This window comes from Chlorocebus sabaeus, chromosome 17 (genome assembly GCF_047675955.1).
Source record: "Chlorocebus sabaeus isolate Y175 chromosome 17, mChlSab1.0.hap1, whole genome shotgun sequence".
Lineage (NCBI taxonomy): Eukaryota > Metazoa > Chordata > Mammalia > Primates > Cercopithecidae > Chlorocebus > Chlorocebus sabaeus.
The window spans coordinates 22,940,969-23,013,057 of NC_132920.1; the positions used below are offsets into that span (position 1 = coordinate 22,940,969).

Consider the following 72,089-nt stretch of genomic DNA (forward strand, 5'->3'; position numbering starts at 1 on the left):
GCTTTTAAATTACAATTTCAATTTCTTTGTTACTATAAGATGATTTATACTGCCTACTTCCTCTTAGAGGTTTGTAATTTTTGAGGAATTACTCCATTCGTTTTATGTTTTTGAACTTAGGAGTATATTATATATTATGTTTTAACAGTACTACGATCTGTAGTGATGTGTCCTACTTTATTCCTGATTTGACTATTTCTATTTTCTCTCTATTTTTGTCAGTCTTGCTGGAAGTTTTTCAATTGTATTATTTATTTTAAAAACCATATTTGTGTTTCATTGATTTTTCTACTACTTTTTTTTTCTATTTTCAGTATCCTTGATTTCTGCTCTTATCTATTATCTCCTTCCTTTTACTCACTGTAATTTGTTCTATTTTTCCAGGATTTTTTGAGATTGAAAATTAGGTTATTAATTTGAGATCTTTTTTGTTTCTAATGTAAACATTTAATCCTATAAATTTACCTCTTAACATTGCTTTATACACATCACTCATATTTTAATCTGTTGTGTTTTTGTTTTCATTTAGTTATTTTAAAAAATTTCCTTGAGACTTAGATATGCCTTGTTTAAGTCCCACATTTTTAGAGATTTCTTGTTTTCTTTATTTTATTGATTTCTAATTTGATTCCATTATGGTGTAAGAAAACACTCTGTAAAATTTCAGTTGTTTTACATTCGTTGAAGTTTATTTTATGGCTCCAAGTATAGCCTATATTAGTAAATATCCTTTAAGCACTTGAAGAAATAGGTGTATTCTGCTATTGTTGGGTGGAATGTTCTATATATGTCCATTAAATTCTGCTGATTGTGTTCCTTAGATCTTCCATATGTAAAGATTTTTTTTTTTTGAGAGAGGTCCCTACTATTATTATATTGCCCAAGCTGGTTTTGAACTCAACTCCTGGGCTCATACTATCCTCCTGAATAACTGGGACTACAGGTGCCTGCCACTGTACACAGCTGCATCCAGCTAGATCTTCTGTATGCTTGATGATAATGTCTAGTTCCACAGAAAGAGATCATTGAAGTTCTCATATTTAATTGTGGCTTTTTCTACTTTTACTGAGGTTCTGTCATTTGATGCATACACATTAAAGATTTTTATATAGAAGTTTAATTCTTTAATCATTAAGTAATGCCATTTTTGTCCATACACACACACACACACACACACACACACACACACACACACACATATATTGCTCTTCAGTCTGCCTCACTCGATATTAACAGAGGCACTCCTGCTTTGCTTTTTTAAACATGTTTTCATGGTATATCTTTTTCATCCCTTTACTGCCAATCTATCTATATTATGGAGATGAATTCTTGTAAACAGTATTTAGTTGTGTAGTTTTTAGAACTCCACACTGCCAATCTCTACTTTTTGATTGGTATACTTACAACCATTTGCACTCGAATTAATTATTGCTATGTAAGAACGTAAATCTGCTAATTCTTGTTTTCTATTTGTTTCACCTGTTTCTCCCCTCGCTGTTAAACTTGTCTTGCCTTCCTGTAGGTTACTTGAATATCTTCAAAGGTTCTATCTGGATTTATTTATAGTGCGTTTGAATATTTATCTCTCATAGTACCCAGAGGAATGGGTATTAGGGTAAATACATATAACTTATTATTATTTTTTTATTATTATACTTTAAGTTCTGGGATATATGTGTAGAACATGCAAGTTTGTTACATAGGTATACATGTGCCATGGTGGTTTGCTGCACTCATCAACCATCATCTACATTAGGTATTTCTCCTAATGCTATCCCTCCCCTGCCCCCCACCCCCTGACAGGCCCCCATGTGTGATGTTCCCCTCCCTGTGTCCATGTGTTCTCACTGTTCAATTCCCATCTATGACTAAGAACATGGAGTGTTTGGTTTTCTGTTCCTGGGTTAGTTTGTTGAGAATGATGGTTTCCAGCTTCATCCATGTCCTTGCAAAGGACAATAACCCATTCTTTTTTATGGCTGCATAGTACTCCATGAAATATATATCATATTTTCTGTATCCAGTCTAACATTGATGGGCATTTGGATTGGTTTCAAGTCTTTGCTATTGTGAATAGTGCAGCAATAAACAAATATGTGCATGTGTCTTTACAGTAGAATGATTTATAACCCTTTAGGCATATACCCACTAATAGGATTGCTAGGTCAAATGGTATTTCTAATTCTAGATCCTTGAGGAATCGCCACACTGTCTTCCACAATGGTTGAACTAATTTACACTCCCACCAACAGTGTAAAAGTGTTCCTATTTCTCCACATCATCTCCAGCATCTGCTGTTTCCTGATTTATTTTTTTTATTTTTATTTTTTCCTGAGATGGAGTCTCGCTCTGTCACCCAGGCTGGAGTGCAGTGGCACAATCTCGGCTCACTGTAAGCTCCACTTCCCAGATTCACGCCATTCTCCTGCCTCAGCCTCCCAAGTAGCTGGGATTACAGGTGCCCGCCACTGCACCTGGATAATTTTTTGTATTTTCAATAGAGACGGGGTTTCACCGTGGTCTCAATCTCCTGACCTCGTGATCTGCCTGCCTTGGCCTCCCAAAGTGCTGGGATTACAGGCATGAGCCACCATGCCCGGCCTGTTTCCTGATTTTTTAATGATTACCATTCTAACTGGTGTGAGATGGTATCTCATTGTGGTTTTGATTTGCATTTCTCTAACGACCAGTGATGATGACCCTTTTTTCATATGTTTTTTGGCCACATAAATGTCTTATTTTGAAAAGTGTCTATTCATATCCTTCACCCACATTTTGATGTTTTTTTTTTCTTATAAATTTGTTTAAGTTCTTTGTAGATTCTGGATATTAGCCCTTTGTCACATGGATAGATTGCAAAATTTTTCTCCCATTCTGTAGGTTGCCTGTTCACTCTGATGATAGTTTCTTTTGCTGTGCAGAAGCTCTTTAGCTTAATTACATCCCATTTGTCAATTTTGGCTTTTATTGCCATTGCTTTTGGTGCTTTAGTCATGAAGTCTTTGCCCATGCCTATGTCCTGAATGGTATTACCTAGGTTTTCTTCTAGGGTTTTTATGGTTTTAGGTCTTACATTTAAATCTTTAATTCTTCTTGAGTTAATTTTTGTATAAGGTGTAAGGAAGGGGTCCAGTTTCAGTTTTCTGCATATGGCTAGCCAGTTTTCTCAGCACTATTTATTAAATAGGGAATCCTTTCCCCATTGCTTGTTTTTGTCAGGTTTGTCAAAGATCAGTTGGTTGTAGATGTGTGTTGTTATTTCTGAGGCCTCTGTTCTGTTCCATAGGTCTATATATCTGTTTTGGTACCAGTACCATGCTGTTTTGGTTACTGTAGCCTTGTAGTATAGTTTGAAGTCAGGTAGCATAATGCCTTCAGCTTTGTTGTTTTTGTTTAGGATTCTCTTGGCTATATGGGCTCTTTCTTGGTTCCATATGAAATTTAAAGTAGTTTTTCTAAATCTGTGAAGGAAGTCACTGATAGCTTAATGGTAGTAGCACTGAATCTAAAAATTACTTTGGGCAATATGGCCATCTTCATGATATTGATTCTTCCTATCCATGAACATGGAATGTTTTTCCATTTGTTTGTGTTCTTTCTTATTTCTTTGAGCAGTGGTTTGTAGTTCTCCTAGAGGAGGTCCTTTGCATCCCTTGTAAGTTGTATTTCTTTCTAGGCATTTTATTCTCTTTGTTGCAATTGTGAATGAAAGTTCATTCATGATTTGGCTGTTTTTGGTGTCTAGCAATGCTTGTGATTTTTGCACATTGATTTTGTATCCTGAGACTTTGCTGAAGTTGCTTATCAGCTTAAGGAGATTTGGGGCTGAGATAATGAGGTTTTCTAAATATATACAATCATGTCATCTGCAAACAGAGATAATTTGACTTCCTCTCTTTCTATTTGAATATTCTTTATTGCTTTCTCTTGCCTGATTGCCCTGGCCAGAACTTTCAATACTATGTTGAATAGGAGTGGAGAGAGAGGACATCCTTGTCTTGTGCCAGTTTTCAAAGAGAATGCTTCCAGCTTTTGCCTATTCAGTATAATATTGGCTGTGGGTTTGTCATAAATAGCTCTTATTATTTTGAGATATGTTCCATCAATACCTAATTTATTGAGAGTTTTTAGCATGAAGGGGTGTTGAATTTTATCAAAGGCCTTTTCTGCATCTATTGAGATCATCATGTGGTTTTTGTCATTGCTTCGGTTTATGTTATGGATTCTGTTTATTGATTTGTGTATGTTGAACCAGTCTTGCATCCCAGGGATGAAGCTGACTTGATCGTGGTGGATAGGCTGTGTAATGTGCTGCTAGATTCAGTTTGCCAGTATTTTCTTGAGGATTTTCACATCAATGTTCATCAGGGATATTGACCTGAAATTTTCTTTTTTTGTTGTTGTGTCTCTGTCAGGTTTTGGTATCAGGATGATGCTGGCCTCATAAAATGAGTTAGGTAGGGAGAAGTCCCTCTTTCTCTGTTGTTTGGAATAGTTTCAGATGGAATGGTACCAGTTCTTCTTTGTACCTCTGGTAGAATTTGGCTGTGAATCTGTCTGGTCCCGGGCAATTTTTGGTTGGTAGGCTATTAATTACTGCCTCAATTTTAGAACTTGTTTTTGGTCTATTCAGGGATTCAACTTCTTCCTGGTTTAGTCTTGGGAGGCTGTATGTGTCTAGGAATTTATCCATTTGTTCTAGATTTTCTAGCTTATTTGTTTAGAGGTGTTTATATTATTCTTGATAGTAGTTTGGATTTCTGTGGGATCAGTGGTGATCTCCCCTTTTTCATTTTTTTTATTGTGTCTATTTGATTCTTCTCTCTTTTCTCCTTTATTGATCTGGCAAGTGGTCTATATACCTTGTTAATCTTTTCAAAAAGCAACTCCTGGATTCACTGATTTTTTGAAGGTTTTTATCTCCTTCAATTCTGCTCTGATATTAGTTATTTCTCATCTGCTAGCTTTTGAATTTGTTTGCTCTTACTTCTCAGTTCCTTTAATTGTGATGTTAGGGTGTCGATTTTAGATCTTTCCCACTTTCTCCTGTGGGCATTTAGTGCTATAAGTTTCTCTTTAAACACTCTTTAGCTGTGTCCCAGAGATTCTGATATGTTTCGTCTTTGTCCTAATTGGTTTCAAAGAAATTATTTATTTTTGACTTAATTTCATTTTTTACCCAGTATTTATTCAGGAGCAGGTTGTTCAGTTTCCATGTAGTTGTGTAGTTTTCAGTGAGTTTCTCAATCCTGAGTTCTAATTTGATTGCACTTTGGTCTGAGAGACTGTTTATTATGATTTCCATTATTTTGCATTTGCTGAGGAATGTTTTACGTCCAATTACGTGGTTGATTTTAGAATAAGTGCTCTGTGGTGCTGAGAGGAATGTATATTCTGTGATTTGGGGGTGGAGAGTTCTGTAGATGTCTATTAGGTCCACTTGATCCAGAGCTGAGTTCAAGTCCTGAATATCCTTGTTAATTTTCTGTCTCATTGATCTAATATTGACAGTGGGGTGTTAAAGTCTCCCACTATTATTGTTTGGGAGTCTAGGTGGCTTTGTAGATCTCTGAGAACTTGCTTTATGAATCTGGGTGTTCCTGTATTGAGTGCATACATATTTAGGATAGCTCTGCTTATTGCATCGATCCCTTTACCATTATGTAATGCCCTTCTTTGTATTTTTTTATCTTTGCTGGTTTAAAGTCTGTTTTATCAGAGACTAGGATTACAACCCCTGCTTCTTTTTTGCTTTCCATTTGCTTGGTAAATCTTCTTCCATCCCTTTGAGTCTGTATGTGTCTTTGCACACAAGATGGGTCTCCTGAATATAGCATACCAATGGGTCTTGACTCTTTATCCAATTTGCCAGTCCGTGCCTTTTAATTGGCAATTTAGCCTGTTTACATTTAAGGTTAATACTGTTATGTGTGAATTTGATCCTGTCATGATGATGTTAGCTGGTTATTTTGCCCATTAGTTGATGCAATTTCTTCATAGTGTTGATAGTCTTTACATTTTGGTTTGTTTTTGCAGTGGCTGGTACCACTTTTTCCTTTCCCTGTTTAATGGTTCCTTCAGGAGTTCTTGTAAGACAGGCTGGTATAGGTATAACTTATTACAGCCTATTTGTATCAACATCTAACCATTTCTAGTGAACAATGAAAACTTCGTATCAATTTAGGTTTCTTTACCCACCTCAGTTTTCTATATCATCAGCTTGAGCATCACATGGTATTATAATTTTTGTTTCAGTCATCAAATGTTATTTATACAATGCAGGAGAGCAAAAGTAGTATATTTTATGTAGCCATACTTCCTTACTGCTTTTCCATTATTGCATCTTCCTAATGTTCCAAAATTTCTTCTTTTATGATTTCCTTTTGGTTTGAAGAATTTCCTTTAGCCAGTCTATAAAGCTAGATTTGCAAGTAACAATTTGTTTTAGATTTCCTTTGTCTGAGAGTGTTGTTTTACCACCTCATTTTTAAAGAATAGTTTAACCCAATATAAAATTCACAATTTACAGTTACTTCACAGCACTATAGAATCTTTTCCTTCAGCACTAGATTCTGCTTAGAAAAAGGGTGTACCATTTCCTTCTGGTTTTTTGTTGTTGTTGTTGTTGTTGTTTCAGCTTTTTAAAAAATCTGTTATTGGAATTGGTGTTCCTCTATAAGTGTTGTATCTTGTCTTGGTGCTTTCAATATTTATCTTTATTTTTCTAAAGATTACTTATCAGATTTCTTGGTATGGATTTCTTTAGGTTTTTCCCATTTGGGATTCCCTTAGCTCCTTGGATGTGTAGGCTTGTGTCTTTCACCAAATTTAGGAAGTTTTCAGCAATTATTTGTTCAAATAGTCTTTCAGGCCTCCTCTCTTTTTCTCCATGTCTGTGACTCTGATGAGTGTTGACCTTCTGTTATTATCCTATAGGATCCTGGATTTTTGTTCAGTCTATATTTTCTCTGTTTTTCAGATTACATAAATTCTAGTGTTCTGTCTTCAAGCTTACTGATACTATCCTCTCTTCACTTCCACTCTACCATTGAGTCCATTCAGTGAGTTTTTAATTTCCATTATTGTGTTTCTCAGTTCTGTAATTTCATTTCAGTTCTCTTTTATAACTTCTATTTCTTTGTTAAGTTTGTATATTTTTTTCATTTGTATTGAGATAATTTATAATTAATTGAAGTGTGGTTATGATGGCTGCTTTAAAATTCTTTTCAGAGAATTCTAACATCTTGAGAAAAATCAGATGTTTGCATCAACTGATTGTCTTTTGTTTTTCAAATTATCCTTTTTTGGTTCTTGGTATGACAGGTGATTTTCTATCATACACTTGGCCTTCTGCCTATTATGTTATGGGACTCTGGATCCTATTTAAATCTTGCATTTTAGCAGGTATTGATCTAAGCTTATAATGTTCTTCCCCTATTTTTGCAGACTGTGGTTTCAGTGGCAGTTTAATTGTAAGAGGTCTTATAGTGTTATTTTCGTCTGCTCAGTTTATCTAGTACCACCCAGTCTCTCTATTGTTCTTCACTGGAGCTCTTTAACATTCTTGGGGTGGGTGGGGAAATATTTCACAGGCCAGGATACTGAGTATTTCTTAATGGTGGAGAAATGTTATAGGCTCCTCTCCTGAACCTGACTGTTCAGTGTTTCTGGGGAGGGAAAAAGCATCTCTTAGTTCATGGGGACAAAAACGTTCTCATGACCAGGCGACTTGGTTTGGCAGCATCCCTTTGTTGGTTCTACACACCTGAACTGGTATCTGTGGGTGAAGAAAGAGTATCTTGGGTCCATAAGTACAAAGAGGCTTTCCTGTACCAAGCTGCTTTCAGTAGCTGGGTCTCTTTGCCAGGGCAGCTGCAACTCCTTGGTATCTCTTGGTGAGATTCCAAGAGACAGGTGAGTCTCAGGCCCAGTGGAGGAGAGTGCTTCCCCAGCTGCTGACACTCAGTGGGAGCTTAGAATGTATCGCTCTTGTTTATGTTGTTGGGCTCTCTTGATGATATCAGAAGGATGCTCATTCAATCTGGAGGGAGAATGAACCTATCTGAATTGTCTTATTTTGTGAAGTTAGGGGTTGAAAGTGTTAGTGGGTGGGCTTTCTCTGTTGAGTAGTCTTCCAAACCAGTTCCCTTCTTCTTAGCACCTTTCATGGTTCGTGTGATTTCCAGGGTTTATAGTAATGTTTAATGGGAAGCAGCAAGGAAATGAATTCTTGTCATCTTGTCCAAACTGGAAGTATCTTTATTCTTTTTTAACCTGTACATATATTGTTTAAGTACCCTCCTGTTGTTTAGGTAATTTAATAATACATTTTAATTATCTTAGTAGGCTTAATATTTTCAGTCAGTTTGGTGCTACCTTATAACTTAATCTTGCTGGGTGTGGTAGTTCATGCCTATGATCCCAGCACTCTGGAAGGTGGAGGCAAAAAGCCAGGAGATTGAAACCAGCCTGGGCATCATAGTGAGACCCCATCTCCACAACAAATATTTGTAGAAAACTAAAATTTAAAAAAGTACTTTTGGATAACCATCTATAGGAAATACAAAAAAGTGTCTGTACATAAGTACATTTTTTTCTTACTGTAAAATGAGATCCAATAAGCATTGTCAGCAAGCTGTGGTCATTCATCAAAACCACTACTTTATGCACAGTTTATGTGCAGTGTGTATCCTACTTATTGCATTACTTTTATTGTATTCTGAATCTTATAATTTGGTTAAAAACATAGATTGATGCTATTTGAGAACCATACTATAAACTGTAATATAATTAGTAGGGTCTTTTTGTTGAGCACTTAATATTTATTTGTTGTTTAAAATAGATCATTCAAGTTTCTCATCATAACAGACCTGCACTGCAATCATAGTATTATTATCCACATTATACGAATGAGAAAACTGTTAATTTTTCCCATAACTTGTCTCTGATCACATAGTTACAAAGTGACATGACTATCTTCTTCCAAAATTTATGTTCTTTGCATTATATTACTTCCTTTGCACAAAGTGACAATATCAAGTCAATGATATTTAGAAAGAAAAATGTGTTAATAGGCTGACCTGATTATCTCATACTTTTTTTTTTTTACAAATTCCATAATAGAATTTATAGTTTCATTTTATATTTAATTTTATATATTTAAAATTTTTGTTTCAAATTTGCACATAATTGTACATATTTATGAGGTACACTGTGATGTTTGGATACATATATACATTGTATACTAATCAAACTACAGTCCTTATCATATCCCTTGCCTCATAAGTTTATTATTTCTTTATGGTAAGAACATTCAAAATTTGCTTTTTTGAGCTATTTTTAAGTATAAAATACAATATTGCTAATCATAGTCACAGTCACGCTACTGTGCAACAGAACTAGAAATCAGAATTTAGTCCTCCTATCTAACTGTAACTTTGTATTTGTTCACCAACCTTTACCTGCCCCCTCCAATCTTTTCCCCTTCCCAGCTCCTGGTAATTATTATTTTACTAGAATTTATATATTCTTATTGAAAAGTATAAATGGCGAATAAAATGCTCCAGAACATTTTTTTAAATGGAAAATATAAATTCCTGCAGAAACCAGGATTCAAAACATGTTTTTCTCTTTTCCTTGCTTTATTTTACTTTTAAGATTCTACTAGAATCAGAAATACTTACCGAAAATTGAAAACAGATATCTGATTGAGGAAAGTATATATCCCATTACATTTAAAGGCTCTTTTCCCATCAAGCTTAATAGATGTAAATGGACAGTAGAAATGGATTTCCTTCATTCCAATTGGGTTCTGTTACTCAGCTTACTGTAAGTATTTTAGGGAAAATATGATTAATTAAATACTTGGAACTATTTATGATAGTAACTGTTTTGTCAGTATATTCATAGAATTGATTTGTGGTTTATTATCGTAAAATGTGTTTTCTTAGTGTAAAAAATTTTTAAGTGCCTTATGTGAAGCAGTTTCATTCTGAGATGAGGCATTGAAGGCAATTTACTTTTTTATATTCTTTCAAGTCACAAATGACGCTGTCCCTGAGTAAAAAGAGAGTGAATCCTACTTTGTCATCTCACAAACCGCCTTTCATTTAGTGTCTGAGCTTTGACTTGTTAAAGAGTTTCCACACACATTTTACTGAAACATACAAACATTTAAACAAAACTGGGTGCACATTTCACTTGGAGAACAAAGCTTAAAAACCAACAGACATACTTTAGCATTTATATCTATAAATGTCATCATTTCAGGCCAAGAAAGAACTTCTTGTGAAAAAAGGTTCATAAAAGTACACCTGATATATTTTTATCATTTTCTTTCTTTAAAAATTGGAATAACTCCTCCCAGCATAGTATACCCAGTGAAATAAACCTTGGCCAGATGTTTCTATCTCTTTGGGTTATAAGTGTCCAGCCAAATCTCATTTAGAACTCAACTTGTGAAAATGCTTGCATGATAATTCTTCCCTACAAAATTATTTCTAACCTTTTTAAGGTTTATGATTTTTATTTTTCTTTCCTTCATAAATTAACATTAATCCATGGGCTCTAGAGCTAATGCCTTTGCATCCCTGGCCTTTTGGCTATTTCTGTTCCTAGGATTTACTGCCGCACTCTGCCATAGGATTAATTTGCATAAGTACTTACCGCTTGGGTATAAATTAACACCATTCAAGGAGAGGGCACAATCATTTACTGAATTCTGAGTTGTAATCTGAAGTCAAATATCATCACTGATTTGAGTATAAAATTAAAAGCCGAGACACTGGCTTGCCTCTTGAGGCTGGCACCTACAACCTCTTGTAAAGCAATTTACAAAAAAGAAAAGGAGAAAGAAAGGAAAAAAAAAGACTGACTGATTTTCAGTCTTTTTGTTGATGCTCACTGAGCGATTCCACGAACAATCCTTGAACTTAAAACTACTCTGTTTTTTTGTCATAATTATATACTTCTGGGCTCTTTCCTGCAGCCAAACAACATGTAAGGAGGTTTGGTGGTACAGGGAGCAACTTTATTAAATAAAAGACATGTAAAGATATTTCAGTTTTCCCTGCTGCATACCATTCACAGATATGGAAATAATGTTATGTTGTGAATCTAGTTTCATGTTTTGTTTTTCTTATATATTGCAATTCAAGATTTCATTCTTCATTGTCATAAATAGCATTCCTATATGTGGCCTATTGCTGTGCATGAACACCAAGTTTTTCTCTGGCTCTTCCTGAAAACAGCTGGGCCTGGTTGACATTTTTGGTGTATAGTAAATCTAGCATTCTCTACATACACATTTTCACTTCAATCTAACAGACATTTATTAGGAATCTGATATGTGCCAGGTCACTGGTGTCAGAGTTCTCTGTGATCCCATCCAGTCTCAAGTAAACACATTATAAAAGTCAGAGTGAGAGCTGATAAAAATAAACCCAACTCTATTCCTATTCTCTACACTTTTCCTATTCTCCTCCTCCTGTAGCCTACAAATCACTGAACAGTATATCCATCTAGTACTTCACTTAATTACAACACTGATTATACTTTATTTAATTACAGATGAATGACGTCTCCCCAAACTGTTTTGTTTTTATTTTGCACACATTTGTTTTAGAAGCAAAAATGCAAAATATAAATATAGTTACAATATAAAATAAATAAAAGAATTTTTTGGATCTTTCCTTATTATTAGCCATGGCAGCTAAAAACTGAACATTATCTGGCAATAATTATTGTTTAATAACAACTAATACAGGACAACAGATACAAATCTGGTTTTTGTTTTCCACTGGATGATGTGACTATACACATCTGCTCTCCTTGTGAGCTTTATTTTCAATTGTTTTATTTATCGTAGTTAAAAAGATACATAGTAAAGATGCCCACTACAATACTGTAAACTTAATATATAGGCACATTCCAGCAATTCTCTGCAAAGTTTATCTCATTAAACAAATGCCACTGACATGTTTATGTGTGTTCTAATTAAAAGCCATTAGTAATGGGTTATAACTTGCTTTAAAAATATCTCTGGCAACACTAGGACACAGGAAGGGGAACATCACACACCGGGGCCTACAGTGGGATGGTGGGAGGGGGGAAGGATAGCATTAGGAGATATGTCTAATGTAAATGACGAGTTAATGGGTGCAGCACGCCAACATGGCACATGTATACGTATGTAACAAACCTGTACGTTGTGCACATGTACCCTAGAACTTAAAGTATAATAATTAAAAAAAAAAAGGACCCTAGGAGCTAGCCCAATGTGTGTAATACAGGAACATAAAACCTCGGAGCTACCTAAAAATATCATTTCCACCAGCCTGCCAGAATGTCTAGAACTTCTGTAATTGTTGTCATTGCCGCGCATTAAGACAGTTTTTGGTCAGGCATGGTGGCTCACGCCTGTAATCCCAGAATTTTGGGAGGCCGAGGTGGGCAAATCATTGAGGACAGGAGTTCGAGACCAGCCTGGCAACATGGTGAAATCCCATCTCTACTAAAAGTACAAAAATTAGTTAGGCATGGTGGCGGGGGCCTGTAGTCCCAGCTACTCTGGAGGCTGAGGCACGAGAGTCTCTTGAACCCAGGAGGCAGCGATTGCAGTGAGCCAAAATCATGCCACTGCACTGCAGCCTGTGTGACAGAGGGAGACTCTGTCTCAGAAAAAAAAAAAAAAAAAAAAGACAGTTTTTAACAGATGCCCATTAAAATGCTGACACAATACATTTACCCAATGATATCCATTTTCTCTCCAATATGTATTAGCCAAGAGCAAGACATGGTCCAGAGCACATTGTTTGAACCAAAAGAGAGTACAGTCTTGAGTAAACAGTAGGATGTGAAAGAAATTCTGAGAGCCAGGAGGCCCCAGAGACGATGGCTGTGGGAAGGAAGACCCAACCTAGGAGAGTGGGGTTGTACTGAAGACTTTGCCTTCTTTGAAATTGTCCATAACACCTAGTTATGCCTATTAGTAAACTGCTTCTAAATGCTTCCCTACAATTAGCAGCTCTTTAAGGAATTTAGATTTATACTTCCTGGCTTAAACATACAGAGGGGCAGTTTTTATTCTAAAAGACATGTGTGGGTCATTTCTTCTGATATACTTTTAGAAATGAGACCCACACAGATGTTAGAAAAGACGTACTCCCACTTTCAGCTAAGATGGAGTAATAGGGACCAAATTTATCCTCCTATCAGACACACACACGCAAACACACACTCACACACACACACGCAAAACAGTGATTTTCAAGACATTTAACTTTAGGAAATGAAGGACAGTGCTGACTGAAATTGATTTTTAACAGAGTTTATTTTTAGAGCAGTTTTAGGTTCCTAGCGAAATTGAAAGTACAGAGTTCCATATACCCACTACCTTCCCCCACCTCGCGCCTGACAGACACACACTGTCAACATCCCAAACCAGAGTGGTACATTTATTACAAGCAATGAACCTACACTGACCCATCATTATAAATCAGAGTCCATAGTTCACATTAGAGTTCACTCTTGGTGTTTTATATTCTAAGAGTTTTAACAAATGTATTAATGACATGTATCCACGATAATAGTATCACAGAGAATAGTCTCAGTGCCCTAAAAATCATCCCTCTCCCCACTCCCCAGCAACCACTGATCTTTTTACTTGTCTTTATGATTTTGCCTTTTCCAGAATTTTATCTAGTTGGAATCATACAGTCTGTAGCCTTTTCAGATTGACTTCTTTCACTTCATAGTATGTATTTTAGGTTCCTCCATGTCTTTTCATGGCTTGATAACTCATTTCCTCTTAGTGCTGAATAATAGTCCATTGTATAAATATACCACAGTTTATTTATTTATTTATTCACCTACAGAAGGACATACTTCCAAGTTTTGGCAATTATGAATAAAGCTGCTATAAACAACAACAACAACAACAACAAATCTCTAGTGTGTATTTCAGAAGTTTGGTTTTATTTTAATCCAATGGCATGTTTTCCATATTATTTTCCATGTAATTAAAGAGATGCTACTCCCATTTCCTCTCCAGTGCACTGATGTTTTAACTACTGAACTTTTAACTGACATTGTTCATGTGTTAGATTGTAACTATTAATTTTATATGACTGGCAAGGCATTTTCCTAATTTAAGTACCTGGTGTTTAATCTTCACTGAGGTCACTCAACTATTTATGGAGATATTAGGAAGTATGAGTTGTTCTCATTCTTTTTCCTAGGGGCTTAAGTTACTGCAATGCTCTTAGCACCCTATAAATGATTGTTGGATTAGTGAGTGGTGGTTATAGGGATTAAGACTATCAAACCTTTCCGATCTTTTGGTTCTTCATTCTGCTTTCCATTAGATTACCAGAAATGCTGTGTTTCTTCTCTGCTTGAAAATGCAGCTGTATTAATCCATCTGGTTGCCTTCATACAGATATATCCATAGCCTACTCATTCTTTAAATCCATTTTTAATTAATGATTGTGGACATTTAATTTTCAATAAAGCCTCAGCAAAGCTCAAAGCACTTCTTCTTTGCGTTTAGAAACTCAAATGGTGGTAAGACTATTACATTCATTCAATTAGATATTAGTGGATTCATTAGAGGTTATTTAAATAAAACAATTGCATTTTGCAATATTGAACAGTGTCAGTGATGAAACTGATGATTTTTTTGTGTGTACAAATTTGTTCTTCTCATGAAATGCTATGGTTCTCAGGGAGGAAGTCACGGGAAGCCATGCCTATGCAGACAGGCCCCATTATCCTTGCAGCAGGAGTTCTCCATCTACGTAACTTTATCTGTTCTGAAGATTGGAAAAGCCAGGATGCAGTGGATTTTCAAAGAGCCCATCTGTGTTGTGTTTCAGCTCTCAGTCGCTGGCCCCTCTCTCCCCAGTGAAAACTAAATCTCCATGATGTGCTAGACGGCACGGGCTGGATTATTTGTATTACAGGTAATTTTCTGGTCACCCACAGGTGGCCAGAGCATGGTCAGCAAGCAGTGGGTTGATTCTGTAAGCATTTTAGTAAGCTGAATATTAGCCGTGACTTAAAGCTGATAGGGTTGTTGGTGGTGGTAGTGGTGTGTTTTTTGTTTTTTTGTTTGCACTTTTATTTTTTATCACAACCCTCTTCCTCTGTTCCATGTGCATGTCTGTAATTTATTGCAAAGGAAATACATGCGATTCTGGTAGAAACCAGATATCCCAGAGAATGTCAGCTTGAATGGAATTAAAGTTTTAAAAATGATTTGATTATCATAACATTTATTTCCTTCCCCCATTTCAGACTCTTAAAAACTTATTAAGAGAAGATATTTTCAGCTTATTCATAGTCTGTTACTATGAAGTCAGGAGGAGTTGGATTTTCAAAATTATGGAATTTCAGATGGAACAAATTTAATTGAAAAAAATATGCATCTGTCTGCAAAGAATGTAAAAGAAAAATGAATGCTCACTATTTTGCTGAAATGTCACAGGAGGTGTCCCATGAAAAGATCTTGCTCTTGCTATATTTGACAACATTTAATTTGTTCGAAGGCAGTTTTTTGAAGTATAAAGTTAAAAAATTCAATAAAATGCATCATCATTTTAGGTACGCAGTTTTATAAATTTTCACAAATACATATTGTCAGGACCATCCAAATAAAAATATAGACCATTTCCTTCATACCAAAAAGTTCCCTCACTGTTCTCTACCTTTTCTTCAGTTTACTCTCTCCACTCACAGACCCTGGCAACCAGTGGTCTGCTTCCTGGCCGTATATTTTTGCTATCATCACAATATCATATAAATGGAATTATACAGCATTCAACATTTTGGGTTTTGCTTTGTGCACTAATCCTGATACATTTGAAATTCATAAGTCTTTTTACAAGAGGATAAGTTTGCCTTATTGCTAAGTAGTATTCCTTTATATGGAGGTAACAATATTTGTTGATCTCTCCAACTGTTGGTTGACATTTGAGTTATTTCCAGCTTTTAGTGATTATGAATAAACTTCCTATAAACATATGGATACAAGTTTTTGTATGGATATATGTTTTCACTTGTTTTAGATAAATCGAATTGCTGAGTTGTATGATAAGTATATATTTAAATTGATGTGAAACTGCCAAACTGTTTTCCAAAGCGGTTGTACTGTTTTTCATTGCTACCAAGAATTCATGAAGTTTCTGTTGCTCTATAGTTTTAGCAATATTTGAAATTTTTATCTGTATTTTGCTATACTTATAGGCAAGGTAATATCCAATTGCAGTTTTAATTTGCATTATATTAATCACTAAAAATGTTGAGCATCTTCTAATACCTATGTAGAGTTTTTGGTAAGCATCTGTTCAGACCTTTTGCTTGTTTTTAAAATTGTATACAAAAACAGGCACCTAGACTGATGGAACAGAATAGAGAGCCCAGAAATAAGGTTGCACACCTACTACCATCTGATCTTCAACAAAGCTGACAAAAATCAAGCAATGGGGAAAAGTCTCCCTATTCAGTAAATGGCGTTCGGAGAACTGGCTAGCCATATGCAGAAGACAGACCCTGGACCTCTTCCTTATACCATATGCAAATGTCAATTCAAGATGAATTAAAGACTTAAATGTAAAACCCAAAACTATAAAAACCTGGAAGACAACCTAGGCAATACTATCCTGGACACAGGAACAGGCAAAGATTTCATGACAAAGACACCAAAAATGATCACAACAAAAGTAAAATTGACAAGTGGGATCTAATTAAACTGAAGAGCTTCTGCACAGCAGAAGGAACTATCAACAGAGTAAACAGGCAACCAACAGAATGGGAAAATATTTTTGCAAACTGTGTATCCAACAAAGGTCTAATATTCGGCATCTATAAGAAATTTAAACAAATTATACAAGAGAAAGACAACCCCATTAAAAAGTGAACAAACAGACTTTTGGACAGATACTTTTCAGCAGCTTTTATTTATTTATTTATTTATTTATTTATTTTGAGACAGAGTTTCACTCTTGTTGCCCAGGCTGGAGTGCAATGGCATGATCTCAGCTCACTGCAAACTTCACCTCCTGGGTTCAAGCGATTCTCCTGCCTTAGCCTTCCTGGTAGCTGGGATTACAGGTGCCCACCACCATGCCCAGCTAATATTTTTGTATTTTTAGTAGAGATGGGGTTTCACCATGTTGGCCAGGTTGGTCTTGAACTCCTGACCTCAGGCAATCCACCTACCTCAGCCTCCCAAAGTGCTGGGATTACAGGCATGAGCCACCGTGCCTGGCCTGGACAGATACTTTTCAACGAAGACATATATGTGGCCAACAAGCATATGAAAAAAAAAGTTCACTATCACTGATCATTAGAGAAATGCAAATCAAAACTACAATGAGATAACATCTCACACCAATCAGAATGGCCATTATTGAAAAACCAAAAAATAACAGATGCTGACGAAGTTGCAGAGAAAAGAGAACACTTATACATGGTTGTTGTAAGTGTAAATCAACCTAAATGCCCATCAGTGACAGATTGGATAAAGAAAATATGGTACATATACAACATGGAATACTATGCAGCCATAAAAAGAATGAGATAATATCTTTTGTGAGAACATGAATGGAGTTGGAGACTATTATCCTTAGCAAACTAATGCAGGAACAGAAAACCAAATACTGAATATTCTCACTTATAAGTGGAAGTTACATGATGAAAACTTACAAAAACTTATGAACTTAAGAAACAACAGACACTGGGGTCTATTGAGGGTGGAGTGTGGGAGATGGGAGAGGAGAGAAGATAAGTATTAGTACTAGGTTTAATACCTGGGTGAGGAAATAATTTGTACAACAAACCCCCATGACATGAATTTACCTGTGTAACAAACCTTCACATGTACCAATGAACCTAAAATAAAAGAAATAAAAATAAAATTTTGGTTGTGTATTATTGAAATATTAACTAATTAATTGACTATTAAGAATTCTTTATTCTGGAAGCAAGTTATTTATCATATATTTAGCACATAGGTGTTTTATAAATATTTTCTACTAGTTTATGGTTTTCTTATTTTGTTTATGGTTTCTTTCAAAGGGCAGAACCTTTTAATTTTCGTAAAGTCCAATTTGGCAAACTTTTCTTTTATAATTCATGTGTTTTGTCTCCTATCTAAGAGATCTTTAATTTTTTCCTAACCCAAGATCTCAAAGAGCTATGAAAAGTTTATATTCAAAGCCTTGAGGAGAGTTTGTAAGGTACATTGATCATGGATACACAGCAAGCCTGGAGAAAGTAGGCTCTGGAACCTGGCCTATGTCACTTACTAGGCCAAAAGAGACCATGGTGGAACTGACTAGCCCCCAGAGTTTGACTGCCCAAGGAGAAGCAGATAGGTAGACACAGTGTCCAAAAAAGACAGAGCAAGTTCATATGTGATTCAAGTAATGGTCAATATCAAGGAGTCAAAGGACAGAAGGATGGGGATGGGGTGAGCATGGAATAGTAATGACATTACTCAAAAAATGTGCCCCCTGTGGTCAGGAAACCACATGGCCTGATGAAACACAGCAAATATCCATTCTTCAAAGAGAGAGCTGAGAAATAGTTTCCTAGCATTCACTTCTGGGGAAACAATTCCAAGACCATTGGGATGCAATAGGAAAGCCTCTGATTCACTCTCCTTTACAAGCTCACAGGTCTTAAAGCACCATTTCTCAAAGTGTGATTTCAGGACCATCTGCCTCTGAATTACCTGGGAGGTCAATTGTTATGCAGATTCCTGGGCTGACTTGCACTGGCTTGCTGAATCAGAATTGTTTGGAGGATGGCAAGTAAGTGTCTGGACTTTCTACAAGCTTTTCAGGAGACTGCTAAAAAACTCCAGTAACTGAAGGTATAACAAATATTAAAAACTAAAGGAATGGGACCAAGGAAAGATGTGAAAAGAGGCAGCTGTGTGTTTTTATGTGTTTCTTGGTTTTGGATGAATTGTCACAGGAGCTGAAGCTGTGTCTGATCTAGAAGTAATATAACTTAGTAGTATTTCTGCAAGGCAGAAAATGGGAAGGGGAAACTAATACTTTGAAGTATACATAAGCTAGCAATATAGTATGAAATATATATTAGCTAGCTGAATAGATGTAGATATAGATGGGAAAATAAATGAATATAGACAGAATAATTTGCACCAATGGAGGAGTCAGTAACCACTGAAACAATATAAATATAATAGTCAGAACAATATTTTAACTGAAAGACTTTAGATTTTGTTTTGAAGAAAATGCTTCATTTCATCATTTGAAGTGGCAGCACCTCTCAAGGTATATTAAAAATTTATTAGGTATTTATGTTATATATAATATTTAATTGCAACAACAAGAAAATAATAAATGTATTCCAGTACCTGACATCTGGCACATTAATTCTTAATCAAAACTCCTAAAGGCTATTTTTTAATTTTTCTCTTTTACTTTGATTATTATACAAGACCTATTTATAACAACTTTGGTTTTAATTTCCTGATTTTATACATATAAAATGAATCACCGTAAAGCAAGTGAGAGTTTATAAACATGAATAACAATATGAGTAGAAATATGCTGTGAAATAAAATAGAAAGCTATTTTAAATCTAAGTTATCACCTAAAAATATCAATTATTACAAGTCATTTTTGTTTATATAAAAAGTAAAAATAACCATAGGTGATTTTCTTTTCAGTGCAAATCCATGAGGACATCAAGGCCTTGATTTCTGGGCTAGTTCCGACTATTTCACAAGTGAAAAAAAAAGACCTTTGCCCTTGTAGACTGTTTTGTTTCTAAGTCCTACCCCAGTAACTCACCCAAAATGAAAAACAGATTTTGGGGCTGTTTTAGCATTATTTTAAGCCACATTACTGCATACAAATGAATTTTGTTTTGCTTTGGTTTTGCTGTAGCATAAATTAACAAGGTGTCAAGTGAACATCGTGACCCCATTTTTATCTCCAGCAGACTAAATTCAGAACTGAGAACAGGGCCGCCTTCTGCAGCTCAGCGAAACTGTACGTGGAAAATTTCACAAGCTCAGCTGGTTCTTGGGACAGCAAATCTCCGGTATCCTGATGATCATCTGGTAAGAACATTTCCACACTTTGTGACTCACGCGAGCCTTGATCTCATGGTGCTTTCACTGCCCACTAATCATATTTGAAACCTGTGCTTCCTCTGCCGAGTGTGGAGAATCTACTATAAAGAAAGTGCCCTTTCAGCTGTAGTTTTTCTCCACACAGCACTACCCTGATTTTGGAAAGAGCTCAACTCTTCATCTCCCCTGGGCACATAGAACAGCAGAATGGAAGAGTGGAAACTGCCAAAATGCTAATCATGGGAAAAAAAAAAAAAAATAACAAGATCCAGATGGGACAAAATGGACATATTTCATTTATCCTGGGAAACTCTACAGTATATCATTTGAGATGCATAATACACCCAGCCTTGGCCTTTATAAACAAACACTACAGAGGCATATGCCACAAGATTATAAACAGAGTTGGCCATAAATTTCACAGGACCATACATTCAGCGTTGCACACATGGCTGTGGCTTATTCAGCGGGATCCGGAGGCTCAGTCTGTTCCCTTGGCTGCTAATCAATTCTGTAATCTCAGCTCACCCAAAGGGGCAGAATCCCAGAGGACCAATTCACCCTAATGAAACTCCGAGGCATTTCACACCAAAAGAAACTACAGCTCACTTTGACTCGGCCCATGCCTGTGCTAGGAAACCATGTTTATGATGCCAAGGTTTTTGAGGGGCTAGAAAAGCTGTTCTTAACCTTTAGTGGGCAGAAGTGGGTTGCTTAAAAAAGCAGAGATTCCTTGGTTTCCAGTTCTAGCTCTCAACTTCAATCCGTCTCTACTAATTCAGTAGATTTGGGCTCGAGGTTGACATTCACTTTTTGAACAAGTGCTTCAGGTGACTCTGAACTAGTGGTTCTAGAAAATGCACTTGGAGAAACACTGAAATAGATCAATTATTAGGAGACTGCTTTTATAGTTATGGAAGATATTTCTAAGAATCATTCCATTAGCCTTATTCAGGAAGGAAACCGCCCTCCATTTTGAAGGAATAGCACAAATATAAGGTGATAGGCTATGATCGACCTCTTGATCAGAATCCCAACAATGTTTTCCAAATTATTATATGCATTAACTAGCACTATGCACAAAGAGGGATTTTTAATAACTAATTTCTGATATTTTATGTTCCCTGCTTCACCCCTACATTGCCTACTCTGTGACTTCCATGTAGTTGAATTCTTTGTATGCTAATTCTCAGAATCACCTTTTCTCTGTCCCTACAGGAAAGAGCAGTGGACCATGAGGAATCCCAGCTCAGGGTAAGTTAGCTAAAGATCTCTCTTCACGAAAATTACTTCGTCACTCCCTTCCAGATCAATCATTCTGAAACTCAAGGGCTATGTACAACTGCATGCAATTTGAAGTATAGGGTGGGGAAATACAAGGAATTTGAAGTTCCAACAAGCTTAGAGCTGTGAGTCAGTGGCCCTTGGTGGCAATGGACTCAGAAGGGCAGGGGCTAACTGGTGGCAGAAGGTATAGAGGCTACACCACCCACTCCTCCCCAGGAAAACTCAGAATACGTGGGTGAGATGGAAACAAGGAAATGGTCCTGCATCTTCACATAATTTGTTTTAGTCTTGGCTTTGCCTCTTCATTAACTTATAATTTTACTTTTGTTTTTGTCAAAGATGGATTCATATCCTTTTAATGTGCCTGGCCTGTATTATTTTTGGACTTATAAAGGCATTGCCTACTTAGTTACCTTCTGTTTCCTTGACTCTTGGCTCTTCAATCCTATGGACTTCCCAAAACAGTGATTATAAGAATGCCAGAATACCATAGGTGCCTATGTCCCATCTGTATGGAACTGTCTAGAAGCCTCGGCATATAATAGAGCATAATGATCACATGGAACGATGATATATCCTTGTCACCTTTTCTCTGCTTCAGTTTTTTTTTTTTTTTAATTTTCTATTATGTGTTATCATGGCTCATTATAGTAAAGTCCTAGATGAATCCTGGCTAATCTTAATAAATCTTAGTATCCTCATCCAGAATAGAGTTCATAATTGAGACAGCAATCTTTTTCGCTCATTTTCTAAGTCCTTGAAATCAAACTGCCAAAAGTTCTGTGGTGTAAGAAATACCATATTTTAATTTTTCCATACATTGGCTTAACTTCTACTTTGTGCTCACTTCTTCTTTGGTGGGAAAAGTAAACTATGGTCAACAAATTACTGTATCTACTTCCACTTTCTCAGCATGGCATCTATATTCCAGGGGCTTTCATGGTGCCATGCTTGGGGGTTAGAAGCATCTGATTCTTGGTTATCATCACTGCTGGCTGGTGTCTTTTCAGCTGTATTTCATCTCATCACCTCCCTAGATTACAACCCATGCAGGGACCTGAGGATATATCCTTTGCTTCTGATTGTAGGAGTTCTCCGGTTCCAGCTCTCTGACAACTGCTACCATCCATCTATCAGCCATTGGGAATGCTTAGCTGATTTCATTTACTAGACTGGGACCTGGGAAACACTGTGAGCTCTCAGGGCCATCAAAGGTTCTTTAACATTTTTTTGCTCTTCTAGGGTACACAGGAAATCTGTCAGATAACATACAGAACTTGCTAGTTTCTTAGAATGTTCTCTGTGGCTGGTAGACACATTTCGTGTGTGCTTTTATTTCCATACCAATCCAAGAGTTCCAATCCTTGGGGAGAGTGAGCTTGGGGAGAGGGATAAGGTCCAGGGACTTTTTTCTACCTTTTTTTCCGTTTCTCTTTTTCCTCCTACTCTTTCTTTCCTTCTTCCTAGTCAGAAAATTTTATCTAGACTCTAGAGATTACAAAACATTATTCTGATTTTGTATTCTTGTATCCTTTCAAATCTATTTTGTTCCTGGGTAATAGGGGCTTTTTTTGTTACTGTTTTTGAAATTTAAAAGCCAGAACTTTTTTGCGGCAACCTTCAGCATGATACCTCTCCTAAGGCAATGCTGGCAGAATGCCTGTGTTCTAGTTGGTTGGGGTCAGGGTGAGGCATAGGTGGGGAAAGATGAGAGGTGCAGAAATAGTAGAAAAACCTACTGGCTAATAAACCTAAATATTTTCTCACTACCCTTATTTGTGATCTCATCTGAACATATTTTTAGGTTTACAGGAAAAGCACAAAGAATGGTAGAGTAGATGGGCTGGGGGTCAATGAGCATGTGACCCAAATGAGTGAGTTTGATTTTTTTAAATGTGCTTTGAATTTAGGTTTTCATTCCGTTTCCATAAACAAATTACATTTAGTTTCACAGAGGCATAAACTACATGGAATGTTGAACAGACTAGATCATAAGTACAAGAAAAAGTGCTTTGTTTTGGAAATTTTGAAGTTTAAAGGTGTATAAATGACACTTAAATACCAGCCATGACTCTTTATCATCAGCATTTGTCTTACTTTGTGGTCTCCTAATTGATTTTGATTTGAGGCATCACAGTTTATTTTTAGAAATACTCTCCTCATCTAAGTCCCTAAAGTCATGGAAGCCTATGGTTCATTTCCATGAATGGATTCATGGAAGTCCATTTCCTCCTCGATGAATCTGCTAGGAGTGAGCATGAGGTTGGCCATGCATTTGGTGTAACAGAAGACTCAACTCCCAGAATGAGAGAGAAAACAAGAGTTGAGATCTGGACTAAGTTTACCCAAAGCTAAGGATAAGAAAATGGAAGCAATTATGTCAAGAAAACAAATCTCCCATTTCATGTTCTATTTTAGGCACATTAGAATTAGAAAGGGGAATTCCAAGATTTGCTATGTAATTTGATTTTTGCTCCTAAAACTTTCAGGTAATGAAAATTATTGATACGTATTGACTAAAGTATTTACCTATCTAGAGAATACATATATAATAGTGTGTGTGTATATATATAGAGACACTGAATAGCATACATACTAAATAGTATAGTGTACTAAATAGTATACACATATGTATACTTAGTGTTATTTATGCATATATTCTTATACTTATTTAGCATATATACATACACACACACACACACACACACACACTTATTATTACTATCTGCTACATGCCAGTATTTACACTTAGATGAAGCCTACAAATAGATTTTGACAGTACTCTTAAGCAACCCCATTCTTGGAATACTTTATTATAGAACATGGGTGTCCAAAATACATACTTTTTTGTTCTTGGAGGTAAAAAGGAAGGAAAAGAGGAAGTTAAAATGTGTTGCATACTATAACTACACGAAAGGCATTAACATTCATACTTTCAGTAAATATTGACTTCAGTACGCACCATGTATTTTTGGGAGAGGTTATTCTATTAGTCCATTTTCACACTACTATAAAGAGCTGTCTGAGACTGGATAATTTATACAGGAAAGAGGTTTAATTGACTCACAGTTTCACATGGCTGGGAGGCCTCAGGAAACTTACAATCATGGTGTAAGGTGAAGGGGAAGTGAAGCACCTTCTTCACAAGGTGTCAGGAAGGAGAAGTGTCAAGCAAAGGGGGAAGGGCCACTTATAAAACCACTAGATCTCATAAGAATTCATTCACTATTATGAGAACAGCATGGGGGGAAATTACCCATGACTCAATTACCCCCATGATTCAATTACCTCAACCTGGTCTCTCTCTTGACACATGGGGATTAGGAGGATTATGGGAATAGCAATTCAAGATGAGATTTGGATGAAGACACAAAGACTAATATTAAATGTACACTGGTGAACAAATATAGATATAGTCCTTCCTCTCACTGAATTTACAGTCTTGCAATAGAAAGTTCAATAGAATTGTCTTACGAGTTAAATTAAAATTATAGTTGTGGGAAATGTAGGGAAGGAGAAGACATGGGGCTATACATTCTATAACAAGCTTGTCCATGGCCCATGGGTCACATGCAGCCTAGGACAGCTTTGAATGTGGCCTAAGGCAAATTCATAAACTTTCTTAAAACATTATGAGATTTGGTTGTAATTTTATTTTTTAGCTCATCAGCAATTGTTAGTGTTAGTGTACTTAACGCATGGACAAAGACACTTCTTCTTCTTCCAGTGTGACACAGGGAATTCAAAAGATTGGACACCCCTGTTCTATAATAAAGAGTGGGGTTGCTTGAGAGTACTGCCAAAATCTATATGTAAACTTCATCTAAGTGTAAATACTGGCGTGTAACAGATAGCAAGTAATAATAGTAATAATAATAATAGAATACTTTTGGGGTACTTTCAAATACTTTTGGGGTACTATCAGCTGTACTGATTCTCTTAAGGCTTAACTGCTGGCTAACCTGTTCTCCCCCCAGGAATATTCTAGATCATCCCAATCTAGAACAGACCATAATCCAATAATGAATGTCTTAGGTCTCTAGGACACTGATTCAGGGGCTAGCATGCATTTTGGTTGGTTGTTCCCCACGCCATACTTGCTGAACATTTTTATGTCACCTTGGCCATACAGAAAGTTTATAGAAAAGTTTAAAATACAATTTTCTGAAAGGTCATTATCACTACTAAGCAGAAAAGCTAAAGTTTCTAAAGAGGCAAGCTATAATCAGGCCTTACCTTAGAAAGTTTGTGTGGTAGGAAGAGTACATTGAGGAAATAAATATGCACAGGCCCTCTTGTGTGAAGGATCAGAACACACAAATCTGCAGAATAACTAGGTCATGATGCAATATGGCTTGAAAGCAGATGGGAGTCTTATAAGCCCTTAAAAGTCACAAAGCCCTTAAAAGTCACACACATATTTTTGTGTCTTGAGAGAAAGAAAAGACAATAAAAGGATTTGTGTAATGGGTGGTGTGATGGTCAATTTTATGTGTTGACTGAGCCATGGGGTGCCTAAATATTTGGTTCAATGTTATTCTAGGTGTGTCTTTAAGGGTGTCTTGGATGAGACTATTATTTGAATTGGCAGATTGAGTAAATCAGATTGTCCTCTCTAATATAGGCAAGCCCTTGTTATAAGTAAGAGGAGACTCCTCTTCTTGATTGCTTTGAGCTAAGACATTGGTCTTTTCCTGCCTTCGGACCTCAACTGAAACATGAGATCTTCTGGAGCCTGGAGCCTGCTGGCTTTTGGAATGGAGCTACGTCATCAGCTCTCCTGGATCTCCAGCTTACTGGCTGCAGATATTAGGTCTTTTCAGCCTACATAATCACATAATAAACCTCTCTCTCTCTCTCTCTCTCTCTATATATATATATATATATATAATTTCCCTTTCTTTTTCTCTCTCTCTCATCTTCTATTTGTTCTGTTTGTCTGGAGAACTCAAACTAACCCAAGTGGCATAATCAAGTTGGATTTGGTAAACAGCTTTCACTAAAGTAGAGAATAAATTAATGGAAATAAGAGGGAAACAAACCAAAGACTGTTAGGACGTTAATGAAGTATGAATACAAATACTTTTAGTCTACAGTCATAGTTCTCTATGGGAGTAGCATCCACTCAGGGACAATATTAGAAATTCATAAGAATGTTTTGTCCTGTTTGTTTTTTTTCAGAGGAGCGGCTATTGCCACTTATTGTTTGGTGAGGTCCAGGCCTTTTAGGCATATTTTGCAATGTGCAAGACATTCAAACTTAAAGGGAGAATTGTCTGTGTCTCACAAGCTTTAGAATGTTTCACTCAAAAGCAGAGACTTAAATAAAAATTTTAAAAATTGCCTAGAACCTAGTTACCTTTACATATAAACACAATATTTTCATGTGATTTATGAACACACTGAATTTTCAAGGACTGTGCATCTACGACGTGAGTGGAGAGATGATTATATCAGGTAGGTGCAGTTTTTGCCATTACTTTTAATAGCAAAAACTGCAATTACTTTTGTACCAACCTAATACTTCAGTTTGGGAAATCACTAATGTTTCTGCCATCTTGGAAAATCATACCACTGAAGGTGATGCCATTCATGGTATCTGAGTCTAATACAATCGACCTATGTGCCTTTGTAGCTGTCAAATTCACACGGATTATTTATGTAGGTAAAACCCTCTGATGATATTGTTAAGTCTTCCTGTCTAGCCAAGCCTGATATTCTCACACTGCAATACATACTAATTTAATGTAAGTTCTTTTCTTTATGTGCATATTTCACATTACAACTAAATATTTTGATTTTGTTTTGAAATTGTATATGTAAGTTTGCTTATGTCATTTATGCATTTCCTTTTTAATATATTAAAGGATGCATTACAAAACGTCTGCCATAAAAAAAAAAAAAAGGTGCTTGTCTGAAACAGTTGGGATTCACTAGCATTGATTCAAGTTTCCATCAGCAGAAATAGAAAAACATGGATAGAGTTCAAGGATATTTAAGAGGTGAAATTAAGAAGAGGTGCTGAGTGTTAGATATGAAGGTGGGATGGGTCGAGAGACAAGGAAGAGTCAGAGGACTCATGGATTATGGCTTGCGCAAATTAGCACAGAGTCATTTACTAAGTTAAGCAATCCTAGAAGAGGACCCAGGTTAGGAAGACAATATGAATTCAGTTTTGGTGCACATGCCTGTGAAGTCAGATACGACATGTGGGACTAAGATTAGGGAAGGCTAGTGATATAAATTTGAGTCATCACATTTGGCAGAAGTTAGTGTGAGAGTAAACATGAAATTCCACATCTACGTCTGAGCCTTGGAGACTCCCAGCACTTAACGATACCTTACATTAAATTCTCCCCACAATGTGTTAGAGAGGCATTACTTACTAGTCCTATTTTATGGTTGAAAAAATTAATACTGATAAAGATTACTCCAGCTAAAGTCCCCAAGAAGAAGGTATCAGATTTGGAAATTGTGGATTGATTAAACAAAGTCCGAGATCATTTTTCATGCTTTTTGAGTCTATCACTGAACAAATAAACTCTCTCTCTTAGGAAATGTGTACTGTGAGAGGCATGTATGATAAACAGTAAACATTATTGTTGGGAGACAATTCTTCATGGCTCTTTCATGTGCACACCTTGCTAGCAAGGCACTGAATGCCCTTTTCCTGGCCAATTGTACAAGAATAATTGCATAGTGAACAGCCTTGGAAGATAGATAGTATCTCCCTCTAGAGGGAGAGTAGGAATGTTTATTGCCCACTGCAAAAGAATCAGGTTTCCTAAACTCAGAGTTCATCTCCTGTAACACGGCAGTACTGTGGGAGTGCAGGCATCCCTCTGGGCCCATCCACCTTGCCACCATGCTACTTGAGACAAAGGAAACTGATGCAAACATGGTGATGTCCATTCAGCTTGCTGTGTCATACATAATAAATCTTTCGTCTCTGACCTAGTGTGATGATTAATACTGAGTGTCAACTTGATTGGATTGAGGGATACAAAGAATTAATCATGGATGTGTCTGTGAGGGTGCTGCCAAAAGAGATTAACATTTAAGTCAGTGGGCTTGGGAAGGCATATCCACCCTTAATCTGGGGGCACAATCTAATCATCTTCCAGTGAATATAAAGCAGGCAGAAAAACGTGAAAAAGAAAGATGGGCCTAGCCTCCCAGCCTACACCTTTCTCCCTGCTGGATTCTTCCTGCCGTCGAACGTCGGACTCCAAGTTCTTCAGTTTTGGGACTCAAACTGGCTCTCCTTGATCTTCAGTTTGTAGACAGTCTATTGTGGGACTTCGTGATGATATAACTGAATACTTAATAAACTCTCCTTTAAATAGATATATATATATATCCTATTAGTTCTGTCCCTCTAAGAGAACACTGCCTAATACATCTAGTTTTATATTTTCTGCCAGCATCCATGAAATCGTGATAGTTTCATTTGTTGCCTTGCAAATAGAGTAAAAGCTTGAAAATTCTTGACAATAAAATCATATGCCAAATTCTTACATAGTATGCTAGAAAATGATAAGACCTAAAGGAAAAAAAAAAAAGAGAGAATAGTGTAAGGACATCTCAAGGTGGAGTTGGGTGGTCTAATTTTAAGTAGCCTAACTAGATATTTTCTATTAAGAGGTGACAAAGAGTTGAAGGACTTGGAGGGTTTGCTGTGCAAACACAGAGGGGAAGAACCTCCCAAGCAGAGAAGTCAATGCAATTATCCTAAAGCCATAGAAAGTTCATAAAGGGAAGAAGAATGGGAAGTGAGGTCAGAGAAACGGTGGAGAGACCACCTCAAAAAACCTCATGTAGGGCATTTGAGAACTTTGTTTTAATTCTGGGTGAAATGTAGAGTCACTGTCCAGTAACAGCATTAGATGATCTGACTAATGTGTTAAAAGAATCACATTTGCTACTCTGCTAAGATTACATAATAGGGAAGAAATAGCAGAAGCAGAGAGCCTATTTAGAAGGTACTTTCACTGCATTGGCCAAAGGTTTTATTGTATTGTTTACCTACAGATATTTAGATCAGGGTAAGGCATTTCTGGTCTTTAAGAAATTATTACTATTATTATTATTACTGGAGCATTTGTTCCCTACTTCTCAACACAGATTGTGTTTAAAATCCCCTTTTCTTAAACTATGCAAAATTCAACATCATGAGTGTCCAAAGCAATGACCATTTCTCTGAATTCTCAAGAGACAGTAAGATCAGAGGTGAAATAGACCAACAGCTTTGACGAGGGTGATGACAGATGCTAAAGAAACCAACCAAACAAAAACAGTATTTGTCAACCAAGTTAGTAAAGTTAGTATTAAGTGTAAGAGGTTATATTATGCCTTTATTAAAATACTAATTACTTTGGGATGCTAATAGACAACATTAACTCAGCAGATGCAAGAGATGATTGTGAACAAGGGAATTATTTTAATACAATCTACTCTTCCATTTTTTGCTTATTTAGAGACAATAGGATTTGAACTCCATTTGTGTGTATTGGCACCTGCAACATTATCTTTTCTAAATACCACAAAATAGATTTCCTACACTACTCCAACCAGGAAACTTCATTAGGATGTCTCTGAGGAGCTTGAGAAGAAATGATGTTTGTCACTGCATCAGCACTCTAACAACCTCTAAATAGGTGGTTCACTGACTAATTTGAACCAGAATTTCATTGCTGTCTTACAGCAGAGTTTGGGTAAAATGGTAATTGATATTAAATCTGTGCATGTTCTAAATGCAAGTCTGACTTTACCACAGAGGCAGAGCAGGTGGCCACCCTCCAAACGCAAAACATTACTGGGAACGAAACGCAAAATGACCCGTGTGTGAGTCAAAGAATGGGATTTGGAAAGAGTAGGCAATTTACAGTTTGCCTAGGGTAAGCAAAAATTCCACAGTCAACTGCTGACTACATGGATTAGCAAATTCAAACATTTTCAGGTTAGGGAGAGGGAAGAATTTGCAAATGAACTGACAATGGATTTAACAGGTTTTAGCCTGAGGTCGCTTAAAATTTTGAGCACCACTTGCTTAGGAAATGGGGGCAATCTGGAAGCAAGCACTAGTACAGGATCAGCTTTGCTAAAACTTACAGACCCTTGGGTTCACTGACTGTCCAAATGATTCTTGACTATTTCAGCATATTTCTAATTGGGTCACAAAAATCAGCACACTTGCTCAAAGAAAACATTGTATACACATAGCAGGTTCACACAATTCAAATATTCTGTTTTCTGTCTTCAGTTATTTAAAATATTGAAATATGCCATACTCATGACACAATGAAAATATTCAAGCTGCAAGGTGAAACACATTCAAATATGTCTTAAAATGTCTATTCACTGAAAGTGTATATTTCACCCAGAAATATATCCATTCAAATATTAATAAAACAAACTGGATATTCAGCATTGTGTTTGAGAGGCTTTTTTTGGCAGCCATAAACTATACACTGATCACTTTTGCACTAATATTATGAGTGAACATTCTACTCAAGTGATTCGATGAGGAAAGGCTCCAGTGCAGTTTTGTCTTGACTAAGCTTGGGTCACTCTCCAGAAGAACATGATATGTACTTTTCACCTCTAAAGCCAGGGAACCATGTGCTGGCCCACACATGGCCAGAGCTGCAAGATCTGGTAAAAATAGTCCTCAATACACAATCTCATACCGATTTCCATTTTGATGTATATACCCCATTTTACAATGAAAAGAGTTACAATTGAAAGCTTCACCACTGTTTCTCTGGCCTCACCTCTTTTTAACTTCAAGCAGAGTAATTATTTTTGGCCAAGGAAGAACAGGTTGCCTTAGGTTTGAGTGGGAAATGGGAGGGACTGCAAAATTTACAGAGATCAGCCTTGCAAGGTGAGGGGATACCATCAGGGACTCTTCTCCAGAAGGAAAGTCCTCTGAATCTTTCTCGCATCTACCACGTCACAGGAAGAAGTGGGAGTGGAGAGAAGGGTTTTGGATAGGATGTAGGCTACTTCCAATTATAGCAGAGGTTGCTGAGAGTCAAAAAAGCTGATATCTGAGAGTCTTATTTTCTCAGAAAAGTTGGAGGCAAAGAATTTGCCAGCAGTGAAGTAGGCAATGGGAAAGTCTTAGGTTTAAAACAAGAATTGGGAATCTAGCTTATGAAAACACAGCATAAGATAGCAACCGTAAAAGGGAAATACAGTAAGATTTCAGGGAAGAATTAATGAACTAGATAGGTTTCTTTTGTGTTTTGCAAACAAATTAGATACGCCATTGCAAAAGAAGAGACCTTCAAAAACATTTTGAGCACAATTTCCATATTTGAAAGAAATACATTATGTTTTAAGGTAATTATCTTGAGGGACAACCCTCATTTATATGTATGAGTATTGACACTTTTAACTTAGAGAATTACTACATCATATAAAAATGCATATCGGTGGCTACACAAATCTACATGTGATAAAATGGCATAGAACAGTAGAACGATGATGCACGTTATCCCAACATCAAATTCCTGGTTTTTGAATTATACTATATTTCTGTAGGATGTAATGGTTGGATGAAATTGGATGAAGGGATGCATGTATTACCTTGCAACTTCTTGTGAAGTCATATTTATTACAAAATAAAGAGCAAAACAAAACAAAAACACAAGCTTCTTCACAAAGATGAACATATGTTTTGGTGTATTCTGCAAGAGAACATGAGTGATGAGGGGAAACTGTAAATTAACATCTCCATTTCCAAGCTTTCCATCAACCATTATAAAAACAAATATTGAAATTATATTAAAAATGAGAACACTAAGTTACAGGCTAAAAATATGGTACCAGACTTTTGGTGGATGTCCGTACAGAGTTGTTGCCAAACGAAGCACATTGCCTTACTTTTATTAAAAGAGATTTACTTTATATATCACAAATCATGTAACAAGGGCCTGTATCCACCTTTAATTGATTAGAAAGGAATTGAGAATGTTATTTCAAGTACATAGGGTACAAAAGAACATATACATTGTTGCCTAAATACCAAAACCAACTATCCATTACTAACTACAGTTTGTTTTCGAACAGGGGAAAAGCCCAGCAAGGTATAACTGAACAGCAAAGAAATCTCAAGTCATCTTGCTATAGCCAGTTCCTTCCAACTCTAAACAAGTGAAGAAAGCTGAAAACAATGATGTCACCAAGACTTTACTTTAGCATCATCAACTTTACACAACTTTACACATCAAACCTGGAATAACACTACTGAGGAAGTTATATATGAATACTTTAAAATTTAAGTCTCCTAGAATATGGCAGAAAATATTTCTTTTGTTTATGTTGGATGGTTAACTAAATTTAGCTATCATTGTTAGTATTGCTTTAGACATGATCAGTAAAAATACTGTTCTATGTTTATACATTATACAAATTTTAAAGTATGTGATGTTTTTTCTAAGTACTAAAATGTTCTCTAGAGTACTAGATGCAAAATGGCTAAGTTGTCTCAAAGAACCCATGGTTGGAGGGAATGTTTTAATCATCTAAAAATATAATTCATTTAACTCATTTTTCTAATTATTTTTAAAACCTTCAAAAATTGAAAATTATAATGGTTTCTTAAGTACTTTCTCACCCGTCAGTTTCATGCACATTTCCTGAGTCAGACATTTAGTGCCTCCAGATGTGCTGAGCTGGCAAGGTTGTCAGTGTCCTTTTATTCTTGGTTTTCTGATTTTGAGAGAGGAAGATACTATGAGGAACAGCTGGAATGTCAACAGATGTAATTGCTGATAAATTACCCAACAGTGTGCATATTTCTATGAAGTGGCATGAAAACTGGAAGGATTCCAAAGTGTGATGTTAAAAAGAAAAACCAAACAAAGACTAAACTTACATTGATCGTAGAATGAAATAGTAAAGTAGTTTTATGGCTTTTAACAGTATTTATCCATAATAAATCCACTGTCTAGAACCTCTTTCCTGAACTTTAGACTCATAAATGCAATACCTCCTCACACTAGCCACTTGGATTTCTATCCAACTAAACCTTTCTGAAACAGATCTCCTGATATTCACCCTCAAAATTGCTCTACCTGTCTCAGTTGATGGCAAATCAGTCATTCAGGGTAAAATCTTGGATCATTCTTGCTTCTTTTCTTTCTCTCACATTCAACATCCAGTTCTACTAGGCCATTTTGCTGGTCCTACCTTCAGATATCTTTAAAATCCTACCATTTCTCAGCATCGCCATCATTCCCACTTTAGTCCCAGCCACCATTTTTTCTTGCTGGATCGCTGCAATAGCTTCTGTCTGCCTGCCCCACTCTGCACATTCTATAATTTTATCTCAATACCTCAGCCAGATTGATACTTCCACTTCTTCTCAAAGGTTGTAATAGTCACTGTTCTCACTCCTAAGCCAACATTCTCCCTATGTCCTACAGCATCCTACAAAGTTTGATCTCTCTGTTACCTTGCTTTCCTTCAGTGAGTTCTCTCCACCCCAGTCATACTGGATTCCTTCTTAGATCCCAAGTCTTTGCAGTGGCTGTTCTCTTTGCCTGCAAAGCTCTTCCCTGTGATACCCACATGAAAACTCCTTCATCTACTTCCAGTATATCCTCAATTTTTGTTCAGGTGAGTCTCTCCAGATCACCCTATTAAAAGCCTAAGAAAATACCAAGTATTCGTGAGGAATTAGAGCAGTTTTGAAAAATATAAAATGATTTAATCACATTAAAACATAGTTCTATGTGTGCCAAACATAGTTCTAGGTTGGCAGCTTCTCATAAAGTTACCCAAACACTAACCGTATTTCCCAGAAATTTCACTCATTAGTTATACACACTATGTAAATAAAAAGCACATCCACAAAAAAGGTGAATGTTTTTACATTTATTTATAACAGCCCAAAGCTGGAAATCACTTAAATACCCATCATTAGAGGAATAAACAAATTTAAACATATTCATATAACAGAATAATATTCAGAATGATAAATGAATTAATAATAAGTACAAATAACATGAATGAATCTCAAAAGAATTGGGTCAAATAATTCATGCTGAAAAAGCAGAGAATAAATAATTTCATTTGCATGATGTTCTAAAAAAAACAAGAGTAATCTATAGTGAAAAAATGCAAAATAGCAGTATTGCTACTCTGGGCTTGGGAAATATTGCCTGCAAAGAGGGATGAGAAAAATTGCAGTGATGGAGGACATATTTCTATCTTGATTGTGGTAGTAATTACAGGAGTATATATAGGTATCATAACTTGTTGGTTTTCAAAAGGAAAAATAAGTTAACCTGTGATTTTTTTCATCATGCTCCATGAAACTAAGAACTCCAAAGAACTGATAACACATTGATCACAATATCTGAACTGATGACATTAATATAAAAATTGATACTGAAAAGATAGCTTCTAAAAATCCAATAAAATTAGGAAAGAAAATGTATACATGTTTTTCTTATTAATATTTATTTTACTAATTTACTGTTTAATACTTATTTAATGTACATACTATGAAATAAACTGTGAGCTAAGGCAGTTAACGGTTTAGATATTATGAAATATTTACTCACAGACAACAATAAATACATTATACATTACAAAGCATATGTAATGCCACAAAGATGGTACTTAAAGATAAATGTATAGCTATAAATGTATTTATTTTAAAACAAAAATTATTGAAATAAATTTTCAAATTTGTCAACTTGCAATTGGAAAATTTAAAGATAGTAAAAGGAAGAAAATAGTAAACTTAAGAACAGACTGGAATTAGCAAAAACATATAGATAACCAACAAAGTCAAAACTGGCACCTTGAAATACAAATATAATAAACACATCTCCCATAATGTTCATCAGGAAAAGAAAAGAAGGTTCAAACATATTGCAATGGGACAGACATAAAATAAAATAGGAAAGTATATTTAATGATTTAGTTTCAGTAAGTTTTTAAAACTTCATACAATGAACAAATCGTTTAAAATTACCAGTATTTAATTAAGAATAAGTAGAAAATATATATTATAAAATATTAAAAGGGAAAAAAGAAAAAAATTAAAAATCAAAATTAAAAAGATCAGATATCAAAAATCTCCTCCTACCTCTCCAAAAGAAACAGTTTTATAAATCTATGAAAGATCAAGTAATTTATATATTAAGAAAAAAGTCAAACTGGAAAGGCTTATACATTTATAAATAATTAGATATTCCCACTAAAATTAGATGCAAAAATTAATAAAACCCCAATAAACTGAATCTATTAGAATATTAAAATTATGACTTTTAAAAAAGAATGGAAAATAAGCAAGAAAATAATGGTTAATATTATTACAGAAAGTTAACAGATTTTAAAATAGAAAAACATATAATCCCCTAAATAACTATAGATGATAGTCAATGCTTAATCATTACTGAAAAACATCTAGCAAGCTAGAAGTAGAAGTGACTGTCGATAACTTGGTAAGAGGAAAATTTCAAAAACCTGCAACAAATACCATATTTTACACTGATATAGTAATGAATTCCCACTTAGGTCCAATCAAAACAAGGATGTTTAGTGCTTCTACCAACATTCAACATTGTACTAGTGGTCTTAGGCAATGACATAAGAGAAGAAAAAGAAAAGAAGCATCAACATCTATTATTAACAAATCCAAGAGTAATCTGCTTAGAGAATATACACAAAAATTATTAGAACAAATAAGAGCTCAGTAAGGTTACTATATAAAAGAGCATTATGCAAATATCAACAGATTTCCAAGGTACCTACAATGAACCATTAGAGAATGTAATATAAAATATACTATTAAAAATAATAACAAAAGTAACAAGTGCAATAAAGCTTGTTCCTAAAAGTAATAAAAACTAAAAGTATCTACTTTGAAAATCTAAATGTATGGGAGGAATTGTAAAATATACTAAAATATATTAAAAAGAATTGTTACTTGGAGAGCTATAGTCTATATATGACTATTTATAAATATTAAGAATCAGTATCAGATATACATAAATTCTTCACAAATAACCTATGCATTATAATTTATTATTAATAATCCACAAATAATGAAAGATGTTTGTATATTTACACACAAAAATATACAACCAAGATTTGAATATGTTCTATCTTTCCTGGAATCTAAAATTCAGAGAAAAAAATTAAAACAGTCTGATACCATCTCATATTCACAAGTTGACCATGATTAAAACGCTTCACTGTAATCTGTTACAGGAATGTGGCAGGGATATAATTGCTTAAAGCAAATAACAGAGAAAAACATTTTAAAAGCCATTCGGTAAAGATTAAAAATAGGTCTAGACAACAACCTATAATTTTGCTTTTATATAAATGTGTCCAAGAAGTTCCGTATGTAGGAGACATATGTATATAGGAATGTTAACTTTGCCATTGTTATTAATAGCACAAAAACAAAAGAAAAAACATAAAACTTGGAAAAAGCCTATATGCTCATAAATAAGTTATAATAAAAATAAATAGCAAAAAGACTACTAGAATACTAGAAAGCAGAAAACAGATTATATGAACAAACTAGAGCTATATAAATTAAATAGAATAGATTTTTTTAAAAATGCAAAAAAGCAGGTTGTAGAAGGATTGAAATATGCATGAATGTATTAAAACATAAGCTAATGATTTATTTTGTAAATGAGTACATATGTGTGTAGACAACATGTAAAAACATAATCTAGAGGAAAACAAAACTTATGACAGCAATTGCCTCTATTTACAGAGGAAAGGAGCAAAAAAGTTGGACCACATAAGAAACTAAAGAACTATCAACTCCTTCTTTAATATTGTATGTTATAAAATCAGGCTCAGAATAAAAGATGACAATGTAAACACATATCATATTAGGTTGAAGGGTAGATGGGTATGACTTACACTACTCTCTCTGCCTTTTTTGGTAATGTTTTTATACTTTTTAAAATAATTATTAAATTGATTAAATAGTTTATTAACTAAAGATCTAATAGCATCCATCAACACTTAATCATTTACTGAGATAGGCAATGATACTCTCCCTCAAACTAATAAATGGACATTTAACATTTTACAGCTAGTGGTAGAACAGCTAAATTAGAGTAAAATGCTTGGCTTCATTAGTCATCAGGGGAATGCAAATTGAAACCTCAATGAGATATTGCTTCACATACACAGGATGGCTAGAAGAGCCAGATAATAACAAGTGTTAACAAGGATGTGGAAAAATCCACACACTCGTACAGTACCAGTTGGAATGTAAAATGGTGCAGCCACTTAGCAAATCAGTTTGGCTGGTCTTCAAATGGTTATACATAAAGTTACCGTAAGTCATAACAATTCCATTTCTAGGTATGTACCCAAGAAAAATGAAATCCTATCTCCACACAAATATTTGCAAATGAATGCCTGTAGCAGCATTGTTTATCATAGCCAAATATGAAAACAATTCAGGTGTCTATCAATGGATGAATGAATAAACAAAAAATGGTATATCTCTAAAATGGGAATTTTTTTCAGATGTGAAAGGGAATGAAGTATTGATACATGCTACAATATAGATGAACCATGGAAACATTGTGCAAGGGGAAAGAAGCCTGTCACAAAAGACCATATATTATAGAATTCCATTTATATGAAATGTCCAGAATAGACAAACATATTGACATAGAAAGGAGATAAGGGGCTGTTTATGGCTAGAGCAATTGGAAGAACAGGAGAGTTAACAGTTGAAAAGTACAGTGTTTATTTTTGAAGTTATGTAAATGTTCTAGCATTGACTGTAGTGATGGTCGCACATACTTATGAATACACTGAAAACCATTAAATTTTATATATATATATATTTATTTATTTATTTATTTATTTATTTAGAGACAGAGTTTCACTCTGTCACCCAGGCTGGAGTGTAGTGGCACAATTTTGGCTCACTGCAACCTCCGCCTTCAGGGTTCAAGCGATTCTCCTGCCTCAACCTCCCAAGTAGCTGGGACGACAGGCACCCACCACCATACCTGGCTAATTTTTGAATTTTTAGTACAGAAGGGATTTCACCATGTTGGCCAGGCTGGTCTTGAACTCCTGACCTCAAGTGATCCACCTGCCTCAGCCTCCCAAAGTGCTGGGATTACAGGCATGAGCTACTGCGCCTGGCCAAATTATAACATTTTAAATAAGTGAATTGCACAGTGTGTGAATTATATCTCAATAAAGCTATTACCAAAAAGGCAATAATATTCTAACTATTCGTTCATTAAAAACAATTTGTTTTAAAAACTTAGAAAATACATACGTGAATTGCACCTGAATTGTGCCTGATCACAATGCTAAAGTGCTTCCTGTCATTATATAAAAGACAATGTTTTATACAGCACAACCAACAGCAAGAGATCATTGCTACTGCACCTCCCGTATGCTGACAGGTCATAACTCCACCTATCTGAGCTGCCAACACAGCGTCTGCTGCTTTATTACACATTACACATTACACTTCAGTTGCAGTTGTTTCTTTTTGCTTTTTCAATTATCACAAGATTGTTTAAAGAAGTTACAAGACCTGTGCAATAAAAACAGCCATTCAGAATTTTCATTCTCAATAAGAAATTAATTTATGCTTAGTCTTTTACTGTTATTTTTTGCTCATATTTGGCTTATAATCTTTTAGACAAATCTATTTCTAGTTCTGTATTGATTAATTATTGACAACCCATTATCTCTTATTGTATTTTCATTTAAATAGAAAATCTTGTATTAAGATAGTTAATTGGGCCTCCTTACTCTTTCCTTAATCATATTAAAATAAAATAAGATAAAAGAAGGCACAATTTAAAAAATCTGTGAATCAATATTAACATATGACTGTTTAGCTTTCAACCAATCAAACAAATGTCTTTCTTCAATATGTGAGGGCTCAAATGCATTGGTCACTTTGGGGCTTGTATACATTAAAGGAAGAAAGGGATGGGTGGATAAACGGATGGTGGGAGAAAAAGACAGCTCCAGTTAAAGGAAGAATGATAAAGAGGGAAGGCAGGCTGCCACATTTAGAGGTTTGATGAGGCCTCTCAAGCTGCCAAAGAAGCATAGCCTAGTAAAAGTGTGACTGAACACAAAGTCAGAAGCCTTTGACCTTGAGTGATCCATATGAACTTGCTAGGTTCAGATCTCAGCTTCACCTTACAATGAGATGGCTGGTTTTCAACTTGTCAAACTCTGATTCCATCATCAGCACTGGCGTATCAAAAATAAGCTCAGAAAAATCACATTATTTCTATCAGCTCATGTGTAGTGTCACCACACATTGGATTGATAGATTTTTGGTTTAAACATTTTCTATTATGAAATTAACCAGGTCAATAAAATTTGAGAATTATAAACAGCAATGTTTACATATTCCTCTCTCTATTCTGTTCTAAAATGTTGCCAAGCTCTATTTCTTTATGTATTCATTTTTATTTTTTTTAGAGACAGGGTCTTGCTCTGTCACCCAGTCTGGAGTGCAATGGCATGATCATAGCTCACTGCAGCCTCAAACTCCTGGGCTGGAGTGATCCTTCCAGCCTCTCAAGTAGCTGGGATTACCAGGTGTGAGACACTGCCCAGTTAATTAAAAAAAAAAAAAAATTTAGAAGTGGATTATTGCTATGTTGCCTAGGCTGTTCTCCAGCTCCTGGCCTCAAGTGATCCTCTTGCTTCAGCCTCCCAAGTAACTGGGGTTACAAGTGTGAGCCACTGTGCCTGGCTCTACTTCTTCTTCTATCAAGATTTTTGTGCTTATCTATATGTGAACATTTTAATTAGTATCTGTTGGTATTTCTATGGTCGATCACTCATCCATTCAACACACTTTTTTAGTGCTTTCTATGTGTCAGGCATTTACCTAGGGTCAGAAATGCTTAGCAAATATTAACAAAACAAAGAAATCCATTATGTTCTTGGAGCTTACAATTTTACCAGAGAGAGACAAATATTAAGCAAACATATCCATAAGATATACAGCATATTAGATTGTCATAATATCTATGGAGAAAAATAAAACTAAAAATAGGAATGGGAATTGCTAGTTACGCAGGTAGTGATTTTACTGGAGTAGTCAGCAAATCCTAGGAAAGAAGTGACATTTGAGTAGAATCCTGTAGGAGGTGAGGAAATGAAATATGGGTGTGTGTAGATCAAGTATTTTCCAGGTAGAGAGGAGTGCAATAGTGGAGACCTTGAGGACAGAGCATTCTTAGATAGGAAGAGTTGGAGGAAGGTGTCAGAGGATAATATCAGAGAGGCGATGGAGGCATATCATGTAAGGCTTTACAGGGTATTGCTATTTTTTTACCCTGAGCAAGGTGGGGAGCCTTCAGAGAGTTTTGAGCAGATAAATTGCATGACTGTACTTAGACCTCTGGAAAGGATCATACACTGTCTAGGTGGACAAGCACTGACATAGGCAATCAGGTGACAGGCTATTATAATAATCCAAGTAAAAGATGATAGTGTCTTGAACCAGGAGTGGAAATAATGAAAAGTCAATTTTTGGATCTTTGTCATTATAGAATTAATAATTTATTTGTTGAATTTGATGTTGGGTATAAATCAAAGAGGAGCCAAAGATGATGCCGAGATTTTTGGTTAGAGAAAAAAATGATTTTTTTGTCTTAATTAAGACAGAGGAGGTCTTAACAGGAACAGCTTTGGGACTGTAGGTCAGGAGCTGAGTTTCAGAGATATTAACTCGGAGAACATTACTAGACGCTCAATGGAGATATTGGATTGGCTTTGGAAATAGGGTCTCCTACAGATGTCAAGGATAGCCACATTACTTTAGGAGTTATGAGCTTATAAAAGATATCTACAACTTTGACACAAGAAGCACTTCTAGAAATGGGCCCTAGAACATGTCAACATTTTAAGGGTTTAGAAATGAGGAGAAGTCAGAAAAGGAGACTGGTCAGTGAGGAAGCAGGAGGGTCAGGAGAGTAACGCTTCAAGAGTCAAGTGAAGAAGTCTTCTGAGGAGGCCAGGACTAGCCACGGCTAAAAGCTGTAGCAGTTACAACAAGAGCTGGGATACAAACTGGTTTTTCAGCAACATGACTTTGACACAAGTTGGCTGAATGTAGTAGCAGGAGTGAAAGCTGGTGGGAGTTAGTTGAAGAACTCGAGATTCCTGTGATCCTAGAAGGCATTCCTATGACTCTAGTGTTAGTTCTGTTTCTTTAGCAACCTTTCTGATACAAAGGATGCTATATATATGTGTGTGTGTGTGTGTACATATATATATTTTTGTGTGTGTGTATATATATATAAAAAAATCTTACTATAAGATTTATATGGACAAGGATACATACATATAAACCTTAATATGTGTACATATATAATAATTATTATTATTTTGAGACAGAGTTTCACTCTTGTTGCCCAGGCTAGAGTGCAATGGTGCCATCTTGGCTCACCACAACCTCCGCCTCCCAGGTTCAAGCAATTCTCCCTCCTCAGCCTCCCAATTAGCTGGAATTACAGGCATGCGCCACCACGCCCAGTTAATTTTGTATTTTTAGTAGAAACAGGGTTTCTCCATGTTGGTCAGGCTGGTCTTGAACTCCCGACCTCAGGTGATCTGCTTGCCTTGACCTCCCAAAATGCTAGTGATTACACGTCTGAGTCACCACACCTGGCAAAGGATGCTATATTTACAGAATGTTTTATTTCTGTTAATAAAAGGAAGGATATTAGTGCTGGCAAAATCACATCATTATTAATTTTATTATCTCTTCCCTACTAGACATCAACACTCCATTTCCTTCTTCTTAATTCCTACTCTTGGAAAAAGAGAGGTAACACAAGACAGGAACTTTTGAGAGGGGCGAGGAGAGATTTGGGAACAAACAAATGTGAGTGGCTAATATCAGCCTGGCTGGATGGAAAATGCATAGTGAGAGCAGCATGGTGACTAATCATCACCAAGGGAGCCCTGATCCTCCCTGGAAGAAGCAGAGGAGGGCAAGCAAGGCATTGAGAATGACAAGGATACACACATTCGGTCTGATTATTTTGCTTATGTTTGGCTCTGCTGAGTGCTGTGAATGCAGGTCCTATCCGCAGCAAATGATGGCTTTGCCTTTAGCTGCCCTAGATTGGTATAAACACTTGGTTATGCCCTGGTCCAACCAAAAGTTACAATAACACTCACAGAGAGATTCAATTAGCTTAACAAATTATCAATTTGTAGAGTTCCTTGCACATGTAGTAACATGCCCACAAAGCATCTCTTTGTGATCCAGCAGCTGTCCCGTCCTCAATTCACAGCTTCATTAATCATGTGCTCTGCTTGCTATTGTCTAAATTACGGAGCCATTTGAGATGGGGAAAAACACTGCAAGGAAACGCCGCCTACGCTTTAAGAAGTGGAAAGGGCCACAAAAGAGAGAACATATTTTTGAATCAATGTTAACATATTTTTGTTATTTTTAATTACAATTTAACATAGCTACATGGTTATATATATATATAAAATGTTATATATTGTTATATATATAATGTTTATAGATATATGCATATATAACAATGTGGCTGTGTTAAATTGTACTTAAAATAATAATTACATATTTGATTGTTGTAACAATTGTATATATAATTGCTATATATACATATAGTTGTATATGTTTTTTATATATTGTATGTATATATAATTGTTATATATACATATAGTTGTATGGATATATAACAAAATAATAATTGTTATATATACATATAGTTGTATGGATATATAACAATTATATATACATACAATATATAAAAAAGAATTGTATATGCAGTATAAAATATTATGATTTGATTAAATATAATAAATATAACAAGATATAATTTTCAATTATATAATTATATAATGATATATTTAATATAAATTGTGTATATAAAATATTTATTTAATATAACTTGCATATATAACTGTATAATTATGTATACAATTCTAAAATAACAATTATATATGATATATACAATAACACCAGACTGCAAACACTATTTTTTTTACTTTCTTGTGTATTCTTCCATTAATACTTTTTTGCATGTCAAATAGCATAAATTAAGTCAAAAAGGAAATGAAAAAGCAACTGTTTTCTCAGAGTGATTTTGTTGTTGCACTTAGAGAAGGAAAACTTGATGTCCCTACTGCAAACTGATCAACCAAATGCATTAAGTTAAAATGTCCTGAGTGTGACCTGTCTTGCCAGTGAGTTATTCTGCTTCTTGGCTTCCTCTTCTTGTAGGAAGAGATGAGGAAATGAGGTTGAGGAATTCAAAGTTTCTCTAGTGCCTATATCTGACGTTCTTTTCAGCCTGTAAACGATAGAAGGTTGAAGTGGCAGATATTGTAAGTTGTTGGATTTGTTTTCAAGGGTAAAGGGAGGGGCACATAGAGCAAAACAAGAAGGCAGCCCTAGATGGTTGTGAGCTGTACCATAGAGCCCCAGGAGTGCGAGTTCCCACCTTCTCCTAGTATCAGATTCCTGACTTCTGGGTCATTCTCCAAGTAGTGATGCTGGGCAAGTGACACATGTGGATGTATAAATAGGTGATACTTTCTTCAACGGTGATTCCCAGCAGAGTTAGAAGAAGAAGTAACACTTAAAATCTATAATGTTGGCCGGGCCCAGTGACTCACACCTGTAATCCCAGCACTTTGGGAGGCCGAGGCGGGCGGATCACGAGGTCAAGAGATCAAGACCACCCTGGCCCACGTGGTGAAACCCATCTCTACTAAAAATACAAAAATTAGCTACTCGGGAAGCGGAGGCAGGAGAATTGCTTGAACCCAGCAGGTGGAGGTTGCAGTGAGCCGAGATCGCGCCACTGCACTCTAGCCTGGTGACAGAGCAAGACTCCATCTCAAAAGAAAAAAAAAAAAAAAATCTAGAATGTCTCTCAAGTATACAAGTTCAAGTTAAGCTTTCTGTATATAAAGATTTTTCTCAGTGTTGTGCTGGAGCCATGCATACAGACTTAAGAGAGCCAACTGTACATCAACGAGGACACCTTTTTTTCCTTTTCATTTTTCTCCCCAAGCAAGCCAGTGTGTTACATTCTATTCAATAACATAATCAATTGTCTGTAGCAAAATTTTTATCAAACTCTCCAAGTATCTCCTAACTTGGTCATAGGTAGACTATGGAATACACAATTTTTTTTTTTCATTTGCTATTTCTTTCTCTTATTTTATGGTCATTAGCCAAAAAAAAAAAAAAAAAAAAAAAAGATCTTATCATTAAGACAAAGAGGAGTGAAATATGTGCAGTGTAGCTTGCTCAGGCACATTCTGTGCTTTTGTCTGTTCTTATTCTTATGGCTTAAAAATGCACAAATTGAAGTTTTATTATAATTTTCTCTTTCAGGTTGGCCTCTCTCTCAATAAAATTTCATTCTTTGTCACAATGACTGACTGACTCGCACGTATTCTTCTGCATTTACTAATATAAATATTCTACTATTTATCTTTTAATCTATCCTTTCTTCTTACGCAACAGTGTTCTCAATAATAGGGTTGACGGAGATAAAAATTGTAACAAATCTACTAATTCATCACGGCAGTTCAAGGAGATGCACATGTAAGTATGTTTGTTACCTGTCATTTATTTAGCTACCAATTTTAACTACTGATAAATGTAACTGTGGATATGTTCCTAAGAAGTAATAAAGTACTCATGTCTAATGGTATCACATTTTAATAAAAATGACAAGTTGCTTTTGTTTGGTTTGGTTTGGTTTCTGAGACAGAGTCTCGCTCTGTCACCAGCCTGGAAAGCAGTGGCACGATCTCAGCTCACTGCAACCTCCGCCTCCTGGGTTCAATTGATTTTCCTGCCTCAGCCTCTTGAGTAGCTGGGATTACAGGTGTATACCACCACGCCCGGCTAATTTTTGTATTTTTAGTAGAGACAGGGTTTCACTATGTTGGTCAGGCTGGTCTCAAATTCTTGACCTCGTGACCCACCCGCCTTGGCCTCCCAAAGTGCTGGGATTACAGGCGTGAGCCACTGCACCCAGCCGAAAAAGACACGTTTTTAAAGCCTTATTTTATTTTATAAACCTGTCATACTTGTCTATGTTAAATGAAGATACACATATAAATGAAGATTTAAAATATGTCTCAGATCTTTAAAATATATCTGTCAGTATGTTCAACATTTTAAATTATCTTCCACATCACACAATGTAGAACAGTATACGTAATCCACTCCTAGGTACCCAAAATAATTGAAAATAGGGACTCAAATTTTTGTATACCAGTGGTCACAGCAGCATTATTCACAACGGAAAAAAGATGGAAACAACCCAATTGTTCATCAACAGACAAACAGAAAAACAAGATATATACATACCATGAAATACTATTCAGCCCTAAAAAAGAATGACATTCGGAAACATGCTACAAACTGAACGGGCCTTGAAAACATCATGCTAAGTAAAATAAACCAGACATGAAAGAATAAACATTGGATTATTCCACTTATACAAAGTATCTGGAAAAGGGCAAATTCATAACGAAAGTTAATAGCTTAGAGGTTATCAGGAACGTCAGTGGAGGGCAGGGAGATGGGGTATTATGGCATAAAGGATGCAAAGATTTTTTGTTGTTGTTCTCAACTTGTTTAATATGGAAAAGCGTAATCAAAACGGTAGGCAGGGTTGCCATTTTTAATACATTCTTGGAATGTTGGTCATTCAGAGCATTCTTTCAAATAGATGAAGAGTTACCCAACTTTTTTGACTCAAAGATAGTTTGCTTAGATTTTGACAATACCTAATTCCATGGGATTATGGTGGCTAATGTATCATGATAATTAAATATAAAAATGTACAGGCTCTGAGCTGACGACAGAAATAAGGACTACTGTGATGGGAATAGTCGATGGGCTAAGAGGCAGCCAATCACAACTTTATCATTCCCTTGTAACAAAGGGTTAATACTTTAACATACATTAATTATACATTCATTATGGTGTTTTAAAATAGTCAAGGCTAAATAAATTTTCAATACCATCAAAAAGATATACATACTAAAAACCAGCTTAAGCACAAAGTTTATCATCTGACAGCTCTTGGCCTGGGCCATATACATTGACAGAGATCTTCTGCTTCTTCAAACTTAACATAATAAGTCTGGCAATCATTTTATATAAAAATGGACTCAATTTAAAACCTCACCAAACTAGGATCTTGGTGTTGTAGAAAATCAGGGAGACACCCCAGAATAGCTAAAACCCATGGTTCTCAAGTGAGCTTTCATCTAGTAACCTGGAGGACTTGTGAAAACTGCTCACTGCACCCCACCACACCCCAATTTCATTCAGGAGGCCGGTGGGGGCCTGCCCTCTACATTTCTAACAAGTTCCTAGGGGATGCTGCTGCTGGGCCAGGAACCACACTTTGAGAACCACTGGGGCTAAGACAACTGTAAAAACTTAGCACCATCTCCATCGCTGTTCAGTGGTAGACAACATCAGCTTTCCGTCATCTGCATTTATTCTGCAGGGGACAGTGTGGAGCTGGCCCTCGTGATACCACTGCTCAGTACTTTACTGTCAAAAGAGAAGTTCTGGGCTTAGCTAAAAGGGTGCACTTCTCTGTCAGTATGCAATATAGTTTACAACTAAAGCCATATACAATGTATTTGAAATGTTTTATTTAATGTTGAACATTTTACCCTAAGGGACAAAAGGATGTAAAAAGAAAGGAAAAGGCACAGTAATTAAGTCAAAAGGATACAAAGTTTTGTGTGAGATGATGAAAAAATTTTAAACTAGATAGTGGTGATGGCTGCACAACACTGTGAATATAATGAAGGCCACTGAATTGTATACTGTAAAGATATTGTTTGCAAGCTGATCTTTCTTAGCCTGAGTCACTTGCATGTCACATACACAGTTCATTTGAGAGTGAGATACAAAATATTCCGACCCCTAGAGGCTTCAAGATTTTCTAGCCTCTTCTGCTTTGGTTAAAACTTGTTGAATGCATATTTTTCCTGTTGAATGTTGGGACCCCTCACGGTGATGAACTCCAACCCTTAGTTTATTTTTCCTGCTTCTCACCTCAGTTCTTCATCCCTCTAAAACCACAGCATTTACCTCTATGACAAAAACATGCTAATACATATATTTATTTTACTTATGCATTATATAATTGAGATAAGCAAGATACAAAACATAAAAAGGTTCACAGGGCTGAAAAAGAACCCTCAGCCCCACACAGAGTATAATCTAATGACTAACTAATGGGACTCTAATAATTTCTCTATACTCTTTCAAGTGTACATTTTCCCAACTGATCATTTTCTCTATTTGAGCTTTTCTTTGCTGCAGCAGCATTTTTAGAAATGATTTCTCTCTATGTGTGAATAGTAGCTTAATGTGTGTTCATAATTGCCTTGCCCCTCAGGCTGAGTCTATAACCGACCTCTACACCACCCTCTACTTAAAAGTGAAATCAATTTGGCCAATATTTATAAAACAATCATGGTGATGACCCTAAGGAGAAATACAAAGATTTACAACTTTGATTTTGGGGAAAGAGACTGGTAGAATGAATGTAAGGAGACTAATCCATCAGGTACCCCCAAGACATCCTGATTCATGAGGAGAATGTGCAGCACAACCAGAACCTCATCATGAACAATGTCATGCTCTTAAAGGGTTTTTACTTCTGGGTGAGAGGAAGAGTGGTTTGAAAGGACATTAAAAGTGGACTATGAGATTGCCATGGCAAACTCAACCCCTGTGACTATTAAGAATCAGCAGCTGGGCGCGGTGGCTCACGTCTGTGATCCCAGCACTTTGGGAGGTCAAGGTGGGCAGATCATGAGGTCAGGAGTTCGAGACCAGACTGACCAACATGGTGAAACTCCATCTCTACTAAAAATACAAAAATTAGTCAGGTGTGGTGGTGGGCACCTGGAATCCCAGCTACTCAGGAGGCTGAGGCAGGAGAATTGCTTGAAACCAGGAGGTGGAGGTTGCAGTGAGCCAAGATCATGCCATTTCACTCCAGCCTGGGCAACAAGAGCAAAACTCTGTGTCAAAAAAAAAAAAAAAAAAAAAAAAAAAAAAAAAATCAGCATGCTGGAGAAACCAGGAAGGCTTGACTGAAGAAAACCATGCAAAAATCATATGACTGGTAACATTTTCTGGTAGGTGACATCAACAGGTAATATTAGCATATAGCTCATGTAACAAAGATGATTTCAGTATTTACAGGCTTTCAGAACAAAAGGAAAAGTAAGGTAGGAGTAGTCCAAACAACCCCACAGAGGCTAGAAAGTAAGAGGCAGATGAAAATACTACAATGTTAATACTTTATAGATAACTTCTAGGGAATATGACGTGACTTTATCTTGTTCTTGTGTATTCTTCCAAGATGATATGGGCATGAAATTCTTGATTTTTCACTTGAATCAAAGAATGGTTACCTGGACTAGATTTCATTTACTTCTTTGTTATTTATAAAACAAATGCACCAAGCAATGTGCTATTCACTGAAAATACTAAAAAAAAATCTAATAAAGATTCTGTTTTTCTTTTATTCTTTTTTATTTGAGATGGAGTATTGCTCCTGTTGCCCAGGCTGGAGTGCAATGGTGTGATCACGGCTCATTGCAACCTCTACCTCCCGGGTTCAAGCAATTATCCTGCCTCAGCCTCCCAAGTAGCTGGGATTAAAGACATGTGCCACCAGACCCGGTTAATTTTGTATTTTTAGTGGAGATAGGGTTTCGCCATGTTGATCAGTCTGGCTGGTCTCCAACTCCTGACCTCAGGTGATCCACCCACCTTGGCCTCCCAAAGTGCTGAGATTACAGGTGTGAGCCACTGCACCCAGCCAAGGTCCTGTTTTTCAAAACAAGTAGGGAATGACACAATTAAACAAGCAATAAGTTATGGTGTGGTGAGTAACATGATGGAGTGTGCTCTTAGCACGTGGGTAACTTAGTCTACTTAACCACTTACGGCAGTTTAGAGAGAAGTCAAAAGAAGTCCTTAGAGAAGTAAGTAAGGTTTACACTGATAAAAGAATATTTTGAATTAGTCAAAGGAGATGAAATTAGGTTTGGAAGAGAGGGTATTGGGAGGGTTTCTTGGCAGAAAAATAACACTATTTTATTTTTATGAAGTCAAACCAAAGAGAGCATGATGTAGGGATACAGTTGAGGATTTTTCAAAGCATCATCTTATTTTCTACAATATTTTACTATATACTGCTAAAGTATATATAATCAAAAAGATTCTCTAAAAAGAATTCTGTTTTCCGAATTCTGAAATTCAGAGAGAGAGAAAGCCTTGTCGATATTGATTTCTAATGATAATTCCAATGTAAATTGTTCACCTCCTATACTGGTGTGTGTGTGTGTGTGTGTCTATGTGTGTGTGCCTACAAAGACAGGAGGGGGTGGGCAACAATGACTACTGATATGATAGAGGAGATGGAAGGCTATGTAATGTTGGCAGAGCATGGAAGGAATCGTTTTTACCTCACAACAGGATATAGAATGGCATCTTGTGACACTTATCTGGGCCTATCACTTTCAGTATTTGGGAGAGTAGTCCTTGGCAAAGTGTTAAAAGCAACACATAAGTCTTATAGCTTATGAAGTGGTTATGGAGGCTTCTGCAAGGAGAAGAGCCTATGTTCCCATCAAATGGCCTTTTACCATTACTTGGTGAAGCCTGTCAAGGACACACTGCTGAAGTGTCCACGTGTTGGTTTCTTTAGGCTGGTGAGTGCTTTGCACAGAAGTACATCTCTGTTGCAAGCTCTCAGAAGTTTCTTTCCTCTTCGATCTTTGACGGTTGGTAGGTAGCCTCATTGGATTTACATCAAACAAGTTATTAACTTCCTGAAACTGAACTTTTTCAGCAATCATTCTTGGAAGTGGTGTCTCTTTCCATTGGTGGTTTCATAGGCTTTCCAAAGCAACATGACTTTTTTTTTCTATATGGTCATTTATTTCACACATTATTTACAAATGTATGTATGTATGTGTTAACTCATTCAGCAGAAAGATATCCATCATCCACTGTGTGCCAGGTGCTCTGGTAGGTTCTAGGGATATGATTTTAGACAGGAGAGAAAGGAAAATGATGTCTGACATCATGGTATATACAAGCTGGGAGGAAGTATGAACTTCAAATGAGTAATTACAAATTTCAGTTAGAGAGCAGAAGTTTTATATACATATAAAGGGAATTTCTTACAGAGATGCAAATTTACCCAATGGTGGAAGCTGGTTAAGCAGTCTCTGTAAGACTGATGTCGGAGCTTCGGGTCCATAGAGTGGGCAGTTGAGAAAGAAAACGGACATAAAGTGGGAGAGAGCAAGAACATTTTCGTTGCCTCTGCTGTTGGTAGTGCAGGTGTCCTGCAGGATCCAAGGCCCTTCTTCACAGAGCTAAACGCACACACCTCACCGGAAGTTAGAGGCACTGAAGGAGCATGCCAGAGAAGCTGATGCAGCTGCCGGACCCGCTGCAGCTCACAGTAGGGAGCGGAACCCACAGATCAGAACCAATGTACCTGAGCAACAAAATGGCTGTCACTTCACTTCCTGCATTTCCCATCTCCCACAAGAACCTCTTCTGTGTCTCACCCTAACTGAAAACTTATTACAGAATGGAGAATTCTGGGAAATGCAGTACAGTGGCACTTAATTGAAAACACATTAAGAAGCCATGGCCGTAGTGTTAGAAAGCAGGATGGTGGTAATGGAGGCAATGGGAGGAGACCAAGGAGGTTTCTGAGATGTTGGTCACATCCTGTTTTGGGATCTGGATGCTGTTACACAAGTGTGTTCACTTTGTGAATATTTTTTGAGTGATGTATTTTCTGTGTGTAGGTTGTACTTCAATAAAAATAATTAAAAGTCAATTAAAAACTCAATAATCACAAACATAGTAAGCATTATAAAATGGGGGAAATAAAGATACTACAAGAGCTAATAAATAAATAGAGGTAACCTCCCTAGGAGTTTAAGAAAGAGCTCTATGTAGTTAACGTTGCAGGTGAGATTGAGGTATGAGAAGTAGCTATTCAGACGCAGGAGGTAGAGAGAGTTATTCAGATGAAGGATGAGTGCCCATTTATGAACATGGCTGAATTAAGGAGAACCGTGGGAAGGGATGGAGCAATGAGGCTTGAAGAAGATGCAGAGGTTAAATAATGGAAAGCTCTGTATGCTGTGCAAAATCTTTTACTCTGGCTTAAGTCCAAAAATAATGCACCGAAGTCTTTTATGTGTGGGAGTGATCTCTTCTGAGGCTTTGGAAGTGTACTCTGTTTGCAGACTGGAGGGATAAAATAAAGGCAAGGAGATCCATTCAGAGGAAGTTGCAATGCTTCAGAACAGAGGGAAGAAATAGTTGCTAAGATTAAATGTATTAGATAGTGTTTCAAAGTGGCTAAGAATAGCACAGAAAAACTTGGTTATGAATCCAGGCTCTGTCACTTACCAGCTGATGGTTTGGGGCAATTCCTTGCCTTATGTGGGTATCAACTTGCTCACCTGTAAAATTGAGATAATAATAGGATGTACCCCATAAGATGTCACAGATCAGGCGCCTTGGGAAACAGAAGCCCAGAAAAAGAGTGTGCAGGAGGAGTGTTGTTCTTAGGGAATGAAAGCAGCAGGACTGGGCAGGGGAATGGGACCACTGGAGCGGGATGGTCCCCCTCATCAGAATCCTTTCAAATTCGGAAGGGGAGGGGGTTTGCATTCGAACTTACACACTGACCAGGAATTCAAAGGGACTGCAACATGGGGTAGGGCCCTTCAGCCAGTCCCAGAGTGGGTCTCAACTGAGAAGCTAACACTACGAGCAGCTGGAACACAACAAATGCTTCACTCCTGGAGGTAGAATCCATGTGGTACTCCTCTATAGAGACCCCATAGAGGACTATTGGGAGAAGTAAGTGAGCTAATGTCTAAATGCTGCTTACCAGATTTCTGTGTATCAAGTTAGCAATCAACGTTACCAAAAGGATGATGAAGCCTATGAAACGATGAAGCTTCCAGGATATATTTTGAATTAGTTAAAAACAAGGGTAAAAAACAGTGTATTTGATGTAAGATACTTTCTTTGTGTGTGGAAGAAAAAGGAAAAATTGATTTGGTAAATTTGCAAAAAAAAGAAACTAAAGAAGATTTAGGAAAAAAAAAAAAAAACCTGATGAAAGCAGCTATTTGTAAGGAATGTGTGCGCTTGGGGGGAAGTTTAAGTGTAGTATCTCACTCACACAGGGAGTTATATTTGAAAGGATAGGCACAATGTGGGAAAGCTTCATGAAGGGAAGTTAGACATCTGAAACATTTTTAAGTTGTTTCAAAATTTAAATAAAAATACAAGATCTTTTAAAAAATTACTCAAAACTCTAAAAACACCTAAAATTGAATACAAAATACTCAAAACATATAATAAGATGGTAAGAAAAATGCACAGAAAAAAACTCATATTAAATGCTTTCACAATAAATTTACTTCATTTAAACTGAGGGAAAAAAACATTAGAATAGAAAACAACTTTGTCTATACACATTTAGAAGAATGATGTTTAGGATAAGAAATAACAAAATTAAATTTACTAAGTAATTTTTGTTAAAAGTAGTTTTTTTTTTTTTAAAAAGTAGTATTGCTAAAGAAGTTTTATTTGTTAATATTTTGAAACTAGTTTCTTTTCATCGAGGGACTATATAATTAAGAAATTGTGTTGATGTTAAGAATCAAGATTTTTTGGTTAAGAAAAAAAAAATACAATAAGAAATTAGAGAAATGGAGAAAAATACTAAGATGTTAACACTGAATTGAAAGTGCCAACATAAACCAATGGGTTTTGAAAATCCCTACCATCTAGCTTTTTCCAGAAAAAGGGCCTGGAAGCAACACAGTTGAGGGCCCATAGAGACGAGGGTTTGTTTTAAAATATCATTTTCCACCTAAGAAATTAGGCTCTTTTCAGAAATGAGTGATTCCAGTTCTAGGACAAGGAAGGTATAAGGCAAACCTGTAGTTTTGAGAGGTGAAGCCAGCTAGACTTCCTGGGTCAAGTGGGGATTTGGAGAACTTTTCTGTCTAGCTAGGGATTGTAAATCGACCTGTGTGTAGCTAAAGGATTGTAAATGCACCAATCAGCACTCTGTAAAAACGCACCAATCAGCACTCTATGTCTAGCTAAAAGAGTGCAAAGCACCAATCAGCGCTCTGTTAAATGGACCAATCAGCAGAACGTGGGTGGGGACAAATAAGGGAATAAAAGCTGACCACCCCCTGCCAGCAGCGGCAACCCACTCAGGTCCCTCTCCATGCTATGGAAGCTTTGCTCTTTTGCTCTTCACAATAAATCTTGCTGCTGCTCACTCTTTGGGTCCACACTACCTTTATGAGCTGTAACACTCACCGTGAGGGTCTGCGGCTTCATTCCTGAAGTCAGCGAGACCACGAACCCACTGGGAGGAACAAACAACTCTGGACATGCCAACTTTAAGAGCTGTAACACTCACTGCAAAGGTCTGTGGCTTCACTCCTGAAGTCAGTGAGACCACAAACCCACTGGGAGAAACAAACAACTCCAGATGCACCACCTTTAAGAGCTGTAACACTCACTGTGAAGGTCTGCAGCTTCACTCCTACAGTCAGTGAGACCACAAACCCACCAGAAGGAAGAAACTCTGGACACATCTGAACATCTGCGGGAACAAACTCCGGAAACAGCATCTTTAAGAGCTGTAGCACTCAATGCAAGGGTCCGTGGCTTCATTCTTGAAGTCAGCGAGAACAAGAATGCACCGGAAGGAATAAATTCCGGACACATTTTGGTGACCAGATGACCAAGCAGTGAGTACCATCAGACCCCTTTCACTTGTTATTCTGTCCTATTTTTCCTTAGAATTCGGGGGCTAAATACCGGGCAACTGTCGCCCAGTTAAAAGCCACTAGCATGGCCACCAGACAAAAGACACGGTGTCAGGCTTTCTGGGAAAGGGCTCTCTAACAACCCCTGACTCCTTGGAGTTGGGAGCATTGGTTTGCCTGGAACCAACTTCCGCTTTTCCTGTACTTCTGGGCTGAGCCAAAGGTCAACAGAGAGGAAAGCCATTCAGCTCCAGGGTCCCCACAACAAGTTACTTGACCCTAGAGCTATGAGCGGAACTCTCAAAGTCATGTCGCTCTAGCAAGACTCGCCCATCTATCCTATCTATCCTCACCCTTACCTCCTGGGTCCTAATGCCTGTCAGACAAACCTCCTCTCACCTCTCTTCTCCAAGGCTAGTCCCGCTTCTAAAAACCACTCCCTGTCTCTGGTGCTTTTCTAGTTTCTCCTATAAGAATGTTTTCCAGTATAAACCTCAGGACTCTGTTCGCTTCTTTAGGCACCTGGGATCACCAATCAGAAAGACATAATTTTTGCCCAAATCCTTGTCAACGGGGTACTGTCTGGAATTTTAGGATCCCTCTTCAGATTATCAATCCTAACAAAAGCTATTCCTGAAGGTAGAATATGGGGAGCTTCAGAAGTGATATCTTTCCTATTCAAGTGAGGACAAAAGGCGTCACTCTTCCAATCCTGGAAATCCCTTCCCTCCCTCAGGGTATGGCCCTCCAGTTCATTTTTAGGGCATAACATCTTTATAGGAAAGGGGTAAAGTCCCAATACTAACAGGAGAATGCTTAGGACTCTAACAGGGTTTCGAGAATGCGTTGGTAGAGGCCACTAAATCTGATTTTTCTTGGTCCTCTTTGTGGTCTAGAAGGACAGGCAAGGGTACAAATTTTCGAGAATGTGTCAGTAAGGGGCACTAAATTCAACCTTGCTCAGTCCTCCTTGTGGTTAGGGAGGAAAACTAGTGTTTCTGCTGCTGCATCAGACAGCACAACTATTCCAATCAGCAGGGTCCAGGGACCGTTGCGGGTTCTTGGGCAAGAGGTGTTTCTGCTGCTGCGTCGGTGAGCGCAACTATTCCGATCAGCAGGGTCCAGGGACTGTTGCAGGTTTTTGGACAGTGGGGAAAGAAACAAACCAAAATCACAGGCGGTTTTGTCTTTCAGATGGGAAACACTCAGGCACCAACAGGCTCACCCTTGAAATGCATCCTAAGCCATTGGGAACAATTTGACCTGCAAACTCTGAAAAGGAGATGGCTCATTTTTTTCTGCACTACAGTCCGGCCCCAGTATTCTCTCTCTGAAGGGGAAAAATGGCCACCTGAGGGAAGTATACATTACAATACTATCCGGCAGTTTGACCTTTTCTGTAAGAGGGAAGGCAAGTGGAGTGAAACACCTTATGTCCAAGCTTTCTTTTCATCAAAGGAGAATACACAATTATGCAAAGCTTGCAATTTACATCCCACAGGAGGACCTTTCAGCTTACCCCCATATCCTAGCCTCCCTATAGCTCTCCTTCTTATTAATAATAAGCCTCCTCTAATCTCCCCCGCCCAGAAGGAAACAAGCAAAGAAATCTCCAAGGAACCACAAAAACCCCTGGACTATTGGTTATGTCCCCTTTAAGCTGTAGGGGGAGGAGAATTTGGCCCAACCCGGGTTCATGTCCCTTTCTCCTTCTCTGATTTAAAGCAGATCAAGGTAGACCTGGGGAAGTTTTCAGATGATCCTAATAGGTACATAGATGTCCTACAGGATCCAGGGCAAAATTCTGACCTCACTTGGAGAGATGTCATGCTATGAGATCAACCCCTGGCTTTTAATGAGAAGAATGCGGCTTTAGCTGCAGTATAAGAGTTTGGAGACACCTGGTATCTTAGTTAAGTAAATGATACAATGACAGTGGAAAAAAGGGACAAATTCCCTACCGGTCAGCAAGCCATCCCCAGTATAGATCCCCACTGGGACCTAGACTCAGATCATGGGGACTGGAGTCATAAACATTTGTTGACCTGTGTTCTAGAAGGACTAAGGAGAATCAGGAAAAAGCCCATGAATTATTCAATGATGTCTACCATAACTCAGGGAAAGGAAGAAAATCCTTCTGCCTTCCTCGAGCGGCTAAGGGAGGCCTTAAGAAAATATACTCCTAACCAGGCGCAGTGGCTCACGCCTGTAATCCCAGCACTTCGGGAGGCCAAGGCGGGCGGATCATGAGGTCAGGAGATCGAGACCATCCTGGCTAACACGGTGAAACACCATCTCTACTAAAAATACAAAAAATTAGCTGGGCGTGGTGGCGGGTGCCTGTGGTCCCAGCTACTCGGGGGGTGGAGGCAGGAAAATGGCATGAAACCGCAAGGCAGAGCTTGCAGTGAGCCTAGACCATGCCACTGCACTCCAGCCTGGGTGACAGAGTGAGACTCCATCTCAAAAAAATAAAATAAAAATAAGAAAATATACTTCCCTGTCATCTGACTCACTCGAAGGTCAACTGATTCTAAAAGGTAAGTTCATTACTCAATCAGCCATAGAAATCAGGAGAAAGCTACAAAAGCGAGTCCTGGGCCCTGAACAAAATCCGGAGGCATTATTAAACCTGGCAACCTCGGTGTTCTATAATAGGGACCAAGAGGAACAGGCCCAGAAGGAAAAGTGAAATCAGAGAAACGCCACAGCCTTAGTCATGGCTTGGTGACTACCTTGGTGGTTAAGAGAGGACAGAAAATGTAGCAGGCCAATCACCCAGTAGGGCTTCTTATCAGTGTGATTTACAAGGACACTTTAAAACAGATTGTTCACGAGAAACAAACCACCCCCTCGTCCATGTCCACTATGCCAAGGCAATCACTGGAAGGTGCACTGCCCCAGAGGGCAAAGGTTCTCTGGGCCAGAAGCCCCCAACCAGATGATCCAACAACAGGACTGAAGGTGCCCGGGGCAAGCACCAGCTCATGTCATCACCCTCACTGAGCCTCGGGTATGTTTAACCATTGAGGGCCAGGAAATTGACTTCCTCCTGGACACTGGCACGGCCTTCTCAGTGTTAATCTCCTGTCCCGGATGACTGCACTCAAGGTCTGTTACCATCCAAGGAATCCTGGGATAGCCTGCAACCAGGTATTTCTCTCACCTCCTCAGTTGTAATTGGGAGACTTTGCTCTTTTCACATGCCTTTCTTGTTATGCCTGAAAATCCCACACCCTTATTAGGGAGGGACATATGAGCCAAAGCTGGAGCTATTATCTACATGAATATGGGGAACAAGTTACCCATTTGTTGTCCCCTACTTGAAGGAATCAACCCTGAAGTCTAGGCATTGGAAGGACAATTTGGAAGGGAAAAAAATGCCCACCCAGTCCAAATCAGGCTAAAAGACCCCACCGCTTTTCCTTATCAAAGGCAATATCCCTTAAGGCCTGAAGCTCATAAAGGATTACAGGATGTTGTTAAATGTTTAAAAGCTCAAGGCTTAGTAAGGAAATGTAGCAGTCCCTGCAACACCCCAATTCTAGGAGTACAAACACCAAATGGTCAGTGGAGACTAGTGCAAGATCTTAGACTCATCAGTGAGGCAGTAATTCCTCTATATCCAGTTGTACCCAACCCCTATACCCTGCTCTCTCAAATACCAGAGGAAGCAGGATGGTTCACTGTTCTGGACCTCAAGGATGACTTCTGTATTCCCCTGCACTCTGCCTCCCAGTTTCTCTTTGCCTTTGAGGATCCCACAGACCATATGTCCCAACTTACATGGACAGTCTTGCCCCAAGGGTTTAGGGATAGCCCTCATCTCTTCTGTCAGGCACTGGCCCAATTCTCAAGTCCAGGCACTCTGGTCCTTCAGTATGTGGATGATTTACTTTTGGCTACCAGTTCAGAAGCCTCATGCCAGGAGGCTACTCTAGATCTCTTGAACTTTCCAGCTAATCAAGGGTACAAGGCATCTAGGTCGAAGGACCAGCTTTGCCTATAGCAGGTCAAATATCTAGGCCTAATCTTAGGCAGAGGGACCAGGGCCCTCAGCAAGGAACGAATACAACCTATACTGGCTTATCCTTGCCCTAGGACATTAAAACAGTTGCAGGGGTTCCTTGGAATCACCGACTTTTGCCGACTGTGGATCCCTGGCTACAGTGAGAGGGCCAGACCACTCTATACTCTAATCAAGGAGACCAAGAGGGCAAATACTCATCTAGTAGAATGGGAACCGGGGCAGAAACAGCCTTCAAAACCTTAAAGCAGGCCCTAGTATGAGCTCCAGCTTTAAGCCTTCCCACAGAACAAAACTCTTTATACGTCACAGAGAGAGCATGGATAGCTCTTGGAGTCCTTACTCAGACTCATAGGACAACCCCATAACCAGTGGCACACCTAAGTAAGGAAACTGATGTAGTAGCAAAAGGCTGGCCTCACTGTTTATGGGTAGTTGTGGCAGTGGCCATCTTAGTGTCAGAGGTTATCAAAATAATACAAGGAAAGAATTTCACTGTCTGGACTACTCATGATGTAAACGGCATACTAGGTGCCAAAGGAAGTTTATGGCTATCAGACAACTACCTACTTAGATACCAGGCACTACTCCTTGAGGAACCAGTGCTTCAAATACGTACGTGTGCAGCCCTCAACCCTGCCACTTTTCTCCCAGAGGATGGGGAACTTGTCGTGCATGACTGCCAACAAATTATAGTTCAGACTTATGCCACCTGAGAGGATCTCTTAGAAGTCCCCTTAGCTAATCCTGACCTTAACCTATATACCGATGGAAGTTCATTTGTGGAGAATGGGATACGAAGCGCAGGTTATGCCGTAGTTAGTGATGTAACCGTACTTGAAAGTAAGCCTCTTCCCCAAGAGACCAGCGCCCAGTTATCAGAATTAGTGGCACTTACCCAAGCCTTAGAACTGGGAAAGGGAAAAAGGATAAACATGTATACGGATAGTAAGTATGCTTATCTAATCCTACATGCCTATGCTGCAATACGGAAAGAAAGGGAGTTTCTAACTTCTGGGGGAAGCCCCATTAAATACCACAAGAAAATCATGGAGCTATTGCACACAGTGCAAAAACCCAAGGGGTTGGCAGTCTTATACTGCTGAAGCCATCAAAAGGGGAAGGAGAGGGGAGAACAGCAGCATAAGCAGCTGGCAGAGGCAGGGAAAGACCAGCAGAAAGGAAAGAGAGAAAGAGACAGAAAGTCAGAGAGACAGAGAGAGAGGAAGAGACAGAGAGACAAAGAGGGAGTCAGAAAGAGAGAGAGGAAGAGACAGACAAAGAGGGAGTCAGAAAGACAGAAATAAAGAGACAAAGAAGAAGTGGAAGAGAAAGAAAGACAGATTGAAGTGGTAAAGAAAAACAGTGTACCCTATTCATTTAAAAGCCAGGGTAGATTTAAAATCTATAATTGATAATTGAAGGTCTTCTCTGTAACCCTATAACCCTCCAATACCACCTTGTTGTCAGTATAAACAAGGGTGTAGCCCAAAAGCACTGAGGCCACTGACCACCCATAGCCTTCCTATCAAAAATCCTTAACCCAGCAGGTTTCCTAACAGGGGATCCAAATCTGAACTAATTACCATACACAGGTCCGACCAGACCTAGAAGGAACTCCCTTCAGGACACAATGGTAGATGGTTCCTCCTGGGAGATTAAGGAAAAAGACACAATGGGTATTCAGTAAGTGATAAGGAAACTCTCGTAGAAGCAGTTAGGAAAATTGCCTAATAATTGGCTCAAATGTGAGCTGTTTGCACTCAGCCAAACCTTAAAGCACTTACAGAATCAGGAAGGAGCCATCTATACCAATTCTAAGTTAATATGGACTGAACGAGGTTTTATTAATAGCAAAGAAAAATTAAAATCCCAAACTTACAAGGGTTTCAACAAAAGTAAAGTTTGCTAAAAGTTAACAGTGTAACATGTATCATCCTAACTTTTAATCTTATGGAAATCAGACCATATCTGTGACTCTCAAAGCTCAAGACTGTCAGCACAGGGCCATACAACTAATACCCCTATTTATAGGGCTAGAAATGGCCACTGTTACAGGAACCAGACTAGCAGGTTTATCTACTTCATTATCCTACTACCACACACTCTCAAGGATTTCTCAGACAGTTTGCAAGAAATAGCAAAATCTGTCCAGTAAGGATAGTAACTACAATCGCAAATAGACTCTTTGGCAGCAGTGACTCTCCAAAACCCCTGAGGCCTAGACCTCCTCACTAGTGAGAAAGGAGGACTCTGCACCTTCTTAGGGGAAGAGTGTTGTTTTTACACTAACCAGTCAGGGATAGTACAAGATGCTTCCTGGCATTTACAGGAAAAGGCTTCCGAAATCAGATGCCTTTCAAACTCATACCAACCTCTGGAGTTGGGCAACATGATTTCTCCCCTTTCTAGGTCTCGTGACAGCCATCTTGTTATTACTCGCCTTCAGGCCCTATATTTTTAACCTCCTTGTCAAATTTGTTTCCTCTACAATCGAGGCATCAAGCTACAGATGGTCTTATAAATGGAACCACAAATGAGCTCAACTAACAGTTTCTATGGAGGACCCCCGGACCAATCCGCTGCCCCTTTGACTGGCCTAAAGACTTCCCCTCTGGAGGACACTACAACTGCCCCTTCTTCACCCCTATCCAGCAGGAAGTAGCTAGAGCAGTCATCACCCAATTCCCAACAGCAGTTGGGGTGTCCTGTTTAGAGGGGGGATTGAGAGGTGAAGACAGCTGGACTTCTTGGGTCAAGTGGGGAGTTGGAGAACTTTTCGTCTAGCTAGAGGGTTGTAAATGCACCAATCAGGTGGTCTGTTTCTAGCTAAAGGATTGTAAATGCACCAATCAGCACTCTGTGTCTAGCTAAAGGATTGTAAACACACCAATCAGCACTCTGTAAAATGGACCAATCAGTGCTCTGTAAAATGGATCAATCAGTGCTCTGTAAAATAGACTAATCAGCAGGAGTGGGCAGGGACAAATAAGTGAATAAAAGCTGGCCACTCCAGCCAGCAGTGGCAACCCGCTCGGGTCCCCTTCCACACTGTGGGAGGCTTTGTTCTTTCGCTCTTCACAATAAATCTTGCTGGTGCTCACTCTTTTGGGTTCACACTACCTTTATGAGCTGTAACACTCACCATGAGGGTCTGCAGCTACATTCTTGAAGTCAGTGAGACCATGAACCCAACGGGAGAAACAAACAACTCCAGACGTGCCACCTTTAAGAGCTGTAACACTCACTGCAAAGGTCTGCGGCTTCACTCCTGAAGTCAGTGAGACCACAAACCAAAGGGAGGAACACACAACTCCGGATACACCACCTTTAAGAGCTGTAACACTCACTGCGAAGGTCTGCAGCTTCACTCCTGAAGTCAGCGAGACCACGAACTCACAGGAAGGAAGAAATTCTGGACACATCTGAACATCTGAAGGAACAAACTCCGGACACAGCATCTTTAAGAGCTGTAACACTCACTGCAAGGGTCTGTGGCTTCATTCTTGAAGTCAGTGAGACCAAGAATGCACTGGAAGGAATAAATTCCAGACACAGTTTCTTATATCCATTTGTATCCACTCCTTGATATCTACCCACGAGAAATGAAATATATGTCCTCAAAAAAGGACTTCTTCATAGATGCTCTATTTATAACAGCAAAAAGAGGACTTCTTAATAGATGTTTTATTTATGACAGCTAAACACAAGACAACTAAAATACTCATCCAAAGGTGACTAGGTAAATTGTGTTACATTCATGTAATGGAATACTACTTGGTAATAAAAAGTAACAAGTGACTGACATGTGCAGCAATACACTTGACATTATACCAAGCAAAAGAACCTAGATGCACAGTATGTGATTCCATTTACATGGCATTCTAACATAGTCAAGAGTAATTTAAGGAGAAAAACATCAGAAAAGGGGTTGTGTAGAATTGATTGGAAAGGAACATGAGGGTACTCTCTAGGGTTGTTGAACATGTTTGATAACTTGAGAGGTGTAAGGACTAAGTATCTGCATACATTTCTCAGAACTCATGGAATTATACTCTTAAAAATTTGCATTGCCCTTTATGTAAATTTTACCTTGATAAAGGAACTATAAACACATAGCAATCCCTAATTAGTAGGTTTGCTTTTTTCACAGTAGTATGTATGTATTAGCAATTCTGAAAGACCTATGTTTTTTAGGCTTGAACAAATGAGTAGCAAATTGAGATTAAAGAGAGATAGGTTTCTCATTGTTGGAAAAGGAAAGTACAAAATCAAAATCGGGGAAGATTGGTATACACTCTGCCTTGTTGGGCTCTATGTTACATATGTAGACTATATACTATGTATTATTGAATGGAAACTATAAATATCCATATCAATTTATGGTTTTTAATAAAATATAGAGAAAAATCTATCTAGATGAGTGTGTATGTGTCTGTCTGTGTTTATATTGTGTGTAACGGTTCTATCCAGTATACTTTCTCCAAGCTGGAATTATGTTTCTCGCAATTTCCTTTTATGAACGTTTAGGACAAGGTCAGCCAGGGGAAAAGCTGAGTGGGATCTGAAAAGCAGAAATGGAATAGTAGCCATCTTTATTTCTTGAAGGTAACTTAGGGCAGGGATGTTGTGGTTCACTCACATTGTCACCGACCTCACGTTGTTTGTATGACGGGTACAAATCCACCTGTTTCTCCTATTCTTGGGGCAGGGGTCTGTGCTTCTCCATGTTGAAGAGCACCCATTTATTATTCAGGGCACCCAACTGCCAAGGTTGGGGATGGGAAAAGAAAGAGGAGGTATGTTCTTGGTCTGCCCTACTCCATACCTATCTTCCTTCCCCAGTTACTAGCCCTGATGAATACACACCCAACACCAGATGCAGAAGGCACGGATGTACATAAACAGTTTAACCTGCTCCCAAGATTGTTTAAGATCAAATTTCTATATTGATTTCTTTATTGTACATTACTTAAATTAATTCCGCTTATCTGACCAAACACTTACTGATAATCTGGTATTATAAATAGTTCCAGAGGCACAAACTTTAGGAATAAGTTCCTTAGATTGCTTTTGGGTTATCTGAAATTGGAGCTCTGATTGGATTGGATTTAAAGGCTTTGCTGACCATATTTGCAGTGGGAAAGGGGACACTGTTGGTCCCTGACAAGCAATGGCAACACAGTTATTTATTTATTTGTTTACTTATTCATTTAGTTTAAAGACAGGCTCTTGCTCTGTTGCCTAGGCTAGAGTGCAGTGGCATGATCATGGCTCACCGAAGCCTCGACCTCCAGGCTCAAGAGATTCCCTCACCTCAGCTTCATAGGTAGCTGGGACTATAGGCATGTGCCATCACACTTGGCTAATTTTTTATTTTTGTGGATATGAGGTCTTACTATGCTGCCCAGGCTAGTCTCAAACTCCTGATTTCAAGCAATTCTCCCACCTTGGCCTCCCAAAGTGCTGTTATTAGAGGAATGAGCCACCACTTGTAGGTAATCGTCAGACAAAGTGCCTACAGAAGGCAAAGTTTTAGGTGATTGTGTGGTTCCTGCCCTACAATATTTGTGTTAAAATAAGTGGTATAGTGGGTTTGTTTGATTGCTTCTCAGTGCATGGGAGCGCTTGGAGAATAACAATAAGCAGATCAGAGCCTTAAATTCTCAATTCAGTAATGTGAAAAACTGAAAGCTTCTATGACTTCCCTAATGGAAGCCCTTTTGTCTATAGCCACAGGGCTGAAATATAAAAAACAAACGAACCTGAAGTTTAATCCTTTGGACAGCTAAATTATAATGCTAACCTAATTCTCATATTAGCTGTGTTTCTTTTGTAATATACTGTGAAAAACTGGAACCCTGAAAATGGAATCAAGATGAAAGAACCAATGCAGATGAACCTGGAGACTTTTGAACACACACATTTTCCTAAGGACACTGAGGTGGTTTGTTTCTCCTTGACTAAAGAATGCTTACTGGTTTCCCCTGCGGTAACATTTCAGGGGATGGCTGATCCTCCTCAGAACATATCGTCCCCCAGCTTTCATTGCTTCCAGGACTGCAATTAGATTGGAGTCTTGTCAGGCCCCTGAGGATGAGTTAAATAGCAAGACCAATGAAGAAGTATAATGCATATCAAAAGGCTGACAATATTTTACCAATGTATATGCACAGAAACCTGGGTGACATGATTGGGAATGTAACCTAAGTGCATTGTTTCAGGGCTGTCAGAAAAAATAACATGTTGAGCTATGACGAATTCATTAATACTGCTTTATGAAGCAGAGATTCTGGATGTAATGTGTTAGTGCTAATGGTTGGTATGACTCTAACAGTATGCTTTATGTGTTGACAGAACCCTGGAATACAGGTAACCTACACTAAATGAAGATAAAATGCCACTACTTTATTGGTATACTGTAGAAGAAAGAATCTAAAGGCTTACGGACATCAGAACATTAGAATAAACTTAACATGGAAGATCTGCTCCTCCACTCTCTGTCTCCTGGAGGAAGTTCCAGGTAATATTACCTTCACCAAGGCTGTGAAAAATATGCTTGATTTGGGAACCCTGATATCTCAGATCTAAGACATCTTTGGGGTTGTCTAATTTATCACAGTGTCACTAGAACTGCAATAGAAAGACATTCATATTAAGGTCTTATTTGAATTGCATAAACAAAAAGCTCTAGGTCTGGCATGGCAGACTGACTATTGGACCCTCCCAAAGGTGTCCATGAAAAATAGGACTTTGCAGGTGTGATCAAGGTTAGGATCTTAAGAGGGGGAAATTGTCTGGTTTATATGAATAGGTGTGATGTGATCACAAGGGTCCTTATAAGAGGGAAGCAAGAGATCAGACTGGATAATAAGAGAGATGACCATGGAAGAAACAGGTTGAAATGCTACAAGGAAAGTGCCACAAGGCAAAGAAAGCAGGTGACCTCTAAAAGCTGGAAAAGGCAAGGAAACAGATTATCTCCTAAAACCTGCAGAAGGAATGCAGCCCTGTTGACATCTTGATTTTAGACTTCTGACCTCCAGAACTATAAGAGAAAAAATAAATTTATTGTTTTAAAAACTAAGCTTATGGTTATTTGTTAGAGCAGCAATGGGGAACTAATATATCTGGTGAACAGAAGTCTGACCTGAATCAGCACCACAGAGAATCACTGCCTCAATCATATCCAAGACTTGAGCCAGTTACAGGCCCAGAGCCCTTTGAATGAAAATGAGGACAGATGCCTATGAGGAAGGACCCTGTTACATAGCCACACATGTATACGATACATCTTTCTTTAAGCCTTTCCAAAGAGACTTTCGGACATTTACCAGGATGAATATGCATTGGGAGATGAGAAATACTCAAAGGTTTCAGGGATTACTGAACACTGTATCTGAAGTAATACTAATTTCTAGAATCCAGAGACACTGTGGTCCACCAGTCAGCGTAGAAGCTTATGGATATCGAGTTTATGGAGTTTTGTCTTGGGTTCATCTCACAGTGGGCTCAATGGTTTCACAAAACCACCTGCCTGCCCCTCTTCCCTAGTTGAGAAATGAATATTTGAAAACAACTGGCAAAAACTCCAAAGTGGTTATCTGGCTTGAGCAACTGTGGTTGAAAGGATAAACTGGAAGCCATGAGAGAATTCTATTTATAGAAAGCAATGCCCCGTTTCTAAAGGGACTGCAGAAATTAGCATCATCATCAAAGACTTGAAAGATTCAGGAGGTAGTGATTCCCACTTCATCCCACTCAGCTCACCTATTTGACTTGCAAACGACAGATGGATCTTGGAAAATGACAGTGATTATTGCAACTTAATCACATGGTAACTCTAATTGCAGTTGTAGGAAATCAACACAATGCAGCTATTGATCTGGAAAATACTTTTTTTCTCCTTACTCTTTAATAAAGACCATCAGACGCAGTGTTTACTGGGTCAACTTAGCTAAATTGGAGCTACATTTCCCCCAATATCCCTCTTTAAATGTCTTAGCTAGGACTGGCCACAGAGAGACTTATGTGTGATCTGAAAGTTCAGTGTAGGGCACAGATGATTACAGTTCATACACGTTTTGTTGATTTAATGGCAGAAGCAAGGAGGCACTGAGGGAGGCAACAGCCAGGCTGGCAGCAGCTACACCTCCTACTGCATCTGCTCTTTAGTTTTTCTCAATCCTGGGTCAAGAAAATGTGCAGCTCCAAGGTTTGAGCACCAGATTTTTCTGCCTCATCACATTAGAGGCAGTGACAGACATACAGTTCCAGATTGTCCAGATTTATTATAGTTTTCTTTGGTCTTCCCCAGTCTTCCTCACTGCATATTCATTTCTCATTACCTGTCTTGCTTGGAGCTGGATCCTAAAGCAATAGATTTATATAAATTCTCTGAGCATCTCCCATGACTATGTAAAATCTAATCTCTATTATACATCCTTGATTCTAGATTATGCATAGTGGGTTTTCTTCCTTGATCAAATCCTCTGTGTGTGTGTGTGTGTGTGTGTGTGTGTGTGTCCTACCTCTGTTCACTGAGTGCCCAGAAGCAATAACACTGAAGAAGCAATGAGCATTTCTAGTAATCAGAAATTGGTTTCTAAATACCATCTTTACTCGTAGGAACTAGGGCCCCTTTGAGAAAAGGACTGGAACATATTCTTGTGCCATAAATTAAGGAAGTACTCAAAGAATGATGGCAAATAAATAACAGAGCCAGCCTGAAGATGCTCCTATTGGTTAAAGATGGGAGCCTGAAGATGCTCCTATTGGTTAAAGGTGGGATCTGACTGGGAGCAGTGGCTCACACCTGTAATCCCAGCACTTTGGGAGGCCAAGGCGGGCAGACCACCTGAGGTCAGGAGTTTGAGACTAGCCTGACCAACATGGAGAAACCTCGGCTCTACTAAAAATACAAAATTAGCGGTGGCACATGCCTATAATCCCAGCTACTAGGGAGGCTGAGGCAGGAGAATCGCTTGAACCTGGGAGGCAGAGGTTGCGGTGAGCCGGGATCGTGCCATTGCATTCCAGCCTGGACAAAAAGAGCAAAACTCCGTTTCAAAAAAAAAATAAAAATAAAAATAAAAGGTGAGATAATTTGGCCATAAGAATAAGTCATAATAATAATGGATTATATAATCCATTAAACAGAATTAAAATCCATGAATCCATGGTAATATAAATAAATTTTAAAAAGCAAAGGGAAATCTTTTCCTTCTAGTAGAATGACAACTAACAAATAAAGGAAGAAGAATGGGGTTAGAAAATTTAGTGCACGGCACAATGAGTGGGTAAAGATTGGATGAGAACCAGGATATTTGCATAGCCTCAGATTGCCTGTCCCCAAATTATGTACTAAATACAAATGGAAAAAAATATTAACATTACAATAGAGAAACCTGGCAGTAACCATTTTGAACAGTGATCAAAGTCAGTTTCACCACCAACAGGCAAACTAACAACATGTCTTTTATAATATGCTGCATTTACAAGAACACAAACTTACTTCAGTGATATTTATGCCAAACAAGTCCATTTAATTATGATGAAATATCAGATACACCTAGATTGGAGGACAGTTATTTGGGCAAAATAACTGGTCCATACTCTTCACATATATCAAAGTCCAAAAAGCCAAGAGAAAGTTGAAAAATAGTTTGAGATTCAGAAAGAGTAAACTACATGAAAACTCAGTGCAGTGAATGATCCTGGATTAGATTCTAGGCTCAGAAAACAACAGCTATAAGAACATTATTGGGACAATTGGTAGCCTGAATATTGACTGTGGGTAAGATAATTATATTGCATTAATATTAATTTCCTGGTTTTGATAATTAAACTGTCATGTTAGTGAATATATTTTTATTAGAAAACACATAATGAATTACTTAGCTGTAAAGGGGCATGATGACTCCAACTTACTATCAAATGGTTCAGAAAAACATATTTCAGGGGAACTGGTAAAGCAAATCAGACAAAATGTAAACAATTGTGGAATCTCAATAAAGAATATATGAGAGTTGTGTGCCTTATTATATTAAGTTCTCTGTAAACTTGAAATAATATTTAAAAATTACGTTAAAAAACATTCTAGCTGTTTCTGCAAATCAATCACAAAAATGGATTACTTAAAACAAGAACATTGAGTTTGCTTATGAATCTTCAATCTGGAGAGAGCTCAGTAGGGACATCTTCTTACTGCTTCCTTCAGAATCAGCTGGGTCATCTGAAAGGCTGGAGGCTGAAATAACTGGTGGCTCCTTCACTCATGTCTGACTGTCAGCTGTGATTTCACCTGGGGCTGTGGCCAGAAACCTACAGATGTGGCTGTTCAACATTTACTTGTCTTCCCCATAGGCTTATGGGCCACATCTCAAGGGCAAACATCCCTTGAGGACCAGGCAGCAGCTAAGTTGTCTTTTCTAACTTAGCCTAGCAAGCTATATTGTCACTTCTGCTGCAGTCATAGGCCCAGCCACATTTAAGCGGGAGGGAATGCAGAACGCACCTCTTGTTGAAGGAATGCCAATGTCACATTGAAGAAAGAGCATCTGCGCATGGGATAAACTTTTGTGACCATTTTCAGGAAACACAATTTGCTACACACACACACACACACACACACACACACACACAACAAGCAACTACAGGAAGAAAGGGAAGGGAAGGGAAGGGGGGGGAGGGGAGGGGAGAGGATGGGAGGGGAGGGGAGGGAGGGAGGGGAGGGGAGGGTCCCATTTAAAAAGACAAAGGAATTTAGAGCGGGGGAAAAACAATTTTAGGGTTTTGAAGTACATGAATAAAAAATGATAGTTATGTAAAAGAAAACCAGAAAATCTTACACAACACACTGTGAATAAACTATTAAACCAATCTTGTAAATTAGTAACTAAAGGGTTAAGAAATAAGTATTTATGCTACTTTTCCAGTAGGATCTGGTTTTAAAAATAAAGCATGACCCACATTGATGAGGAAAAACTCTACTTTGCCAAAAAAAAAAAAAAAAAAAGCCAGTTATAATGTAAATGAAATAATATAATTTAAAAATCAACATCCTTCACCTCCTAGTGAAATGTTTGGCACAGTCATGGTTACTATATGGTGTTAACACCAGTAGGTTTGTAATTAGTTTAAGCTGGAAATTAATATAGTGGTAAAGTAGCATCATGCTAGATTATTGTCTGTTTCTTAAAAGAAAGACATAAATGCAAAATGGAGGTATCAGGTTGTTGTCATCCTAATCCAGTGCTGAAATTTAACTCAATTAATGCTGGATTATCCAGATCAAGTATCCCTTGGTATCAGGAAATACGAAATATAATCACATCATTTATGTTGGATTCCAAATAAAAAATATAATTGGCAGTTTATGAGAAATACCGGAATTAGAGAAACAAGTTAAATGAAATCATGACGGATCAACTTGACAAATCTGGGAGACGAGATATACTGTAGTATATCCCTGTCTAGGTCCTTCAAAATATCTGTGTCACAAAGTGGACTACTCACCTAACTGCTTAGTCTAAACTACCATTATCCCTCAACTAGTAAGTGACTTCCAAAACACAAAACAAAACAGTGGTGGTACGGCCATGCTGGGTTAAAAGATATCTAAGAGATAGAATATCTAGATTCCAGTTATGATTCTGAATTGCATTCTGGTTTGCACAAACCAAATTTAAAGCACACATTTAGGACACCAAGGAAAACTGGAATACAGAATTGCAATTACATAAGAGGAAACATAAGGACCTTGTAGGTTAGAGATCATGAACTGAAAAAAAATAGATTACAAATAGCATTTGTAGTATAACCTCATTTTGATAATATATGTATTTGCATATAATATTATTTTTATACATGTTGTTTGTATGTTCTAGCTTTCTACAATGTAGTTTACTAATTTTATGATAAAATTTAAAATACATAAGTGATACAAAGTAGGCTTACAGAGAAGTGGACAAAGTTCATAAGGTGCTTAGAGATCGGCTCTGCAGGATAGGGTAAAAAATGAATTTATGTGGGGTTTTGGGAAGAAAGACCAGTGGTGCCCTTTAGATTTAAGCTTTGAGCAGAGGGGCACTTGGCAATATTACTGACCGAAGAAGAAGTGGAAATCTGAGTGTGAAGGTCATTGTTGCAGGCCAAGAGAACAAGGGTCATGATCAACTCAGTATACCACTGGAGGCTATATAAGTAAAGAGCAAACTGTTCTCATGAAAGCAGGACGTTGGCAAACTGATAAACTGTGTCTGCCTCCCGGAAGGAATGCTGAGGATAGTCACGTCCCAACCAGAGTGTTTCTTTTTTTCTTTTTTTTTTTTTTTTTGGAGACAAAGTCTCGCTCTTGTCCCCCAGGCTGGAGTGCGACGGTGTGATCTCAGTTCAGTGCAATCTCTGCCTCCCAGGTTCAAGCAATTCTCCTACCTCAACCTCCCAAGTAGCTGGGATTACAGGTGCCTGCCACTATGCCCAGCTAATTTTTATATTTTTAGTAGAGACGGGGTTTCTTCACGTTGGCCAGGCTGGTCTTGAACTCTCGACCTTAGTTGATCTGTCCACCTCGGCCTCCTAAAGTGCTGGGATTACAGGTGTGAGCCACAGTGCCCGGCCAGTGTTTCTTGTGATCAGGCAAATCTGAAGCCTGTTAGCAATAACATGAACCTGTGATCAATCAAGCAGTTGACCAACTGTTACTTCCTCCTCCCTGCTCTTTCTACCCAATAAATATGAAGGGCTGTGGAAGCTCAGGGACTGCCTTTGCTCACTAGAAGCAGGGAGCTCTCTTTTTCTTCCTCTGGCCCCTTTCTTTAAAACAGTTTCTTTTGTCTTAAGTTTTCATTTCTACATTCGTGCCGTTCATAATGATGGTCTCACGTAGTAACAGTAGTAACTGTCCTAGTGACTGTCTCAAGGAGTAATTGTGGCAGTCAGCCACAGGTCATGATTTCAGTTCTGCATATATTAGATTTGAGAACTCTGTGATAGAACTCTGTGATATATCTAGGTAGAAATGTCAGAGAGGCACTTGGATATAATAATAATAATAGTAATGCCCAAATAAGATCTGTGGCCCAGTTCACTCCACTCCATGGTGTGGGTAAAAAGTCATAGTTCAATGGCCACCAATAATTTTAAGATAGTCTAGTCTTTATTGCTCCTCTTAAATAACATCAGAAGGGACTAATTCTAAATGCAAAGGTATTTTTAAAAATCCTCCTTTCTCTCCTGTCATTATTCTTATACCCTGCAGCTATTCAGAATCCTTTCCTTCTCTTAATCTCTCACTTTGTAAAAAAAAAGAGACAAACTCTCTTAGACCCACCCCCACCCAATGTATGCAGCTCCTCTTTCTCTCACAATTACAACACCTTATGCAGTGCAAATAGTCTCCATCGCCTACTTCCCTCTGCATTGTTAAAAGCCCTCCTAAAAAGGGTTCCAGGGATCCTAGGGTGATAGAGGTTGCTCGCTGTGTCTTCTGAACCCTTTGTTCATCTTCCTAGGCAGGACAGCATCTCTCTTTCACTATAAATGGATTCTCTTATTACAGGTGAATTTGTAGAGATTTTATGATGAAGAAATTATTTATTACAAAAGTTACTATTTATAGTAAATACTACAGGCCAAGCATTGTACTAAGTGCTTTACATACATTACTTCATGTTTAAAACAACTATTTAGTGTTACTCATCGCATTTTTGAAGGAGAAAATCAAGTTTTCCAGAAGTTATATCTTTCAAAATGTGACTGGTGAAATAGGAATTGAGC

General features: G+C 37.7%; 1 long non-coding RNA gene across 1 annotated transcript; it reads left to right on the top strand.

Moving 5' to 3' along the window:
• The first annotated feature begins 19,999 nt into the window (after positions 1–19,999).
• LOC140708930 (uncharacterized) lies at positions 20,000–32,661 on the top strand. Its single transcript, XR_012089242.1, has 3 exons — positions 20,000–20,095; positions 21,326–21,361; positions 32,471–32,661. It is a non-coding gene; the product is annotated as an uncharacterized lncRNA (long non-coding RNA).
• The last annotated feature ends 39,428 nt before the right edge of the window (positions 32,662–72,089 follow it).